This window comes from Hyperolius riggenbachi, chromosome 10, assembly GCF_040937935.1.
Source record: "Hyperolius riggenbachi isolate aHypRig1 chromosome 10, aHypRig1.pri, whole genome shotgun sequence".
NCBI lineage: Eukaryota > Metazoa > Chordata > Amphibia > Anura > Hyperoliidae > Hyperolius > Hyperolius riggenbachi.
This window is the reverse complement of record NC_090655.1, coordinates 108926632-108998720: the sequence shown is the minus strand read 5'-3', so window position 1 is coordinate 108998720 and position 72089 is coordinate 108926632. Positions and strand designations below refer to the sequence as shown.

Sequence of the window (72089 nt, the reverse complement as noted above, 5' to 3'; positions counted from 1 at the left end):
AATGCCCTTCCACCACCCATCAGACTTGCTCCCTCTTTCAACACATTCAAGCAAGCCCTCAAAACCCACCTCTTTATGATGGCCTACCCACCTCCTACCACACAGTAACTCTCTAAGGAATATTTAACAGCCCCCCCTAGTGTTTCCACCCCTCCCTTTAGATTGTAAGCCTCTGGCAGGGCCCTCCACTCCCTAGTGTAATCTACAGGATCATGTGCTCCTGTCCTATGACAGCCTGTACTTGTATTACTGGGCCTACCTAACCAGCCCATATTGCATGATCATGTATTTTGTACAATTTGTATGTATAACTTTGTTCTATGTGTATAACCCTATGTATGTCATCCTTGTATCATTGTATATATTTATTGTCCAGCGCTGCGTAATATGTTGGCGCTTTATAAATACAATAAATAATAATAATAATAATAATAATATAAGATGCTCCTGTCCTGACCATAATACAGGTGTAGGTTTAGAGGACAAAAACCAGGGAGAAAAAAAATGTATATATATATATATATATATATATATATATATATATATATACTAAACCTGGTGCATCCATGGTGAATAGGTAACTTGTGGATTATGCCCCCTTTGTACCTCATGCCCCCTTGTACCTCTTGTGTCTTCCTGTGTCCTCCTCTGTCACCCTTGTGTCCCCCATGTGTCGTCCTTTCTCCTCCTTGTGTCCTCCTCTATCAGGGCTGGATTTCCTCCACTTGCTACTTTGCAATGCTGCCCAAGTCTGTAGCTGCCCGCCACAATGCCAACGTGCAAAGATAGCAGGGCGGCCACTGCACAGGGGGCTGGCAGCAGAGTACCACGGTCAAGCGCTTGCCTGATCTCCCTGCACTGCAGCATTTGCAAGCTAGTAAATGCTCCACCAGTTTAGCCTGCTGCTTTGGCGCCCTTGTTCCTGTGGTGCCCTACTCCATGGCCTAGGTGGCCTTGGCCTAAATCCATCCCTGTCCTCTATGCCCCTTTGTGTCTCCCTGTGTCTTCCATTTGTCCCTGTGTCCTCCTCTGCATGGGTCTAGTACAGGGAGTCCTCAACATTGCGGTGGGTTGGAGGTGCGTATTGGCAGCGTTCACAAGTCAGGAACTCCCTGCATTTGGACTATAAGACGCAGTGACTTTCTTTCCCCACTTTTGGGGGACAAAAAGTGAGGCTTATAGTCCAAAAAATACAGTATTTTCACTTCAGATTTCCTTTAACTGAGGCCTAACGGTGAGATTGTAATGTGCTAATTTTGCGCAATTACGATTATAAGCAATTATGATTATGAAATTGAATTGATTATACATAATCCATTCGTAATTTCACATTTTGGGGAAATTATGAATGTGGCAGTTATAAACAATGTGTCGCATAAATTGTAAAAAGATGTTTAGGCAAACAAGAAACAAGTGGGAACCAGTAAAAAAAATTATTTTCAAAAAGACCATGTGGTTTTTGAGAAAATCAATTTAAAACAATTAAAAGAAAAAATGTTTTTTAAACTTCGTAAAATAACATTTTGCTGTGCTATACTTTAACATATACAGAGTTCCGCATACACATGACTTTAAAAAGAGAGAACGTCACATACTTCAGTAGAGTATTCTACGGAGGCTTCCAAAGTCCTTCTCAAGACCACTGACCCAGCGAACTGACCCAGAGAACCAGAGACGAAGCACCCTCATGTATTTTACCATATATATCAGTGAGAACATTAGAGAAAACACCTACACTGCTCTCTGTTTCACTCTGCACTGCACTGCACTGCTTGCTTCTTATCAACCCTGATATAATCCGTGACTAAGCATTCAGTCTGGCTTTGCTCAGGAATATTTATAGCTCAGTCTGTCTTCTCTCATGTCTTTTCAAGCCCAAGCCTGCCCCCTGCTGGCTCTGCTCATGATTTTTTAAAGCTGAGTCATTATAGCAAAGCCAGACTGAATGCTCAGTCGGGGATTTTATCAGGGTTGATAAGAAGCAAGCTGTGCAGTGCAGAATGAAACAGAAAGCAGGGTAGGTGTTGTCTCTAATGTTCCCACTGATACATATGATAAAATACATGAGGCTGCTTCGTTTCTGGTTCACTTTAAGTTTAAATAAATACAATTTGCATCCTAAACTAATAAAAATAAATGAGGAATACTATGCATTATTTTTACTATCTGAGACAGGGGTCACACTTGTTAAAATCCACAGTGTTGCCGCATACAAAAATACATGCGGAATCACATCTAATGATGCTGCAGCATTTTCCAGGGGGTTATGAGTTTTTTCCAGAGGCAAATACTCAATGCACAATTGTGCGACAAAATGCTTGTGTGGAGTCGGATGCAAGTGTGATCCATCCCAGAAAGTTACTTCTAGGAGTGATGAGCAATTCTGGCATGGCAAAACATTTACTGATTATTGTTTGATATTTCAGGTGTAGCAAAGTTCCTGGTTTTAGAATATACCCTTCTCCTTTGAGCACAAAGGTTCGGTTTGGGTTTAATGCCTTCACATTTCTGAAGAAGCAATCCAGAGTGTACATTCAGTGCAAGCTGACCGTGTGTCGAAGAGGCGACCAAAGCCCGCGCTGTAGCCAAAGCTGCCGGCCCAGAAGGAGTAAGAGAGCTGCTGAGTCTCACCATGACCACAAGGAAGTACATGCTGTTGCTGGACCTATTGAAGTACAGGAGGAATGATGGCTAAAATATGATTTTTTATCATGCTTTATCATTCTGTCACTGATTCCTTTTCTTGACCTCATCACTACTGATTTTGATTTTGGAATGATAATCTTTGTGTAGGGGTCAAATAATAAAAACATAAATCGTGGCAACAAAGCAATTCAAAGATGTGATAACTCTATTTTGTGTGCTAAATAGGAAAGTGTAACTTAAAAGGGTATAAGCAACACTGGACATGTTTAATTATTTCTGTATTTATGCTTAGCAGTCTCACCAACAGTGCCGCCCAGGAGGTGGTAGGCACAAGGTTGACAGGTTCTCTATAAAGTGCACCTTCCACAGACTAAATACTGAATATGCATAAACTTATTATCTTATTAGTAGAGCTCATTTGATGATGGGACGAAGTAATCTGTTTTTATGGCCACTTCATGTTTACAGTGGGACTGAGTGGATGGATTTCAGGGAATCTTGTGCAAGCAGAGTGGTTAGGTAGTATTTCTGTTACCTAAATAGGTTATTATACAAAAGGGGACACCGAGAGTCCAATAAAGTGTAGTATGTACTGGTGATAGGGTATGATAAGGTAAGTATATATTTGTATACTCACAAACCAGGGTTACCATCCAGGCAACCACTGTAAAGGCAGGTGGGGAGATTATACCTGTCCCCACTCAGGATTAAGAAGTCGCTCTCTGTAGACCGGAAGAAAGGGGCAACACCCCTCCACCAAGGGTGGACTCGGATAACGTGTAAACAGACAGAGGCGCCAGTAGGATAAAAATTGCTAAAGTCATTAAGAATAGAGGAGACAGTGGTGGACTTACCTCCTCCAAGTAGATACAAAATACATTTATTTTGTAAATATTTTTTGTTGAATATCATCAATGGTATTTTGTGTCTACTTGGAGGAGGTAAGTCCACCCCTGCCTCCTCTATTTTTAACGATTTTCGCAATTGTATCCTATTGGCGTCTCTGTTTTCACAAATATGTTATGTGCACAGAAACCACAATCAGCCCATATAACGGAAAATTGGATACTTACCTGCCGGTAATTTTCCTTTCCAGATGTATCCATGGCAGCACGATCGGGTTAAGTCCCGCCCACTTCACCCCATAGGACCATCCTTGTATAAATTAAGCTCCCAAGCTCGCCCCCCTAGTCTTGTTAACTCGTCATCACCGAACTAGGGTGGGGGCCTCGTGCTGCCATGGATACATCTGGAAAGGAAAATTACCGGCAGGTAAGTATCCAATTTTCCGTTTTCCATATGTCTCCATGGCAGCACGATCGGGAGATAACTAGTCAATAATGCAAAAAGGGAGGGTGAGGTGCAATACCTATTTTTTATTCACACAGTCGTATTTACAGTTAGAACATTGGTTCCAAATTGGAGAGTAGAGTTAGCCGCAGGGTCGACTCTATAATGTCGCATAAAGGTCACAATTGACGACCAGTTTGCCGCTTGGCAAATCTTCTCAGGGGAGACCTTCGTAAACGCTGCCCACGAGGTAGCCATACCCCTGGTCGAATGAGCCGTGATTTGTTGTGGTGGTATCAGGTTGTTAGCCCTGTAGGAATTCTGGATAATTTTGACTAGCCACGATGCGATTGTTCTTGACGAGGCCGGTTCACCTTTTCTGTATCCAGAAGGGATTATAAATAGTCTTTCCGACTTCCTGAAAGGCTCAGTCCTTTGGATGTAAAGTTTCAAGTTATTCCCCACGTCGAGTGGATGTGGGGAGGCTCTATCCTCGTCCCATAGTGTTGGTAACGTCCATTCTTGATTGAAATGGTAAAGGGAGGATACCTTAGGAACAAAATGTTGGAGTGGTCGGAGGACCACCCGGTCGGGAAAGAAGTTAAGAGCTGGCTCCTGCCATCCTAACGCTTGGAGTTCCGAAACTCGCCTGGCAGATGACATTGCCACTAAGAAGATTGTCTTATGCGTGAGCTGCATGAGGTCGCATTCTTCCGATGGTGTGTAGGGTGGTTTTGATAGTACGTCAAGTACTAAAGGTAAGTTCCACTTGGGAAACACAGTCTTCCTGGGAGGTCTTTCCTTCATTACTCCCTTCAAGAACTGGACCACCAGAGGGTGTAATGCCCATCTTTGGTTAGTTAGTGCTGAAAGCGCCGTTACTTGTACCTTCAGGGAGTGGTACCCCAATCCCTTATCGAGGCCTGATTGGAGGAAGTGAAGTATCTCCTTAACTTCAGGTTTTAAGGGGTCAAATTGAGATTCTTTAGCAAACGACAAGAAACGGTCCCAGATATTACTGTAGGTTTTATTAGTTGTGGGCTTTCTAGCACTGAGCATAGTTTTAATTAGAGTCTCTGAGTATCCTAGTGCCTCCAATTTCCTCCTCTCAATGTCCAGACAGCTAAGTTTAGCTTTGCTGGATTGGGATGTAGGATCGGTCCTTGATGTAGAAGGTCCGCCTGGTCTGGCAATATCAGTGGTTGAGCTGTTTTTAGTTTCCATAGCAGCGGAAACCAAGGCCTCCTCGGCCAAAATGGTATCACTGCTAACAAAGACACTGGTTCTGTCAGGAGTCTTCTCAGCAGTCTGTGGATAACTGGTATAGGGGGAAACACATAGGCCCTCTCGAATCTCCATTCCGCTGTTAGTGCATCTGTCGCAACTGCTTGTACTGATTTCCACCTCGAATAGAAATGGTGGCACTTCCTGTTGTAGGCTGTCGCCATTAAGTCCAACTGTGGGGTTCCAAACTGTTTGCATATGTTCTGATATATTGTATCGTTTAGTGCCCATTCGTTGTTGTCCAACCGTGTGCGACTTAGGAAGTCCGCTTTGATGTTCTCTGGGCCCGGAATGTACGTTGCTGATAGGAACAGAAGATTCTTTTCTGCGAACTGAAATATTGGAGTCACCTCCTGAATCAGGGTTGATGACCTTGTTCCTCCCTGCTTCCTTATATACGCAACCGCTGTACGGTTGTCTAGACGAAGAAGCACATTCTTGTTCTGTAGCCGTGCTTTGAAATGTTTTAAGGCCAAAGATGCTCCCCGTATCTCCAATATGTTTGCCGGACAGTTCGTCTGGGCTGATTTCCATGTTCCTTGGACTGACTCTTGCGCCAGATGCGCCCCCCATCCCATCTGGCTCGCGTCGGTGGTCACAATGATCGGCTCTGGTAACTGGATAGGTAGTGGAGTGTCCAGATTCGCTGTCGAAATCCACCATAACAAGCTCTTCCTCATGGCTGATGTTATGAAGATCCGCTGATTCATCTTTTCCGTTGTCCATTGGTCCAGGAAGCCTTTCTGCCAGGTTCTGCCGTGCCATTGGGCCCATTTTACCATGGGTATCGTGGAAGTCATTGTGCCCAACAGGCTTAGGCACTGTCTTGCTGTCATGATAGTTGTGCATATTGCATTCTGCATTATATTCCTTATCTTTTTCCGCTTCTCCAGCGGTAGGCAAATTGTATATGATACTGTCTGTAGACGTGCCCCCAGAAATATAAAGTCTCGTGACGGTGTTAGTTGACTTTTCTTTACGTTCACTTTCCATCCAAATTTCTCTAAACATTCGAGAAGGATCTGTCTGTGTGCCAGCAGTACCTGTCTGTCTTGCTCCAACAGTAGCAGATCGTCGAGATAATGAAATAGTCTGAGTCCATTGACTCTTAACTTCTCGACCAGGGACAACAGAATCTTTGAGAATACCCTTGGTGCCGTACAGATTCCGAACGGCAGGGCCCGAAATTGGAAGTGCTGATCTGCGATTGAAAATCTCAAATACTTCTGATACTTCGGGTGGATCATCACGTGAAGGTAGGCATCCTCGAGGTCTACGGAGAGTGCCCAATCTCCTTGCATGATCACTTTCGTTATAGTTTGAATAGTCTCCATCTTGAAATGTTTCAGAGCAATGTGTGAGTTCAACTCCCTCAGGTCCATCACGGGCCGTAGTTCGCCTGATTTTTTCGTAACAAAGAATAACGGGGAGTATACTCCCGTCCCTCTCTCTTGACTGGGAACTTCCACCACCGCTCCTTTCTGTAGTAGATCCTCTATGTAATGAAGAAGAATCTTCCTCTTTTCCATAGATGATGGGATCTTTGTTGGTCTGAAGATCTTTTCTGGCCTTTTGGTAAATTTCCATCGATGTCCTAGAGATACTGTCTGGACAACCCATGGGTCGCTGATGTTCTCCGCCCAGACATTCTTGAAAGACTGAAGTCTTCCGCCCACCGGTCCTGTCTGGGCGGGCTGACCATCAAAAGGGCTTCTGTTGAGAGGGGGCTGGATTCGATCTTTTCTGTCTCGTGATTCTCTGTAGTGAGGAATGAGAGCTTTGCCAATTGCGCCTGAATTCGCGGCCTGGTTTATAAGATGTGGAAGATCTGTATCTATTCTGGTTGAAGTTTGGTCTCGGAGTATAAGGTGGTCGTCTGTTCTTTCGGTCCTGAGGGATCATCCCTGATTTACCTCCCGTCACTCGGCGGATTGCGTCGTCCATTTCTTGGCCGAACAAGTTTTTGCCATCGTAGGGTATTTTGCACCAATCTTGCTTCGAGACCTGATCCGCAGACCACCCCTTTAGCCATAGTGCCCTTTTAGAGATGACCGTGTGAAGCATGGAACGTGACGAGCAGCGTAATATATCCACCGCCGCTTCACCTACAAAGTCCGAAGTTAGCTTTAAATCATCTAATGCGGCGATGATATCCTCTTTCTCCGCTCCGGACTGTAAAGCTTCTTCAATATTATTGATCCATGCCTTCATAGCTTCTGCCACTGAGGTGAGCGCAATGGCCGGCTTACATGCCGATCCCGAGGCTGTGTAAGATCTTTTAAGTTCAGCATCCATCTTTTTGTCGAGTGGTTCTTTAAAGGAGATTGCATCTTCTCTAGGTAATGTAATATGTCGCGCCAGACCGATCACTGAAGCGTCTACTTTAGGAGGATTGTCCAGGCATCCCATAATATCTTCTCCCAGTGGGTATAGCTTGTTAAACCTATTAGTCAGGGCTGGCTTCTTGTCTATTTTTCTCCACTCGTCCATCATCACCTCCTTAATTTGATTAATTAATGGAAAATTTTTTGACGTTTTCTTTAAATGTGTATAATATTCTTTCTGGCCCGCGGATCCTTCCGGCACTTGTTCTTCCTGCCATTCCATGGCTTCTCTCACTGCTGATACGTATGGCTGTACAAGGGCAAAATCAAAACCCCCGGGCTGATCTATCTCCGAATCATCAAGTCCTGATGGGCCGGGTTGAGGGTCATTGTCCCTATGTTGATCCGCTGAGTGTGAGGGTAAGGATGATATATATTCGTTCATTGTCTCTTGTACTGCTTGTTTAATCATAGAAGAAACGTCCAATGATCGATCAGATTCTCTCGCCATATCATGGAAGCAATCATTGCATACACGTTTGCCTGGTATTGCGTATTTATTACAGGCCCAGCATCTCCTTCTTGAAGAGTGATATGAGGTTGAACGATGTCTTCTCGGTGATTTAGATCTGTTACGTCTCTTAGATCGTGATCGTCTCCTTGAACGAGATCTTGATCGAGAACGGGATCTCCTCTCAGAAGGTGAACGTCTTTTAGACGATCTTTTGGGAGTTTGTCGATCTGCATTCTCTTTATTAGCTTGAGGACGACTTGGCCGATCTTCTTCTCCGCTTTGATTGTCCAGAGGGCTGCAAGACATAAAACAGTCTGTCAGCCAGCACTCTTTTGCTAGAAGGAAAAAAAGAAAAAGCCTACCTTAGCATATTGCTTCCTACCTAACATCCTGACCCTGGTCATCATTCGGCTCTTCCTGCTCCATATATACAGCAACCGCTGTAAAGATATATAGATAAGAATAAGTAGGTATACTGCGCCCCCCAACCGTTGTAATATATATATTTGAGGGGAAAGAGAAGCACCAACCTTTGAGACTAATATGAATGGGCTCCCAACCTGCAGCAGCACCGACCGTGCCGCTGATCTGTCAGCTCGTAGCCACTGTTTGCTCGCTCACCACGCTTTAAATAGCCCTCCCCTATTCCGAGAGCCAATCGGAAAGAGGGGGCGGGGTAGAGGCAAAGCGAGCTTCCTACAGCGCGGAGGAACCAATCTGCGCCTCCGGACGCTAGGCGGAAATGACAAACCGGAAGAGACGCTTCCGGAAGAGATACCAAGCCAGAGCGCTGGTGGAACGCACGACGGCGTCCGGCGCCATTACATGTGGAAGGGAAGAAAGAAAGAAAGAAGAAAGGCAGACTGGAGCTCGCCGATAGCCGCATTTAGCAGCTGCTGCACAGGAAAGGTACTGGCCACATGAAACATTGTTTCAGCTAGAAAACGCCCACCTTATTCCACGGCCAGCAGTGGATCTTCCCCAAAGAGCGTCATTTAGTTGCTATAGCGGGGGCATCACACAGGAGAGGCTGAACCTGTGCGGAGACGGCAGGAAGCAATTTAGGATCCTCTTCGAACATAGTAGTGCACCGGTCCCTGGGGTGAGGTGAGGACGAAAAAAAGACTAGGGGGGCGAGCTTGGGAGCTTAATTTATACAAGGATGGTCCTATGGGGTGAAGTGGGCGGGACTTAACCCGATCGTGCTGCCATGGAGACATATGGAAAGTTTCTTATAGAAACTAGAAGATTGATGAAGATGAAATTATGGCAGTGCCATGATGTCAAAATAATCAGCTCATTGTATCCTTTATTTGTAGAGTAACCAAGCAGCTCGGTGTGACCCAAAACCACTAGGAAATTGTTTTTTTTAATTTTTTTTATTTTACAAATTGTGCCAGAAGGTACTAAAGGTTCATACTAACAGTAAGACTTTTTGTAAGATTTTGATTGATCAGCGTTTGTTTTGTGTGTCATTGTTTAACTAAAATTTGTCAACAATGGCTAAAGACAGCAGATGATCCGCAACAAGCGGTTTCATTTTGAGCGGCTTTTCACAATTGTTCACTTCCTGTCATTTGTGCTGTTGGAATGGGGAATGATCTTTTGTCGATAGAGTTCCCTGATCCAATCTTTCCATGGGTACTCAGCTTAAAGGGATCCAAGCAGTTTTTTTTCTGCAGTTTGCCCTGGCTTTTAATAACTGTAGGAGCTTCAGTTTTCCCCCTCCTCTTCCCTATCCCCTTATTTATCCAGGGGAAGGTGTGAATGTAATCAAGTGTGACTTCTCTAAACTAGATGAAGTACAGTGTCCTCTGATGAAAGCTTTTGTTTGCTAATTGATACTGCTAATTACAGCAGTTATTATCTGCCTGCTCTTTTTGCCATGGAAGTAGGACAATAAAAGCCTCTAACAAACATTTAAATGTAAAAAGAAAAGGTAGAATGGATTTTTTTAAATAATGAGCCTCATTGTTAGCATGCAATGCATTTCTAATGTACTATTGAGATGCCCTGGGTGTTAAAAATGCTGCTCGGTTCACTTTAAGTGTGAGATGGAAAAAATTGAGGGCCCTTTTCCACTAGCGCGTTTGCGCTGGCCGAATCGTAAAGTCGCAAACCGCTAGCGATTTTACAATCGCTACGGTTTGCTTTTTAACATAGGAATCGCGGTAGGTCATTTCCACTACCGCGATTCGTTTTTTACAGGAACTCGAACGCACGGCGGAGCGATATTTGCCGCGATTTTGCTATGCAGTGCATAGCATAGCAAAATCGCGGCCGCAAATGTCGGGAAATCGCAGGTAATTGCGATTCAGCAATCGCTAGCGTTCAGCGTGAACGCTAGCGACTGCTAGTGGAAAAGGGCCCTGAGGCTCACAGCGTGTGATGACAATGCACAAGCTCATCTCAAGTTACAGATTACCCAGCAAGCTCATGGTGAACCAGAACTCCTAGCTGCAGTTGTCAAAGCAAGGGAATGTGGCTCTGAGATATTTCAGCATCCGCCTTGTTCTCCTGATCTCGCAGTGATTTTTCTTGTTCCCAGAACTGAAAAATGTAATTTTTGAAGTGGAAGAGTGGTTACAGATGCAACAGATGCAATCTCCATACTTTATTAATGGTATAGGGAAAAATGTGTAAATCTGGGGGGTGACTATGTGGAGAATAACAACTACAAATGCAAAAAACAAAAAAAACTGTCAATTTTTTAAAAAAGTGATAATTAAAACTTTAGTGGTAACCTGAGTTTGATACAGCAATCTACTTATCAAAAATGTTAAACAATGGTAGAGGAGTAGCTAGGTCATATTTTCTTTTTATAATGCCTGTGAGTGCAATTTAGGCAAAGGTTTTTTTTTTATTAGTTTGGTTCCTTTTTTACAGACACTCCAAAAAATGAATTTTCAATTTGATATTGGTTTTCGCTAGAGCTTATCACTACTGAAATTTTTATTTTTTGAAGTTTTAGGGCACTTTCACGCTGAGGCCTTGTGCACCCCACCACAGTCTATGGGGGAGTTCACACTCCCCACGTTGCGTAACGCTGCGCCAGAAGTGCTAACACACTTCAATACCTACGTTACTGCGCAGCTCTTGCGGTGAACTGTGGTGATCTGCGTCAGACCGGAAGTCATGTAAGTCTATGGTAACAAACGTAAATTTTAAAAAACCTGATCACAGTTATCAGCTTCCGCACAAGTCATCGATTGCCAAGCAGAAAGTGAGCATCAATTCCTGCTTGGCCAGATGTCGGACGGGATTACCGCATGCTAAATGACTGTTTTTGGCGGTGCAGTGCAGTCACCGCACCACCAAGCTGCAGTATGTAGCCAGCCTAAAGGGCACCTGAAATTAGAGGGATATGGAAGCTGTCATTTTTGCTTTCTTTTAAACAATATAAATTGCCAAGCTATCCTGCTGATCCTCTGCTTCTAATCTTATACTTTTATCCATAGACCCTGAACAAACGTGCACATTAGATATTACTGACTGAAGCTGCATGCTTGCTTCAGGTGTTTCATTCAGACACTACAGATGTATGGAAGATAAGCAGGTTGCAAGGCAACTGGCATTGCTTACAAGAGAATAAATATGGCAGCCTCCATATCCCTCTCACTTCAGGTGTCATGTAACCCAGCCATAGTCTCCCCCATCTACATAGTCACACTCTAGCTCCTTAACTGTTAGATGAGCCTATCCAACTCTCCCTTTCCATATGACATCCACTCCATCAAGGCCGGATTTACACTTTTTGTGCCCCTAGACCAAGTATGTTATGGCCCCCCTCCTATTACATATGCAGCCCCCTCCTCTATGTGTTAAATCCACGTACTGCAGTCTGTCTCCTTCATGAACAGCTCCTTTGGGCATCAATTTCCTAGCCTCCTCTTTCATATGTAACAAACCCTCTTTCATGTTCAGGTGCCCCCAATGGCCCGGGCCTTTGTGGCATTTCCAGAAATCCAGCCCTGCACACCATTTCCTTTGTAGCACACTAGCCAGCAGAGTAGCCCACCTTCCATAATTCATGAGCCCCTCCATACCCCTCTTCTGTGCTTGGGTTACAGGCCCCCTTTTCTAGAGTGAGTAATTCATCTGCTTTCCATATCTTGTTCTGCGTACAGTGCACTATGAGCCATCACCATCCACTGTCATCTCGTGCAGCATATGTACATCACAGCAGATCTAAAATGACTTGTGCTACTTTTTATTGTTGTTAGAAGCTTAAACACACTTATCCACCAAGTAGATCCTTCACTGAGCACTTGCAATTAACATCACCCTTTAGGTGTGTCTCACTAATTGCTGCAGACAGAAATAGAATCCCACACACCACAAATTGCAGACGTAATGCAATATAAAAGAAAATACAGGCCCATTCTCCAGTCAGCCTAAGGTGACAAGCACATATAATAGGTGTTCTCTGCATGACTTTAGCACACGATAACAAGTAATTGCATATAATTGTGTAAGATGTCCACAATGATTGTGAGTCACCTTGATGGAAAGATTGTTATATAATCTAGATTTTTGATGTTCAGCAATGTTGACTGCAGAAGAAACAGATATTTCTAAGGCCTCATGGCTAATAGCACCCTTAGATAACACACAACAGAAATACAAAGAATTGCCTTTCATACCTTCATTTACAGATGCAGGATGTAATAAGAGGCCATTGCTACTTTAACACTGACACCCTTTCGGTTGTAGCTGGTAATGCATAAATATACACAAAATAGACTGTTGTTGCTAAATACACATTCCAACACACCAGTTTATACATACAGCACTTTCATTTACAAACTATAAATGAATCCAAATAAAAGGAAGTACTTTTTTTAAGAGATTTTTTTTTCACCTGTTTCTTGTTACTTTTTCAATTGTCACATCCTGAAAAATTTTAAAGTGCACCAGAGCTCAGGGAACTAAAAAGATTTATACATACCTGCGGCTTCCTCCAGCCCCATAAGCTCAGATCGTTCCCACGTCGCCAGTCTGGCATATGACAAGCGCGCCCTCTACGTATCTCTCCAGCAGCTGCTGGACAGATATGCAAAGAGCGCATTTCTCCTGCGTGGACTGGCTGCGACTGAGGGAAGTGCGGGGACCCGGTATCGGAGCTGCAGAAGACTGAAGACAGCGACATGGGAGCGATCGGAGCTTATGGGGCTGGAGGAAGCCGCAGGTATGTATAAATCTTTTTAGTATCCTGAGCTCTGAGTCCCTTTAAAGACATGAAATGATCTTTAAGGAGAAAAAAAGCAGGAGAAAACGTTAATTGAATATAGGCCAATATGTTTTGCTACTCTCTGGGCCATACTGTCTAAAGGAAAAGCATAGTCATAGCTTCTGTATGAAGTGGTCATGGTCCTCCATGAAAAACCTCCCTATCGCTGAGTATACAATGATTCTGCCTGCTAGCGTAATCACTATACTTCAAAAAAAAAAAAAAATACATACTGTATATTCTATGAACATTTTACACTAAAAAGATTTCTATCTTAAAGGGTACCTGAGATGTGAATAAAAAATGGATTCATACATACCTGGTGCTTTCTCCAGCCCCCTTCAGCCTGATTGGTCCCATGCTGTCCTCCTCCGCCACCTGGATCATTCGCTAGGTGGCCCAGTAATCTTGCAAGTCGGCACCAGTCGGGGCAGGCGCAGTCCAGCCATGAGTACTTCCCCATCACACTCCCGCATCACGCCACACTCGAGCATGAAGGGGTACACACGTGCGGCTGGGCTGCGCCCCGACTTGCGAAATTACTGGGCCACCTCCTGAAAGCTCCAGACAGCAGAGGAGGACAGCAAAGGACCAATTAGCCTGAAGGGGGCTGGAGGAAGCACCAGATTCCACATCTCAGGTTTACTTTAAAGGCCCAGTATTGCGGAAAATGGTAACATTTAAAATACATGTAAACACATACAAATGAGAAGTACATTTCTTTCAGAGTAAAATGAGCCAGGAATTACTTTTCTTCTATATTGTTGTCACTGTCACTTAGGTAGTAGAAATTCAACAGATCTGACAGGTTTTGGACTAGTCCATCTCTTCATGGGGGATTTTTCAGCATTTTGTTTATTCTTTACATAAGCATTCTAAGAAAAGGATCTACTCCTGCATACATCGCATTCCTGGAGGACTCCTTCTTCTTACATCAACATTTTGTCAGTATTCCTCTGACATCTCACTTGTGCTGACTGTGGGAGATGAAGATACAATGATAAGCCGGGAGGAAAACTCAGAAAGGAGAACAGAGACTGTATTGCATGCCAGAACCTTTAGCTATAATGAATAATGACCCTATTTAAATGTTTGATGGCTGTCCCATGATTTGTAGTTAAGTTAACCTTTGGCACGCTTGCACACAAATACTCATTCAAACATAATGATAAGGAACTACTTTCTCTACAGCTAATTAAGAAGCAGAGGTTTAAGGTGGCCATACATCAGGTGACTTGTGGGCTGGTCAATCATCCAATTCAATTATTATAATCGGAATCGGATGAAAAAAAACTGGGGCCGCCAAGTGCATGCCTGATGTGGGCCGAAATTGGTCCCCTTAATCGGTTGGATATTCTGCAAGATGTAGGACCAACTGAGTTGATCAGGTGCACAGCGGTAGCGGTGAGCAATATCGAGATGAGCGACAAACACGACAAAACCCCTGACGGTGTAATCCTTAATGTGTAATGTGCACCCCAGTGTACTATTCATTCATTACCTGTCCGTGGCTACTACTTATCCTCTGCTGGCTCCTGGCGCAGTCCTTCGTCCATACACGCACGACACATGGTTGCTGGAGGAACAGGGGCGCGTGTTTGGCGTCACATGTAACCGCACTTATGCCGGCAACCATGTGGGGTGTGTGTATGGACAAAGAACTGCGCCCGGAGCCAGCAGAGGACAGCGGAAGATTCGACTAAGGGACAAATCTCTCTCTAATCGAATCTGATTAGAGAGAGATTTGTCGACTGCCCATACACTGCAGGCTGATTCCTGATCAATTTCATGCTGAAATCAACCCAAAATCGACCTTGTGAGGCCGCATCCGCCAAACCACCGCTGTCCCCCCTGATGTGTAATGTTTTGCTATCATTTTCTAACTTCTATCAGTAACAGATCACATGATTGCTGCGTAATATGTTGGCGCTTTATAAATACAATAAATAATAATAATAATAATAATTCTGCATGAAGCAAGTTGGAATAAAGTCTATAACCAGTCTCCATTGCAGTTCACACTCATAACGCTTGAATTATGCAACTGACCAATGTGAACTTAGCCTCAGAAAATATTGCGGTGTCCTTAATTTTATTTAAACCTATTAGGCTAGGTTCACAGTGGTCAGTTGCATAACACACGCGTTATAATGTGTTATATTGAGTGTGAACTACAATTGAGACTGGCTATAGACTTTATTACAAACCCTGCATGCAGAGAGTTAGTATAGTGCTGTCAGTTACAACACAATACTGTGAACAGGCTCATAGAATTGTATGGGCAGTAAGTTGACATGCAGAATTATTCTGCAATGCAATTGAGTACTGCGTACAGGGCTATACACTTTTACTTAATTACATAACTTAAAGGCAACCTAAACTGAGAAGGATATGGATTTTTCCTTTTAAAATAATACCAGTTGCCTGACTCTCCTGCTGATCCTGTGTCTCTAATACTTTTAGCCACAGCCCAACAAGCATGCAGATCAGGTGCTCTGACTGAAGTCAGACTGGATTAGCTGCATGCTTGTTTCAGGTCTGTGATTCAGCCACTACTGCAGCCAAAGGCATCAGCAGGACTGCCAGGCAACTGGTATTGTTTAAAAGGAAACATCCATATTCTTCTCAGTTTAGGTTCCCTTTAACCATTTAAGGACCAGCGATCTCTGGCAGGGAGCGGTGGCAACGGCGGATGCGTGCTGCGGACAGTGATTGAGATCTACGCCCTGCCAGCCAGGAGCCCACCAATACAGGGCGTAGATCTCAATCACTGCGGTCCTTATCTAGTTAAAGGACCACTATCGTGAAAAATGTTACATTTATTATTCATATCTATAAAATGTTTATTTGTTCTATTTGTAAAATGCAGTACAAATTATAGGTAAAGATACCACACCTCACTGGTCTGTAGCTCTAGACCAGTCCACCGGTGCCAGACCCCTGCAAACCAATTGCGATAATACAAACTTGGAGAAAGCCCACCAATGGCTCAGCAATTCAAATTGTATTAGAGCAAACAGACATGTTTCGGGCCTTGCCCTTCCTCAGGTGCGCCACACCTCTCACCAGTGCAGTATAAATTACTTGTTTCCTATGTTGCTGTCAAATACAGTTGGTATTGAAAATCTGACAGATCTCACTGGTTTTGGACTAATCCTTGTCCTCATGAGGGATACTCAGGGTTCTCTTTATTTTCAAAAGCGCTCACTGAATTGCAGTTGCTCAGTACAACTGCCGAAATAGAATGAAAGCAATTAGGGAGGCCAGCCGGCATCCTTTTATAGATTCTTTCCATACAGGGCTTTTCTAAAGAATAAAGGAAATACTGAGAACCCCCCATGAGGAGATGGACTAGTCCAAATCCTGTTAGATCTGTCAGATTCTTACTGCCCACTGTTAGTGACCGCAACATAGGAGAAAAGTTATTTATTGCATTTTACTTTGGGAGAAATGCATAAATATGCATTTTACAATTTTTCATGATAGTGGTCCCTTAAAAAAACAGGCTACTGTTCCCATACTGACTTTTGATCTGCTTGCAGCAAGAATTTTTCCACACCAGTGATGATGAAATGCCATGCCCTCATCCTCATTGAAAGCAATGCTCACGTAAGACATCTGAGACTCACATTAGTGCTTAACCTCAGTAACAAGAAACCAAGACAATTGTCATTAGAATACAGTGTTCAGTGAAAGATATTACCAATAGTCACTCGAAATAGCTCTTCTGTGGATCAGACGATTCTATAGGGAGAAGCTAAACTATTGTAAAAAATGTTCCCAGACGTGTATTCGAGGAAAACCGGATGTTCCACATTCTTGTCTTGAACTATTAGAAGATCATGAGACCTGCATAAACAATTACATAATGGCAAGCTTTGAAAATCTAGATGCTGTAATAATACCACACCAACAAAACACTTTTTATATCTTTCCAAGGAACAACATGTGAAGCTAGTCAATTAACTGCCCTTAATCTGCTTATTCATCGATGCATTGCTAACTAAACAAAAACCAAAATAAAGACATATAGAAAGCTTATAATCCATTTCTCATATTTTCAGAAATATTTAAAAGACTACTACAGTGGAAAAAGGTTTTTTTTTTTTTTTTAAATAAATAAATGCAAGTAATAATCCCTCAGTGCCATATTCATATCCTTCCCGGAGCTCCTGTAGTGGTATGTGAAGACTTTCTAGAATATTGTCACCCAGCACTTCACAATATCCAGACTATAGCAGCCCTATTTGGTCACATAACAACAGATCATGGTAATAAGTACAGATCTCTTTCACAATTCCCAAGTGATTTCCTCTAATGAGGAAGAGATGGAACTCTGGGGGTTTGGCTGCCTTAAGTGACACTTTCAGCTGAGGGGAGGTGGAAGAGAGTGTGCCATAAGCATAATGTAGCTGAGGGTGACAGTGTTGAGGCAGAAGCTGAATCAGATCAAGCTGTTCTACTTACTGCGATATGCTTTGACTTCCTGACTTCAGGAGTGAGGTAGGAAATGGTGATGGCGTGGTTACTGGACGCAACTGGATGCCCAAAATGGAAACGCCTGGTAGGTCATCAGAGGAGGTAGTGGAAAGAAGGGAGTAGTGACACAGACCGAGGCCATAAAGACATGCTAACCCCATCTTGTAACTTCAAAAACTTGGAAGCAGCATTTTATAAGGCTCTCTGAGAAAATTGCTTGTCCATCATCATTTCACATCTGTGGCATCAGAATGAAATTTGGCTTGCCTAATAACAAATCTTGGCACTATGGCCAGGAGGTTGCAATCTGTTCAGCCATCACTGTTTGTGATGAAAAGAGGGTCTAGCAGAGTTGGGACTCTGGAGGAATCAGAACAGGCACAGATCTCTCTCAACCCTGAACATCGAGGAGGGTTCAAGGCATTGGTTTAGAGCAAGACCTGTATTCTTTGGCGATTGACAATTTAAAGTTTGCCAACCTCTTCTACCTATTCTTAAAACACCTTGTTCCCGGAAAACCTTTTTTCCAGCAGCAAATGTCTATCCTGCATTATTTTCAGGACATACAGAAACTACCCCTATTAGCTAACACAACCAATGTGTGAATCCCAACCTCAGCAGATGCTCACAGACCAACTGATGTGATGGCAACTGCATCCCTCATTGGCACATGCCGATCTATCCTGCTTTACCCAGTGTGCTACCCCTGTACTGCATGTTCACATGGTGGGAAACATTAGCCATGTGCTTGCTTGAACACATGGTTCTTATCTTGTCTTAGTAAACTTTACTATTGACATTTCTAGTAGCAGACATGGGCAGGCATGGTGTCTCCCTTTACATTGCACAGGTCAGGTAAACAGCACTGGATATGGTTTTGCAACAAAGCTTCATGACAAAAGTTGCAGGCCCCATCAGAACAACTACATAAGATGCAACCCTGCTCCTTCCTTTCTTTCTTCAAGGAGTTTCTGCTAAACCTACTCCAATCACCCATGCCCTACAGCCATCTCTTGAAAAACAAACACTAAATAACCGTGCCAGACCAAACACAAAAGAGTTGTTTTACTATTCCAATATCTGGTGCTTAAGGCCATACATAGAGGAAGAGCTGAATTCAGGTTTAAAAGAAGCAGACTGTCAACAAGCTGACTTCCCATGAAGTGCTGGTTAGTGATTAGTGAAAATGCTAATATTCTTTTCGTGCAACTACAATTTTCACTTCGACAAGCGAAAATTCACCCAAGTATTTTAGCCTTTTTTTCGCCTAGTAGCTGCCGACTTTCGTGGTTAATAGCACAGCCCCCTTACCAGCTAGAATCACCAAATTTGCAGGATATGTTAAGGAGAACAGTGGGTACAAGAGTATTAAAAGTTTTCAAAAATACCTTATAGTTTTGGAGAAAATCAATTTTAAGTTTACAATAGGAAAAAAGTATACATTGAAATGCGGTAAATGACAGATAATGAAAAAGTTGTTTCAAGGGGCCTAACACCTGGACCGTGGCATACCAGAGAAGGATCAATGGCAAAAGTCCCACCAAAAATAACATAGTTGACCCAGAATCATGTTTTAATCTCTAATGGTCAGAAATCACATTACATTCCTAAATTTGTGGAATAAAATGCTGTAAAATATCCAGCGTGTGTACAGGTCGATCAGGTAGTGTAAGGGTTAGACCCGGTTAACACTGACAGACGGAACGCCACATTTACTGCACTGCAAACAACCGCAAAGAGCTTTAGTGATAGCCATGTATGGACCCCTGAAAACTCTATAGAAGTGAAAGCTTTGGCCAGGGATCCCTATACAGCCGCAATATGGCTGTATAAAGATCCCTGGCAATGCTGGACGTTTTAAAGCACTTTATTCCACAAATTTTGGAATGTAAAGTGATTTCTGCCCTTTAGAGATTAAAACACAACTTTGGGTCATGGATCCCCCTCCAGGTGTTACAGTCCAGTAGAGTTGGGCCGAACGGTTCGCCTGCGAACGGTTTCATGCGAACTTCCGTGGTTCGCGTTCGCGTCCCACACGCGAACGTTTGCTAAAGTTCAGTTCGCCCCATAATGCACCATGGAGGGTCAACTTTGACCCTCTACTTCACAGTCAACAGGCCCGGTGTAGCCAATTAGGCTACACTAGCCCCTGGAGCCCCACCCCCCTTATATAAGGCAGGCAGCGTGGGCCATTACGGTCACTCGTGTGCCTGCATTAGTGAGAGTAGGGCGAGCTGCTGCAGAGTGCAGACTGTCTCTCATAGGGAAAGATTAGTTAGGCTTAGCTTGTTCCTGGCTGCATACCTGTTCTGTGAACCCACCACTGCATACCTGTACTGTGAACCCACCACTGCATACCTGTTCATTGAACCCACCACTGCATACCTGTTCAGTGAACCCACCACTGCATATCTGTTCAGTGAACCTGCCACTGCATACCTGTTCTGTGAACACACCACTGCATACCTGTTCTGTGAACCCGCCACTGCATACCTGTTCAGTGAACCTGCCACTGCATACCTGTTCTGTGAACCCACCACTGCATACCTGTTCAGTGAACCCACCACTGCATACCTGTTCTGTGAACCCACCACTGCATACCTGTTCAGTGAACCTGCCACTGCATACCTGTTCTGTGAACCCACCACTGCATACCTGTTCAGTGAACCTGCCACTGCATACCTGTTCTGTGAACCCACCACTGCATACCTGTTCTGTGAACCCACCACTGCATACCTGTTCAGCGAACCCACCACTGCATACCTGGTGTGTTCAGTGAACCCGCCACTGCATACCTGTTCTGTTCAGTGGACCCGCCACTGTAAACCTGTTCAGTGAACCCGCCACTGCATACCTGTTGTGTTCAGTGAACCTGCCACTGCATACCTGTTCTGTGAACCCGCCACTGCATACCTGTTCTGTGAACCCACCACTGCATACCTGTACTGTGAACCCACCACTGCATACCTGTTCAGTGAACCCGCCACTGCATACCTGTTCTGTGAACCCACCACTGCATACCTGTACTGTGAACCCACCACTGCATACCTGTTCAGTGAACCCACCACTGCATACCTGTTCAGTGAACCCACCACTGCATACCTGTTCAGTGAACCTGCCACTGCATACCTGTACTGTGAACCCACCACTGCATACCTGTTATGTGAACCCACCACTGCATACCTGTTCAGTGAACCCACCACTGCATACCTGTTGTGTTCAGTGAACCCGCCACTGCATACCTGTTCTGTTCAGTGGACCCGCCACTGTATACCTGTTCTGTTCAGTGAACTCGCCACTGCATACCTGTTGTGTTCAGTGAACCCGCCACTGTCCAGTCCAGCACGGCCGTCACTACACAAACAGCTGTTTGCGGTGCGTTACACGGTGAGTTTGGTGTGTCAGTGTGAAGCAGTACCTTAATTACACTACCTGATTGATGTATACACATGCAAGATGTTTTAAAGCACTTTAGGCCTGTCATTTAGCATTCAATGTGATTTCTGCCCTTAAAACGCTGCTTTGCGTCAAATCCAGATTTTTCCGGGGACTTTTGGCGTGTATCCCACTCCGCCATGCCCCCCTCCAGGTGTTAGACCCCTTGAAACATCTTTTCCATCACTTTTGTGGCCAGCATAATTTTTTTTTTTCAAAGTTCGCATCCCCATTGAAGTCTATTGCGGTTCGCGAACTTTTCCGCGAACCGAACCTTCCGCGGACGTTCGCGAACCCGGTTCGCGAACCTAAAATCGGAGGTTCGGCCCAACTCTACAGTCCAGGTGTTAGGCCCCTTTAAACAACTTTCCATCACTTTTGTTGCCAGAAAAAGTCTCTCTAGGACCAGGTTTTAGAATTTCCTTGCCCATTAAAGTCCATGGCAGTTTGCATGGTTCGTGAACATTTGTGGCAAATTTGCGTTCGTGAACTGAACTGCGTTCTTGACCTCCTGGAGACCACATCATGAAATTCATTGTTTTTTCTTCTGATATATGTAAATTTGCATTAATGTTATGTTGATACGCAATCTGTCATTTACCGCATTTAAATGTATACTATTTTACTTTCATCATTTTAAAATCTATTTTCTCCAAAACTCTGAGTAGAGATGGTTCGAACCTCCAATATCCGGTCCGCGAACCTCGAACGCACACTTCTGCAAAAAGTTCAGTTTGCAATAGACTTCAATGGGGATGCGAACTTTGAAAACTAGAAACATTTATGCTGGCCACAAAAGTGATGGAAAAGATGTTTCAAGGGGTCTAACATCTGAGTTTTTGCATGGCGGAGTAGGATACACGCCAAAAGTACCGGGGAAAAATCTGGATTTGACACACAGCAGCGTTTTAAGGGCAGAAATTACATTGCATGCTAAATTGGAGGCCTAAAGTGCTTTAAAACATCTTGCATGTGTTTACATCAATCAGGGAGAGTAAATATAGTACTGCTTCACATTGACAGACCAAACTCACTGTGTAACGCACCACAAACAGCTGTTTGTGTAGTGATAGCCGTGCTGGACTGGTGCGCACCATGGCGAGAGTGCAGGCCATGGCGGTTTTCAAGCCCATATGGTAGCCGGGCTGAGGTAGCTCAATGACAGAACAACAGTCAATGTCCAGCTGATTGAATTTGGTCTGTCCACAATGAAGCAACGACCTTATTATCTTGGGTGTGCCCCGCCCCCCCGAGATACTCATATAGCTGGCGTTCATTGCTTCATTGTGATACGCAAGCCCCTTCACCGCGGCAAGGTAATGATCACCAAGGGGAATTGACACATGTACATGCCTTTTGTTTTGTTGTTACAGCTGCAGCCAGAAAAATTAGGCAGGCATGTACACTCACGAGAAAAATTATTATAGCGGCCAATGCTAGCAGCGGCCTTAAAAATTCAAGAGTCTGCCTGGAGTCCTGGACCCTGTTGGTGGTGGCGGAGAAGGCAGTCAAGCGGCCTGCAGACAGAGATGCTGTGTGGGAGGACTTAGTCTTCGGGCAGGCCTGACCGTGCTTTGCAGACCAGGCATCCGTAGTCAGATGGACCTTTGACCCAACGCTGTGTGCCAGAGTTGACACTACTTGCCTTTAACATCACGGTACAGTTTAGGTATCGCCTTTTTTGAGAAATAATTGCGGTTTGGTATCTTCCACTGTAGTGTGCTGCTTTTCCTCAGGTGGTCATCCCATTGCAGTTTTTGCTTTGTAATCATGTGCCTTCGTAAGGTAGTTGTCCCTACGTGGGTCTGGGTCTTTACATGGCTCAATTTTTGGTGGCAGAGAATACAGATGGCATTGAGCCTCTGAGGCAGACACACAAACAAATTTCCACACCGCTGAGCCCTGTGATGATGGCACTTTGGTGATGGCTGCCGACGTTAAGTGGGGTGCCAGAATCAGAGTAGGAGGTGCGGAAGCTGAGGTGTTCTGTGTTAAATAGTCAACTACCTCCTGACAATATTGGGGGTTGATGGCATGTGCCTTCTTCTGAACACTGTACTTTGGTCGAGGGCTGCAAGAAATCACAACAGCACGACCTTGAACAGACCTGCCTGGTGGACTGCCTCTGGCTCTGCCTCTTGTTTTGTCCATATTGGGGGGATGAAGTGAAAGGTATGCACTGGCTTGAATAATACAATGTACAGTTACACAGGTGCAGTGAAAAGGTTGCAGTGACTGCTGGTACAACAACGTGTGGTTACACAGGTGCAGTAAACAGGTTGCAGTGACTGCTGGTACAACAATGTGTGGTTACACAGGTGCAGTGAACAGGTTGCAGTGACTGGTATTACAAATGTGCAGCTGTCACACACACACACAGGTACCGTGAACAGGTGCAGTGACTGGTGGTATATAACACTGTGTGCGCTCACGTAGGTAGGTGCACTGAACAGGTAGGTATGCAGTGATTGATATTACAAATGTGCAGCTGTCACACACACAGGTACCGTGAACAGGTGCAGCGAGTGACTGGTATATAATATAACACTGCTTGCGGTTATGTAGGTAGGTGCACTACTGAGCAAGTATGTAGGGATTGGTATTACAAATGTGCAGCTGTCACACATACAGGTAGTCACTGAATGTGCTGGGCCTGGCAGTGGCACAGTAGGAATTACTAAGCGGCCAAGGTCCAGCAGCTGCGACTGACTGACAGGGCTGTATATGCTACACAAGTGTCTGTGGGATACACAAAAAAAAATAGACCACAAGAACAACATTAGCTCTCAAAAGAGCTGTTGAGGAGTGGTTTTTTTTTGCAATAAGTAAAAGCAAGGAGCAAGCTAACAAGCCTAACACAAGAGCCTAACTAAGCTTTCCCTATTTCAGCAGGTTCTCTCCCTTCTCTATCTCTAATTACTGCAGCCACACGAGTGAGTGAAAAGGCTGACGCTGCCTGTGTTTTATAAGGGGGGCTCCAGGAGGGAGTGTAGCCTGATTGGCTACCATGTGTCTGCTGACTGTGATGTAGAGGGTCAAAGTTGACCCTAATGATGTTATAGTATAGTAGTATAGGGGGTGGGTCGAACTCGCATATAGTTCGCGGTCCACCGCGAGCACGAACCACCGAAGTTCGCACAAATAAGTTTGCATCTCTAACTATAAGGTCTTTGTGAAAATCTTTTTTACTCTTATACCCTCTGTTCACTTTAACATACCTTGCAAATTTTGTTATTCTAGCTAAGCTTTGCTATTAATCGCAAAAGTCAGCAGCCATTAGGCGAAAATGCAAAAATTTTAGCGAAATTACATAAAAAGCTCAAAAGTGAAAATGCGAAAATTTAAGCATATTTTCGCGAAAAGATCTTGAAAACGAAAATGGCATTTTCATTGCGTAAATGCCTTTGGTGAAAATTTGCAAGCAACACTCACAAAATGCAATTCCTGCTGAAAATAATAAGTGGTGATTGTCAGGCGTGACCACATCGGAGCAGTGCTTTTCAGCGCTGCTAGATTTGGGCGCAGCCAGCGCCATCATAGACTGTAATGGGAATCAGTCTATAGCGGCGCTCAGTGAGTAATGTCGGCTCCGTCAGAAGTCGGAGCCCAAGCTGCTTAAAAACCACAATAATTCGGCCTCCAGCAATCGCTGGAAGCCGAATTATTTCATTTCCCCACTGTCCATGGCAGCCTGGAGGGGGAATAGTAATTAAAACGGCCCGGACTTGTGCAGAAGCAGGATCAGCCATATACCGCTGTATCCTTCGCCCAAGTCTACCGGCGCCGATTTCAAATGTACTCTGACCACATTAGAGGCAAGCAAATACTTGCCTTTTACCCTATTATACATTGAGTTCCTCCTGGAGGGTAGGGCTGAGTTGACCTGAGTGAGGACAGCCATTTCCCACATGCAAGCTTAGTGATTGCTTTCTTAGCAACCTGGGTTTGGGAATACTCCTTCTACTTCCTTATCTTTTACATGTTGTCACTGTAATAATACACTGTGCTTGCATCTCAAGGCTCCTGTGATTTTACTTAGGGATGGTCATAGTCAGCAAACTTGGCTACGCTGGAATTACGCGTAATTTTCCACAATTACGCTTCGCAAACTACAGCTACGAAATCAGAAACTTCACTACATTTGCATTTCGTAGACTACGTGTTAAAATATGGAAGCTTCGCGTAGTGCGAAGCGTGGTTGATGCAGACGCTTATGCCCTTATGCGGAAAATTTTCCGCAATAATCCGCTAACTATGCACATGAGTGAACTAATATAAGCGTACATTCCACCTTTTAATGTGGAATTGTATACGTATAGAAGGGCAATAGTATTTCTGCGCAAGCGCAATGATGCAGTTACAGCATGCATAGTTGACTTCGCAATACATACGTCAACTACGCGTAGCGGGCGAAGCTTCGCACAGCGGGTCTACGACTACGCAGGAATACATACGCAAAGTTTTTAAACTTCGTCTATGAACTACGATGCGTAGTTGCGGACTACGACGCGTAGATTCGCGCTGGCGTAGTTTACGAGCAACCCAGATTTGACTTTCTAGAAGGTACTTTTTGGAAACATCTCTTCACATCAGGGTACCTCCAGCACTAGGTTTCCACACATTTATCTGCTATCCAGCATATTAACCCAACAGGTTATGCATTGTGGACAGTGGTGTCAATAGGTCAAAGTGTTTGGGATCCTTGCCTTGAATACTTTGAATGCTGCCTTCCAGTGACGTTCCTACAATTGGGCAAAGGGGTGCGTGGCGCCCCGGGTGACTGACAGCCAGGGGGGTGTCGCCACAACCCCACATTGCAGAGCAGGAGGGGAAGAGCAACGCTAGAAGGTGGGGTGACTGACAGGGATAGCGGCGGGGAGGGGCTGGTCATGGTATTGGAGGCGCAGAAGAGGCACATGACGGCGACGCAGCGTTCCAGCAGCTGGAACGCGGAAGTGCAGAGTGTATTCTCCGCCTGTCCGCCCTGCCTGTTTGGTGCCCGCTGCCCCCGCTGGCTGCATTTTGGAGGGGAAGAGAGGCAGAAGGAGGGGACCCAGGTGAGGGAGGGGGGATATGTCCCCCCTCCCCGCCGCTATCCCTGTCACCCCTCCTTCTAGCTATACTGGGGGAGCATTATACTAGCTACACTGGGGGGCCACTATACTAGCTACACTGGGGGGGGCACTATACTAGCTACACTGGGGGGCCACTATACTAGCTTCACTGGGGGGGGGGGCACTATACTAGCTACACTGGTGGAGCCACTATACTAGCTACACTGGGGGCCACTATACTAGCTACACTGGGGGGGCACTATACTAGCTACACTGGAGACAACTATATTACCTACACTAAGGGCAACTATACTAGCTATACTGGGGCAGTGGCGGCGCCAGGGGGGTGCTTTGGGTCCTGAAGCACCCCATATCATTTTCCAAGCACCCCCCAGCGTGAATTGACTTTCAGCGTCTAATAGACGCCGTGTCAGTTCACTGGCGGCAGCAGCCCGCAGCTCCGACAGCGGCAGATCAGGGCTACAGTAAAATGGCATCTGAAGCCCTGCTCTGGAGACTTTGAGTCTGCAGTGCAGGGCTTCGGGCGCCATTTTCCCGTAGCCCTGCTCTCAGCATGGGAGTTTCAGTTACTGGCTGGCTGCAGAGGATCGTGGGAGCTGCGTGCCGGACAGAGGCCGGGACAGGAGGTCTGCTGCTGCCTTAGGTGAGTACATTTTCTTTTTATTTGTGTTAGCAGGTGTATCGACTGTTCGTTCCAGGTCTGCTACATGATTGAAGTGTTTTCTGGCCAGGTCGGCCACATGATTGCATGTATTTTCTGGTCAAATCTTCCACATGATTGCATGTATTTTCTGGTCAAATCTTCTACATGACTGCATGTCTTTTCTGGTCAAATCTGCCGACATGATTGCATGTATTTTCTGGTCAAATCTTCCACATGATTGCATGTATTTTCTGGTCAAATCTTCCACATGATTGCATGTCTTTTCTGGTCAAATCTGCCGACATGATTGCATGTATTTTCTGGCCAGGTCTGCTACATGATTGAAGTGTTTTCTGGCCAGGTCTGCCACATGATTTCATGTATTTTCTTTTCAAATCTTCCACATGATTGCATGTATTTTCTGGTCAAATCTTCCACATGATTGCAGGTTTCTTCTGGTCAAATCTTCCACATGATTGCATGTCTTTTCTGGGCAAATCTGCCGACATGATTGCATGTCTTTTCTGGGCAAATCTGCCAACATGATTGCATGTATTTTCTGGGCAAATCTGCCGACATGATTGCACGTATTTTCTGGGCAAATCTGCCAACATGATTGAACTTAATTTCTGGGCAAATCTGCTCACTTTATGTGTATTTTCTTGAGAAAACCTGCACAATAATGTGAATTTTCTGGGGAAAGGGTCACCAAAACTTGAGTCCACTGTCTTTGCGTTGCACTTTTAAAGGGAACTCGAGGTGAGAATAATATTGAGGCTGCCATATTTATCTCCTTTTAAGCAATACCAGTTGCCTGGCTGCCGTGCTGGTCCTCTGCCTCTAATTCTTTCAATCATAGACCCTGAACAAGCATGCAGCAGGTCAAGGGTTTCTGACAATCTTGCCAGAACTGACAAGATTAGCTGCATGCTTGTTTCTGGTGTAATTCAGTTCACTACTGCAGCCAAATAGATCAGCAGGGCAGCCTTTTGTTTAAAAGGAAATAAATATGGTAGCCTCCATATCACTCTCATCCCAGGTTCACTTTAAATGAGTTAGCTCTGCCCTCATCTGGTCAGGGTCACGCCCATTTTTCGCTGTGGGTTATAACCACACCCACTTTTTGTTAGCTACCTATATTGAGGCCAACTTTAGGGGGGGGGAGCCTACACCTGGCCTACACAGTCACTTTTTTGTGTTTTTTTATGGTGGGTGGGGGGGGGTGTCTCAATACCCAGCACCGGGTGTCGAATGCCCTAGGTACGCCACTGCTGCCCCCATTTTCCCATTGTAGTAAATAGTCCTGCCTCCTATGCAGGCAGGAGTGATCCTCCTAGTTACCCTACATATCTACAAAGTTTGGAAATGCAGAGTGATAGGTCGTGTGCCTCATTACCTGACACTGGCAGTATAAAATGGTTGGCCTGGCATATAGCAAGATCACTGCAGGTGATCAAAAGTGAGCTGGAAGGTGAATAATGTGTCTCATTTTTATTTACATTGACTGCTGAACACCAATGATGGGGTCACATTGCCTAATTATGTATGGGAGGACTCTCCAACTAATTGAAGTTGTGGGCTATACACTACCTAATTGTTATTTAGAGGCTACACTGACAAAGCATTACTTGATAGCGCAAAACAGCGGTCGATCTCTCTGCACTCATCTCCGTCTATCCCATATGGTTGGTTGTCAACAGCAAAACAATACAGGTGTTTTTTTAAGCAATGTGGATGTGCGCTTCAGCGGTTTCTATTTCTGAATCGATTCATAGACTTATGTATGTAGCAGCATTCTAGAATGCTTTAGCTTTGGGAATGTGCTCTCTCTTCACTACTTGTACCCTTACATATCCTAGTTGATCCAAAGGAAGGCTTGGACCAATGAGCCCTAAAAGGAAAACAATTCCTTGACTCTTGATTGCAATCATATAGAACCCCTGGACCAACAATGCCGGGTTTTTCCACCTGGCGACTTTCCACAGGGATGGACACTGTTCGGACTGATTGTCGGACCCTGGGGTGCTTTCTAGCCTGCAGCCCTGGGGGGGGGGGGGGGGGGGACTCTGCCTCTGTCTCTCTCCTCTTGCACTGGTTCTTTATCTTTCTTCTCTCAGTCTCTCTTTGGCTATCCCTTCTCTTTCTCTCTCTCTCTTTCGCTGTCCACTCTTTCCAGGACACACTGCGGGGCGTCTGAAGCTGCTGCGGAGCTGAGCGAGTGCCACCGGCAGATGGCCACCGGCTGCTCCCCTCACACAGCTCTCCAGACTTCCCCACGCGTCCTTCATTATAGTTATGTGCTGTATATATAGGTTTATGCTACTTTGTACTACTGTACCTGACTGTATATGTTGGATTGCATGCATGTGTTGAACCATCTCCGACCCTGTTTGAGCCAAAAATAATTCCGGGTACAACCCCCTGTTGTACTTGGCGAAATAAACATGATTCTGATTCTGATTCTGATTTGGAATTACGTAGTAAGTATAGCAATGGATGTCCTACAATACAAGGAAAACTTCCAAGCCCCCTTTAAATGTAGTCATGGAATTTACCATAACTCTTTACTGTGATGATATATTCCACATTTTAGCCACTCATACTGTAAAGAACCCCCTCCTGAATAAATGGCAAAAAATGTTTTCCTCCATAAGCAGGTCATATCCCCTTGTGCTTTGCCTAAGCCTAGGGACTAAGGGCCCATTTCCACTATCGCGAATTTGCATGCGTTTGCCGCATGCAAATTCGCATAGCCAATACAAGTGGATGGGACTGTTTCCACTTGTCAGGATTTCTGAGTGTTTTCGTCTGCGTCAAAAATTTGCATGGCAGAGCCATCAGAATTCGCATACCGCATACTGCTATGCGGGTGTATGCGAATTCGCATGGAAGCAATTGAAAAGCATACAGGCACTGCCATGGTTAAATTCGCATACAGCATCATTCATGCGAATTCGCATGAAAATTTGCATACAAACGCATACAAAATTTGCATCCCCTTCCAATTTTTTTTTCACGACGATTCGCACTGCACAAGTGGAAATGGGCCCTAAAAGCTTATCTGCCAAACTTTTATATTGCCCTCTGGTATATTATATGTTAATTGGATCTCCTCTAAGAAGTCCCTAATTCAGGCTAAATAAGCTTAGTTTATCTAAACTTTCCTGATAAGTGAGACCTTCCATCCAATGATCAATTTTATGGCTCATCTCTGCACCATTTAAAAAACTGCAATGTCCCTACTGTAATGTGGTGCCCAGAACTGCATTCCATATTCCAGATGTGGCCTCATGAAAGAGCAAAATAGGAACAGTATTGTGCTTAGCATCCTGAGTTTTTATTTTCCTTCCTTAATGCATCCCAAAATTGTATTTGCTTCAGCTGCAGCGACTTGGCATTGATTTACAATTATTTACCATAATTTTTGGAATATAAGATGCACTTTTTCTCCCCCAAAAATGGGGAGAAAAAGTTCCCGCATCTTATATTCTAAAGACAGGGAATCCCCAACTTCAGAATGCCCGCCAATACGAACCGCCGATCCGCCGCATTGCCGGGGACTCCCTGCCTTGTCCCCTGTGTGGTCCGCCTGCCCCCAGCATGCCTCCGCTACCCCTTGGCAGAAATTACGGCAGAGCAACTCACCTTCCTATGGATTCCAGCGCTGGGTGGTCCTCCACCTCCAGCATGTCAGCGCTACACCTGTAAAAGAAAAGTTAGCGGTAGAGCGGCTCACCTACCCAGCGGCGATGATCTGCAGACTCACGCGGCTTCCCCTAGTGACTGCTCCTGTTAATGACTCATTGAGTCATGGGAAATGACTCATTGAATCATTAACAGGAGCCTGTTAATGATTCAATGAGTCATTTCCATGACTCATTGAATCATTACGCATTACTCATTACTCATGAGGAAGCCGCGCTGCTCCCCCTAGTATCGGCTCCTGTTAATGATTCAATGAGTCATTCCCCATAACTCAATGAGTCAATAACAGGAGCAGTCACTAGGGGAAGCCGTACGAGTCTGCAGATCGTCGCCGCTGGGTAGGTGAGCCACTCTACCACTAAGTTTTCTTTTACAGGTGTAGCGCTGACATGCTGGAGGCGGAGGACCACACAGCACTGGAATCCATAGGAAGGTGAGTTGCTCTGCCGTAATTGTTACAAAGGGGGAGTGGAGACATGGAGGGGGGGGACATGGACAAAGGACAGGATGGGGACTGGAGTGGAGGACCACAGGGGGGGGGGGGCAGGAGAGGCACATGGACACGCACAGGAGGGGGCACAGATACACACAGGAGGACAGGAAGGGACACAGGGACTGGAGGACCACAGGGGGGGGGGTAAAGGGGACACAGAAACACACACAAAGGGGGCAGAAGGGGATACAGACAGAGACACACACACACAGGGGGACAGGAGTGGACACAAGGGGACTGGAGGACCACATGGGGGTCTGGAAGACACACACACACAGGACAGGAGGGGACACATGAGGCAGGAGGACCACACAGGGTGGCAGGAAGGGATGACACACACATGAAGACAGGAAGGGACTCATCGTGGACACAGGAGGACAATGGGGGAGAACATGTACAAGACACTCCTGGAACATGGGTGCACCAGGTTTAGTATATATACCGTATACATTTTTTCCCCTGATGTTTGACCTCTAAATGTAGCTGCGTCTTATGCTCCAGAGCATCTTATATTCTGAAAAATACGGTAACTTGTCAACCAGTACTCCTAAGCCCCACTCCAAGTTTGCTGTACCTTTCTGTATTCTATTTATCATCTGCAAAGTAGCAACATTTCTTTCTATTTCATCTAATAGGTTATTAATAAAGGTGTTATTAATAGGTTATTAATAAATAAACTGAAGTGTACTGGACCCAGTACTGACCCCTGCTATGGTACCCCATTGATAACAGTCAACCATTTTGAATATGGCTAAATACAACTCTTTGCTTTCTTTCCATTAGCCAGTTCCTTATCCATGCACACAGATTCTTCCCCGGACATCCTCAACTTCAACACCAGACTGTTGTGCGGACAGTATCAAACGCTTTTGTAAAGTCCAAGTATATCACGTCTACAGCACTCCCAATATCCACATTAACATTCACCACCTTATAAAAGCTGATTAGTTAAACAAGATTTGTCCTTAGTAAGCCCATGTGGATGCTAATAAATTAGAGTATTCTGTGCTATGAAGTCTTGTATAGCATCTCTTAGAAAACCCTCAGGGCTCAAACCCACTAGCAGCCTTTTCTAATCACTAGTGATTTGAAAAAGCTCTTGCTAATGTAATGATATGGGGGATTTTTATAAAATCACATCCCTCTAGTGGGTTCACCCATAGCATTACATTAGCAAGAGCTTTTCAAATCACAAAGCGCTCAAAAAAGCTCCCCTAGTGGGTTCCAGGCCTTAATCCCATGAATTTCCGTGCACAATTGCAAATTTTTGTGCACAAAAATGCACGCAAAAACGCAAGCGCGGCCGTAGTATGAGTTATCACGGTTTAGTGACTCAAGCCCATTATTACTATTGATGCATTGATATTTTTTTCATTATTTGAAAACAAATCATTATGTATTGCGTAATATAGGCCTTGTCTGATACAGTGGTCTAATACCTTTGTATTGTTATACCCTGTATGCTTTTGTACAGCATCACGGAAGATGCTGGCGCTATATAAATTAATAATAATAATAATAATAAAGATACTTTGGGATATTATTGTACTTTCATAGCTGAATTTTTTTTTAACCTCGCTTATTTGAAGTAATTTCAGTATGTTTTCCCTTAAAGAGACTTGAAGCGAACAAAACTTGCTATTTGCTGCGGTTGTGCAGCCCACATCGTGTCCAATGTCCAACTGCACAACTGGGACATCATAGTTTTCAGCCCAGACACCTCCAAAAAATTACACAGCAACTGTGTTTAGAAAGTTCACCATGGCACCTAGTGCTGGTACCACAGCACAGGTAAAACATTAAAAAGGAGAGGTTCCAGGAAGCGGTCGTACTGCTGCAGTTGGGGCCTCCCCACAACTCAGACAGCACAGTTATTAGCCCAGACACCTCCAAAAAACTACACAGCAATTATGTTTAGATAATCACCATGGCACCTAGTGTTGGTACCATGGCTGTAATTTTTTTTTTAACCAGGCTTATTAGTCAAGACGGAGCCAGGAGGTTGTAGTGGTAAAGAGTGGTAAGGCATGCATAGTGATTCCCAGCCACTTCATGTCCCCCTCTTGCCAACAACAGGGGCCAGGAATTCACCAACCACCCAAGCCGGGTTTATTTTGAGAAACGTCAGTCTGCCCACAGACTGGGTGGACAGACCAGAGCGTTTCTCGGTGACCACACCACCGGCCGCACTAAAGCATCTCTCGGACAGCACGCTGGAAGGCAGGCAAGACAGCACTTCCAGGGTGTATGGCGCCAGCTCGCTCCAAATATCCAGGTGCTTGACCCAGTAATCCAAGGGGTCCACAGGGGTGTCGGTGTCAAGCCAAAAGTAGGACCCCATGTAGTCTGCCACCATCCGGGTCAGGTGCTGGTTCTGGCTTTGAGATCTGGATGCTGCTGCAGGCACCTCCTCTGTAGGCAGCTGTACTGGTGTGGCATAGAGCGCCTTTGTCAGAGACAGCAGGTTTGTTGGGTGCCTGCTGCTGCTGGATGCAGGCACCTGCTGCTTTGCTGGCTGGACTGTGACAGCAGGGGGGGTGGGAGGCTGGGGGAAGGCTTCCTCCAAGCGCTGAAACAGATTCCGCCGCAACTCCCTCATTCGGTGCACAGAGTCTCCTCCTACAGGCAGCACCCAGATTCCCCTTCAGCCGTGGGTCTAGCATCAGGGTGATCCAGATGTCCTCCCGAGCACGCATCTGTTTCACCCTTGGGTCACTGTGCAGGCACTGCAGTATGTGCGCTGTCATGGGGAAGAGGGACACCATCTCTGCTGACACATCATCAGCACCCGCAGAGCTGACAGTGCTGTCCTCCTCCTCTGACTCCTGAGCTTCCTCCTGCTCTCTCCACCCCCGCACCACTGCAGCTGCACTCGTCTGTGCCCCCTCATCTTCAAGGTCAGGGACCTCCAACTCCTCAAACTTCAAGTCCTCCTCAACCTTCTCCTCCTGCCGCACAGCGGTGGACTGTGCAGGTGGCTGCTGCTCCTGCTGGATCAAGGCTGTCTCTCCCACTTCCAGGAGAGCATAGAGGGCCCTGCCTAGCATGCAAACCAGGGGCACCCACTCACACACTGACCCACGGTCCCGGCTGACAATGTTGGTGGCCTCCAGGGAGGGAGCCAGCAACAAGCACACCTGCTGCATTTTTCCCCAATCAGCACTGGGGATGAGAGGCAGGAGGTGGGTGGTGCTGGTACCGGACAAGGTGGCAGACACGGTGGCATTGGCCAGGTACTGGTTGACAGCCTGCCTCTGTTCAACCAGACACTCCAATATGGCCAGGGTGGAGTTGCATCGTGTTGCAACATCAATAATGGGCCGGTGCCGTGGGAGGTTCAGTTTCAGCTGCACGGCTTCCAGGGACGCTGTGGCACCACCCGAGCAGTGAAAATGACCGACGGTTCGCCTTGCCGCTCCCGGGGGAGTGTCCATCCCCTGGTAGGTGCGCAGGAATTTCTGCACCACCAACGTTTAGGACGTGGGCCAGACAGGGTATGTGGGTGAGGTATCCCCGGTGGATGGCAGCCACCAGGTTGGCCCCATTGTCGGACACCACCTCTCCGACTTTCAGGCCTCTGGGAGTCAGCCAACTCCTCTCCTGCTCCCTCAGGTAGCGAAGCACGTTGGCTGCTGTCAAACTGTTTTTCCCCAAGCTGACCATCTCCAGCAGCGCTTAGCAGTGGTGGGCCTTCACGCTGCTGCTGGGGCGGGGGTGTTTGGCAGCGGGTTTGCTGGAGGATGGAACCGGATCAGAGCTGGAACCTGCTGCACTTCCCCTGACCCTGCTGCGGGGTGGTACCACCCACTGGTTTGATGCTGCTGCTGTGCTCGATGCTGCTGTCCCCTCCTCACCCCCTTCCACCAAACTGACCCAATGCGCGGTGAATGACAGATAGTGGCCTGTCCCAAACCGGCTGCTCCACGAGTCCATGGTGACATGGACCCGCTCACCCACCACATGATCCAGGCCAAGTTCCACGTTGGCCTTCGCAAAGCGGTGCAGTGCTGGGATGGCCATGCGTGAAAAGTCGTGCCGGCTGGGTATTGGCCAATCCGGTGCTGCGCACTGCAGGAGCGCACGCATCTGGCTCCCCTCCTGCACAAACGAGTACAGTAGGAGCTGGTAGGACATGGCCTGTGCAAGTAAGCCATTCAGCTGGCGGATGCGACGGCTGCTGGGAGGCGGAAACCTGACCACAAAGGACTCGCTCAGCAGGGTCTGGTAGCATTTTTGGCTTGAACGGGAAGCCGAGGAGGGAGCAGAGGAGACCATTGAGGACTGGCTGCCTGAACAGGCCGCAGTGTCGGCAGGAGTGTGCAGAGGGGGTTATGGTGCTCTGACCACTGCTAGGGCCTCCTTCAGCATCTTGAACGCCTCATGCTCACATTTGTGTTTTTTTGACAGATGGGTGATGAAGCTGGAGGTGCCATAGTTGCAAGGGTTACAACCTCTGCTCATCTTCATATTGCACACATTGCACGTGGCGAACTTGCTGTCCACTGTGGGCAGAGTAAAGAACTGCCAGATTTGTGATAAATACTAAATACTTAAGCCCTGAATGGGCTGCTGCTGCTGCTTTTCTCCCTGTGGTGGTTGGGGCCTGGGTCCCGCATTCCACACCCACTTCTGCTCCCGCCAATGTCTGCAAAGGTGATCCTCCGTGCCAGACCCACTGACGCATCCTCCTCCTCAGAGTCAGAGCTGACATCCCACTCCTGTGGATGGTAGTCACAGTCCTTAATCTCATCAACATCATACTCCCCCTCCTCGAACAACTGCTGGAGTGATGACCCCACCCCAAACTCCTCTTCTGCTGACACATCCTGGATGGACATCCACCCAACAACCACCGTCAACATCTGAGACTCCTGTACATAGCCCATTGCACTCAGAATGTCTTCCTCCTCCTCCTCCTCAAACTCGCTGGTAACATCCCTGCGAACAGGAGTGGTGGTGAGGGTCTCTCTTGTAGATCTGGTGGTGGCCTGCTCATTCGCCATCAGCTTCATTACAGGCTTGGCGTCTTTCTCCTCCAATTTGCGTCGCCGAACCTACTGGAAAATGGCCGATAAGCTGCTGCGCCTCTGCAGCGTGACTCTCCCTAACAGATGGACGGCCAGTGGCTAGCGGCAGAATGGAGACTGACGCTGCAGAACTGCTACCGGAGGCCGCAATGTTGCTACCTCTCCTCTTGGCCTTGCTGACCCTCCCCCCGGCTTCCAGTGCCAGCAGACAAAGTACAAGATATGTGTTGTTGATTTCACAGATGATGTGGAGTACTTGTACTTTTATTAATATCGGGCTTGGACTTTCCATAAAATCAGCACGGAGTGACAGACAGCAGAGTAGAAGACACAGTGACACTGCTCAGCAGCACTGCAGTGATCTGTAGTAGCTAACACAGTACTACTCTCTAACAACTAACTAGCACTGCAGTAACTACACAATAACACAGTAATCCTGCCTATACTGTAGCTAGCTACGGCTAATAGCAGGCCAGCAGCAGGAGGCCTGGCCTGTAGGGATGCTCAAATCCGAATTCGGGTGAATCCAGATAGTTGCTATCCGGATTTCAACCAGTAAACCTGTGCAAGGTGGGCGGGGGGGGGGGGGGGGGGTCAAGCTTACCTGTTTGACGTCTTCTTCGGTCCGTTCCTCGGCGCCTTCCACAATGTGGTCCACGCGGCGGTGTGGGGTGAAGGAGGAAGTGTTTGTAGTCACGTGATGCGCGTGGACCACATCGTCGAAGGCGCCGAAGGATGGACCAAAGAAGATGTCAGACAGGTAAGCTTGACCCCCCCGCCCATCTCGCACAGGTTTACTGGGTGAAATCTGGATAGCAACTATCTGGATTCACCCGAATTCGGATTTGAGCATCACTGCTGGCCTATGCACAGCACACACAGACACAAGGCCTAACTAGCAGCTGCTGCAGCACACAGTCTGACTGACACTAACAAATTACACAGGCTAGCTAACTATAAAACAATATAACAGTAGTGTAGTGAAGGTGTTTCCACTGAAAAACGCTGGGTTTAACAGTGTGATAGTGCACTTGCTTAGCCAAACAGCACTGGAGAATATCTCTCAGTGAGCAGTCACAAGCAAGGACGAGATACATCATGGCACCCCTCCTTATACAGGAGGGGCTGGCCAGGGTTCCCTCTGTGATTGGTTGCTTGGGCTTAGGCTGGGAGCCCTCTGATTGGCTCAATGACATCATGGATGTCATCTCCATCGTTACAGTATCCGGATTCGGATATCCGAACTCAGTATCCGACCAGATTCTGGATTTCAGATAGATTTCCGCATTAACTCGGATAGCGCTATTCAGATTTGCAGAGATATCCGGAATCCGAATCCAGGTTCGGATAGTGGAAAAAGTTTGGATTATCTGGGTAGTTCGGGTACCCGAATATTGGGTGAGCACCCCTGTTCAGAAGTCTCATTAGGTGTTAACTGCCACATGGCCGCCGCAAAACGAGCGCTTTAGAACCCCCAAATCCCCGGGCAAACATCTATGTCCAAAAGGTGGGGGGAAAGGCTGCGCGTCCCTAAACATATGTTGCAATTGAATGGTTAATTGCATAGGCATACACTGCCTCTGTTAGACTGAAAAATGCATGCCCTGCATCCAAGACAAGTGCTAACATTTATTAAACTAGGAGGAACTTTAGCTTCCAATATGGCTTGCATGCAAAGTATATTATACTAGACACTTGCGCCACGGTGAGGCAAATCTCCGGGCAAGTGACCTAACCTAAATTTAAAACCTTGGGAGCAGCTAAGCAAAAAATAATGTGTAACTTATATTTGGTTGAACAGCGAGGAGAATGCCAGCGCATACCACGAAGGCTGCATCTGAAATGACCACCAGCTCAGTGTGCAGCACCTAAATAGATTTTCTGCACACTTTGCATTCAATTCAGATGCAAATCATATGCAAATCTGCTACTACTTATTATGCAAACAGGAAACTCAGGAGGAGGGGCTGGGAGCAGCTAACCTGACAGTTACATAGTTACAAAGTTTTCCTAACTTTGTAACTATGTAACTGTCAGGTTAGCTGCTCCCAGCCCCTCCTCCTGAGTTTCCTGTTTGCATAATAAGTAGCAGCAAATTTGCATATGATTTGCATCTGAATTGAATGCAAAGTGTGCAGAAAATCTATTTAGGTGCTGCACACTGAGCTGGTGGTCTCCTCGCTAAACATCCATGACCAACTTGGTCGTAGATTCTGCTGCCCTGAGAGGCAGAGCTTTCTGCTGTAGCTCTGCCTCTCCTGCCATCAATCGCCGCACGGATCTCCACCTCTCCCCGCCCCTCTCTGTGAAGGAAGAGTGAGAGGGGCGGGGAAAGGCGGCCATCCACGGCAATTGAAATCAGTAGAGGCAGAGCTGCAGCTGAAAGCTCTGCCTCTTTCAGGAAGCGCCGGCCGGATTGCCCCACGCCGATTTGGGGGTCTAAATTGCTTGTTTTGTGATGAGGACAGTGGCGTAGCAATAAGTATAGCAACCATAGCGTTGCTACGGGGCCCTACGCCACAGGGGGCCCGCCTGCCCGTACATCAGTTTTTTTTTTTTCGTTTAGTTTTTTTTTTTTTTTTTTTAATGTCGGTCCTGTCCGGGGCCCCCACCCCCCATACTTTTAGAGCTGCGGGCCCCCCCTCCCTGGCCCTCCTCCTCTGATAAGGTGGCTGTGAGGAGGGGGACTACTTGGGCGCAATGATACTCCTGGCGGCCGGCCCGACAGTTACTCTATAGTTCCGGCTTCCGGGCCGGCCAGCCAGGGAGAAGGAGGAGTGACGTCCTATGCGTGTGCGAGGGAGGGAGCGGACTGCTCAGGGTGCTGACTGTGCCTGTTGGACTGGAGGAGGCCAGAGCGGAGGAGAGCGGAGCGACCCGACCCGGCCCCACCCCACCGTGACCGTCCCACGCAAGCTGCCCGCAAGTAAATTAATACATGTGCCTGGCTGGCTGGTGCTGCTGGCTGCTGTGGAGCACGGTCGGAGGTGGGTGGGTGCTGGGGAACGGCCTGGCCGGGGGACTTGCTGTCTGCTGTGTGTGGGGGGATGGGGGAAACAGAGAAGTGCTGGCTGCTGTGGGGGGGGGGGGAGAGAGAGATGTGCGTGTGGGGGGGGGGGGATGGGGGAGAGAAGTGCTGGCTGCTGTGGGGTGGATGGGGGAGAGAGAGGTGCTGTGCGTGTGTGTGTGTGTGTGGGGGGGGGATGGGGGAGAAACGTGCTGGCTGCTGTGGGGGGATGGGGGAGAGAGAGGTGCTGTGTGTGTGTGTGGGGATGGGGGAGAGAAGTGCTGGCTGCTGTGGGGTGGATGGGGGAGAGAGAGGGGTGCTGGCTGCTGTGTGTGGGGGGGGGGGGATGGGGGAGAGAAGTGCTGGCTGCTGTGGGGGGGATGGGGGAGAGAGAGGTGCTGTGTGTGTGGGGGGGGGGATGGGGGAGAGAAGTGCTGGCTGCTGTGGGGGGATGGGGGAGGGAGAGGTGCTGGCTGCTGTGTGTGGTGGGGGGGATGGGGGAGACAGAGAGGTGCTGGCTGCTGTGGGAGACAGAGAGGTGCTGGCTGCTATGGGGGGGGGGGGGGATGGGGCAGACAGAGAGGTGCTGGCTGCTGCCCCCACATAGTGATTGTCTGGTGAATGCTCCCCCCACATAGCGATTATTGTCTGCCGAATGGTCCCCCCCATAGCGATTATTGTCTGGTGAATTGCCCTCCATAGCGATTATTGTCTGGTGAATGCTCCCCCCACATAGCGATTATTGTCTGGTGAATGCTCCCCCCAAATAGCGATTATTGTCTGGCGAATGGTCCCCCCCATAGCGATTATTGTCTGGTGAATGGCCCCCCCATAGCGATTATTGTCTGGTGAATGCCCCCCCCATAGCGAGAGATTGTCTGGTGAATGCTCCCCCCACATAGCGATTATTGTCTGGTGAATGCCCCCCCATAGTAAGCGATTATTGTCTGGTGAATGCTCCCCCCACATAGCGATTATTGTCTGGTGGATGCTCCCCACATAGCAAATATTGTCTGGTGGATGCTCCCCACATAGCAAATATTTTCTGGTGAATGCTCCCTGCATAACGATTATTTTCTGGTGAAATGCTGCCCACTTTACGATTTCTGGTGAAATGATGCCCGCATAATGCTTATTTTCTGGTGAAATGCTGCTCTCTTTACGATTATTTTATGGTGAAATACTGCCCACTTTACGATTAATTTCTGGTGAAATGCTGCTCTCTTCACAAATATTTTATGGTGAAATGCTGCTATCTTTATGATTAATTTATGGTGAAATGCTGCTCTCTTTACGATTAATTTATGGTGAAATGCTGCTCTCTTTATGATTAATTCAGTACTGTAGAGTCGCAGTCAAGGAGTCGGAGTCGGGGGAATTTTGGGCACCCGGAGTCGGAGTCGTTGATTTCATAAACTTCGGAGTCGGATGATTTCTGTACAAAATCCACAGCCCTGTTAAGTATTAGACTAAGGAGTCGGAGCCATTTTGGGTACTCGGAGTTGGAGTCGTGGTTTCATAAACTGAGGAGTCGGAGTTGGAGTCGGAAGATTTTTGTACCGACTCCACAGCCCTGGATTAATTTATGGTGTAATGCTGCTCTCTTTACAATTAATTTATGGTGAAAGGCTGCCCTCTCTACGATTATTTTATGGTGAAATGCTGCCCACTTTACGATTATTTTCTGGTGAAATGGCGGTGGGGATGGGGGGGGGGGGGGGGCCCATACAAAAAATTTGCTATGGGGCCCAGTCATTTCTAGCTACGCCCCTGGACGAGGATAAGGTGTTTTACATCTATTGAGAGCAAACTAAGGGTAAAAATAGCCATTTTTGTTCGCTTCAGTCTCTCTTTAAGGTAAGCATACACTATACAAGGTTTTTAATAATTAAACTAATAGATTAGATTTATGCAAACAGTCAGCAGAGGAGCGGCAACTGCAACCTTACATGCCCTCCACACCTCCTTGAATAAGTGTGGCTATTGCCCACTCCTCCTCCCCCCAACACATGCAGGACCCATACCCCTTCCCCACGACAAATAAGGGCTGCCGGCTTATTACTCGCCATAACCTGTGAGCTCTGCCAACATAATGCCCCTTTCCTCAATTCCCAAAATATGTGCAGACTTTATAACCCCATAATGAGTGTGGCCAACATAACTTCCCTGCCCACCCATGCTGCATAAACACCCTTCCCACGAGCAAATGTGGGCATTGTAGCACCCCTCCCTCCCCTCACTTTTCACACACTTACTCCACGTTGCCATGCATGGACCCTCTGAACATATCCAACAAGCTTGTCAGATGTATTCTCGTGGCTGCGCTCCCTGCCACAGATGAGCACAGCCATACTATGCCACATCCATGTGCTACTACTCATTCATGGGTGCTGGCAACAACCAGAGCTAAAAAAAAATCCAAAGTTATTCAGCCACTGGCAATTGCCAGAACCCAAATTTTGTGGGCTGAGGGGTTTCTAGGAAGTCAGTAGGTAAATAGTTTTTAACATGGCAGAGGTTTTCTCTGTGTTGAAATTTGACCTTGGCATTTTTGAATGTACACTCTATGATAATGATTCTTTGGGCCATTAGCACCTCTGGGTATGTTGAAACGGTATTTTTACAAACCTTAATAAAGCTGCAAATTATGGTCTAACTGATGATCTTGTTTTGTGTTATTTCTACAACGGGTGTGTGAAGGTTATGGTATTTAGTCTTTGAAATTTCTCATTTACAGAACAATAACATCATGGTGACATGACAGTGGTAACATTACAATAACGTTATTCCACGAAAGTAATTCACTGTGCACATGACTACCTTAGAGAAAAAAAATGCACTGTGTTATTCACACATAGGTGTGTTATACAAACAATTTGAGGATATATGGAGAGACAAGGTTGTGTGCCACCATGGCCGTATTTTTATATGCTTAAATGTCAAAGATGTTTAAGGGAGATTTGTAAGACTCATCTTTCGCACTATTTTCTTAACACCCACTTGCATTTGTTTGACACTTTTAATCCTCATGTGACTTTATGTTCTTAGCCAAATGCAGTTGGAACCCATTTATTTATACATGCTGTCTGTCCAGATTACTCAACTATAAAAATCTTGTCCAAAGAACAATTCTACAGCTACATAATACATTTTCTTTACATATAAGGCTGTGCAAAGAAACACTGCAAATAATTGATTTATCAATGGAGACTGGAGTGAAAATGGAGCTAAGAATGATAATTGTTTCATTTAATATATGAAACGTGAAGGCTTGCAACTACTACACTCTTGCTTAAATATTTTTTGGTCACTGTGTTGCTCATCTTCCTCCTTTTCCCAGGATATTGATTCTGTGAAACCTGCTCCTCTTCTTCACCCCTTGCCCGTGGCTCTGTTCATCTCTTCATACACCATGATGGGTCAGATTTGTCATCTATCTCTTCCTCCTCTTCTCCTGATCTAGCCTAAACAGTAAGCAGCAATTATATGGTAGATGAAGAAAGCCCTTAAAAAATAGCACCTCCCACAGCAAAATTTGAAAAAGTATAACAAAAATCTTTATTCAACATTAGGTATAATAATAATCACAATACTGATGATTCAATAAAAAATAAAACCATTTAAAAAACAAGCAAATATTCCAACATGATCCCTGCTGCATATGAAACCATCACTCTAAATGCAATATATTGTATAATGACACGATGCTGCTGTCAGATATAAATCTCCACCGTAGGCTCAATATTGAGCCCATCAGGGGGAGAACCCGGGTTCAGTATACAACCTAGTGTGATGCAGGACCAATAAACAACAACTGTGCAATGAAACCTAAAAAATAAACACATGAATAAATATCACATTACATATATAAATTTATAAAATAAAGTGCACAATTGCAATCCAGATATACAATATTAATAGTGATAAGATGCCTAGCAGAAACTTGAGGCAAAGTAGCAGCCCATAGGAAAAAGAGCACAAAGTGGAGTAGTGCAAAAAATAGGAGATACTTAGCCCAGAAATGGTGAAGTCAATCTCAGCAGCACAGCAGGGAACAAGGAATCCCCTCAGAGGACAAGATCCCACTAGTTCTCAGTATTGTGATTATTATTATACCTAATGTTGAATAAAGATTTTTGTTATACTTTTTCAAATTTTGCTGTGGGAGGTGCTATTTTTTAAGGGTTTTCTTCCTCTACCATATAATTGCTCTTGTTTTGAGTCCTAGCACACACAGTTATTTGGTTGAGGTGTTGCAGACACTCTCCAGAATCTAAACGGAAAGCAGAAGGATGTTGTACCTGAATTTGACATTGCTTGGGAACCCTATGGAAATGCCCTTCAACAAATGAGTTAAAGATCATATAAAGCTCTGGCCAATTTCTGAGTAGATCTGCAGAGTTATTGATAGACCAGCCAACTATGGCAATGTTCTACTTACAGTAGATAGGGAAATAAAATAGGCATGTGATATCTGGTATATATATATAAAAAAAAAAAAGACAGTAAAATTATTTTTTCAAGTATTTAAAAACTTTTGGTAATATAGCCAATGACTTTCTACACCAGAGTCAAAGAATTCGTGACAACAAATTAAGTTATGCTTGTTACCTATGCATAGGAAAAGTAAACATAAATCAATCATCTAGTTCACGTAGGTATGCATATTATTTCATCAGCAGGCTGACATCTCACAGACAGTGATGTAACTGTGTGAGTCAACGGAAACCTCATGATCATTGCATCAGTGCAGTTTCTCTCAAACAATAGAGAGTTTCAGTCAAACAGAGCATTATTTACAGTAAGTACATGATCTTAAGCAAAGAGATTTAGATTGGATGTTGCGTATGTTACAGAATATGTTAAAAGTAGCTATGATAAAGATTTGACTGGTCAGTGGATCAAAGGTCCAGCAGGATCATCTGCCTGGTGAAGAAAATCCCAGTCTGATGCAAAATCACATTTGGCCCGACCAGTATAGGAAATTCTGCATCAAATGAGTTAAGAGATATGAGATTGAAGAGGATCTAATACAACACACATATTGTTTTGCTTGTAATTTTGGGCAAATTATTGGAAAAGTGAGTTCACTATGAATTTCGTATTTGGAAAGATCATAACAGCAAATTTACAGTTAATCCATTAGCAGCTTCAATAGAGTTATCCCATTTAAGATAAGTACCTCTCAGTCAGTAAAACTGTGTGTTGTAAATTCTTGGAATGCTTTTATCTCTCTCTACTAGCAGAAAATATAGAAACTGAAAGCAGAAGTCCTGTGTTGTAATCTCAGACTGCCCCCTAATGATGAGTGGCCCTAAATAAACATTACAGCAGTACTGTAACGATCGGTGTCAGCACACAGAGAGAATCTGATTATTGGTGATCCGCAGTATCACCAAGAATACAGATTATACCTGATTATTGATGATCTGCAGAATCACCGATAATCCAAGTATAACTAACCTCTGGACACCTTTATAGCGTGAGTGTTTGGTGCAACAGTAATGACTTTGAGTAAGACCACCCGAGGAGCAGGTGGTCTTTGGCAGTATGGACGATACCGCCTTTTGGGAAGTGCAAAAACCTTCTAGCAGCCTGAGACCTCCAAAGGGGTGGAGTCCCAGGGCTGAAGGTAGGAAGGACCTGAGTGAGTGACACCTGAAAGGTCGATGTCACTAGCAGGTCTGGAGACTATCTCTTAAGGAGAGAGATAGCTCTCGAGGTCGGGCAAGCCAGGTCGGCAATACAGAGAGAGACAAAGTACATAGATAGAAGGCTGATTAGGTATCCAAAGGCAGGCAGGGTTTGGCAACAGATAATCAGATTTGCGTAGGTACCGAATCAGAAAGCAGAGGGATAGTCAGGAGTGCAATAGGTCATAACAGATATCAACAATGCCTAGTCTTGGGTGTGAGGTCCGTGGTCTCTACACCCTGGAACTAGTCTGAAGTATAATATGATGGTACAGCGTAATCCTAGACTTGGGTGTGAGGTCCGTGGTCTCGACACCCTGGAACTAGTCTGAAGTATAACACAATAATACACAGAAGTAATCTGGCTCAGTGTGAATTCCCAGGTCCTCCTGGTTCTAACACACTGTAGGATCTGACTAAGGTCTGAGTGCTTCCACGTAAGTGTTCGAAATGGCAGACAACTTGAGACTGACCAGCAGTGACTATATATAGCGCGTCGCTCTCCGGCGCCACCCATCAGCGATCAACCAATAGCCACTTGCTTTGAGGTCAGCTGACCAACCTGGTCAGCTGATCCCTCCTTGTTTGTCATAAAGGTTCTGCCTCTCAGCGCGCGCGTATTCCTCAGCCTGTGTGAACTAACAGGTCCAGCCACACCAGACGCACGCTGCTGCGTGCAAACCGCCGCGCTGGATGCGGAATCAGCCGCCTTGCCGCCAGTACACGCGGCGGCCGCTTTTTATCACAAGTACACTAAGAAGTGGCTGTTCGTGTGACACAGCCTCTGACAGCGTATGTCACTTTAAGGGCCAGGGACCAGGCTCACGGTCTAACTCCAGACGGGGACTGCAGAGGGGCACCAGGGGACCACACTCTCAGTCCGTGCACTTCTAGGGTGACTGCAGGCATCGTTTAATTAATTTTCACACAGGTAGCAGACAGTGGTGAGTTCACAGTATGTGTGGTGCTTCCATGGATCTGCAGAGTGCTTGCAGTCAGACTCAGCTGTGAGTATTAAGCATGGGAGATTGGTTGGTGCCTGTAGCCTGTATGTACAGCTGCCTGGCCTGCTAGTGATGGGCCAAATATCACATTTTGAGTTCGTGAATTTGGAATCTGAATCTCCACAAAAATTAGCAAATCTGGTGAATCTGTGAATCTCCATAGACTTCAATGGGCAGGAGAATTGTAAAACCTACAGGGACTGTTTCTCACCACAAAAGTGATTGAAAAGTGAAAAAAGGGGCCTAACACCTGGGCAGAGGCATGCCGGAGGGGAGTCCATGGCAAAAGTCCCACCAAAAATCACGGAGTTGACACAGACTCGTGTTTTAATTGCTAAAGGGCAGAAATCACATTACATTCTTAAATTAATGGAATAAAGTGCTTTAAACTTCCGGCGTGTGTACATGTCAATCAGGTAGTGTGAGGGTTACGCCCGATTCACACTGACAGATGAAATGCTGCGTTTAATGCACCGCAGCCCGCAAACAACCGCAAAGACCTTTACTGATTACGTCAGGTGAGCATATCTATGTTTTTACTAGTTAACACCCCCAGGACATAATTGTTAGTCCTCTCAGCAGAAGTCTTTGTGTAGTAGTGTGTAGTGGCCACCGTGCTTGTGCACACAATTGTGGGAGTACAGGCAATCACGGTTTTCCATCCCCTATGGTCAGGCTGAGGTAAGTAAATGACAGTTAAGTGACCAAAAAAACACTGATTCTGCACTGAGGCCTTATACAGGGGGCAGTAGTGGATACTAGATGCCAGTAGTGGTGTGAAGGTGGGTTATGGTCGGTGCACTACTAGGACCAGCAGACCTGTCTCCAACAGCTGACTTGTGCACTGGCCACAGAAGAGCAATACAACCCCCCCCCCTCCCCCTTCCCCACCCTAAAGAAAAAAAAAGAAAGAAAAACATTTGAAGCTGCAGCTGTCACTGGAAAGTCCCATAAAGAAAAAAAAGTTTGCACACAGGCAACGTTCAAATGATCTTTTGGGGGGAAGACAGACACATGTACTGTGTTAATAGCATTTGATAAAGTTTTATCAGTTGGGTTTCATATCACATAAGAAAAGCCTTTTAATATAACAGTTCTGGAATATGTTTCAATGTCTTCCAAGAAATGTATTTCAAAAGATATTTTTGACATACAGAGCAAAGCAGGAACTATCAAAAAGTCTGGATTCACAAAAAAATGAGCGATTCCATAACAGCAGGTCTAACAGTGGCGTAGCTAAGGAGCCATGAGCCCCAGTGCAAGTTTTACACTGGGCCCCCCAAGCACTGTATACATAGCAATTGATACAGCACACCAAAACCTGCCAAGGACAACCACAGTGTCAGAGGAGCAAGAAGGGATGGGGAAGCGTTTGTTAATGATTACCGTACTATTATTATTTAAAGCATCTATAGAAGTGATTATTACCTGCACAGAACCAATAAAGAGCTAATACTGAAGTTGAGGGAGGGTCCCTTGGGGCCCCTATGTGGTTGCAACCTCTGTGTCACCTATTGCTACGCCACTGAGCAACACAATAAAGCTGTAAACTGAAGGATTTGTGTCTTTCCTAGAACCTGCATAAGGCCTCTTGCACACTACATGCGATTCCGATTTTGATGTGATTTTACATGCCACGGTGGCGTAGTGGTTAGCGCTCTTGCCTTGCAGTGCTAGGTCTCTGGTTCGAATCCCAGCCTGGTCGACATCTGCAAGGCGTTTGTATGTTCTCCCTGTGTCTGCATGGGTTTCCTCTGGGCACTCCAGTTTCCTCCCACACCCCAAAAACATACACATAAGTTAATTGGCTTCCCCCTAAATTGGCCCTAGACTACAATACATACACTAAACAATATAGGCAATATGACTATGGTAGGGACTAGATTGTGAGCTCCTTCGAGGGACAGTTAGTGACAAGACTATATATACTCTGTACAGCGCTGCGGAAGATGGTGGCGCTATATATAATAATAATAATTCCAATTTGCGATTTTTAATCGTTACTGCACGCTGCTTTTTTTTCTGCGTTTTTCTGTTGATAGCATCCCTGGGATATTGGAATCACAAATCGGAATCTGAATTGCAAACCGGATTTGCAGTGTTCAGGGGGTCTAAGATAGCTCCTCCACACCACTACACTGGTTTAGGGCTAGTTCACACTGAGGCTGATTGTGCAGTGCTTGCTGATCAGCAGCTATCGCCAAAGCACTAGTGCAGTGTCATCATGATTTTTAGAAAATCGAAGACTAATTACCGATTGTACTATTTTTCAGACTTATTCTGCAAAAGCAATGTGCAAATATGCACATTCCTTTAAAAATCACTAATTTCACAACTGCAATCGCTAGGGGCTCAGCAATTGCGTTTTACAGTGTGAACTAACTAAGCATAATTTGTTCTATTAGAACCATATATCTCAGGCATGCAGAGCCGGGACAAGGTCCTCCAGCACCCAAGGCTGAGACACCAAAGTGCGCCCCTCCATCCCTGCCACCCTAGCCATCACACACTGATTGCTATTAGACTAAGAGGCCCCCATGGGCCCACAACCTCCCCAACACCTTAATATCTAGTTATCTGGCTTGCAGTCACTGCTATGTATCCCCTTTTCTTATTTCTTTCTGCTTCAAACACAATTAGGAAAGACAGCTGAATGAATTCTGCGCCCCCTCCTTCACTGCGCCCTGAGGCTGGAGCCTCTCCAGCCTATGCCTCGGCCCGGCCCTGCAGGCATGTAAGTGTCCCTTGTCCACTTGGGGAATTAGGCTGCTGTACTTTGGTTTCGGGATATGAGAAAAAAAATCCCCCCAAAATTCCCTCTTTGATTTCAATAGTGTTTAGAAGTGGGAACCCAAATGCTGAGTTTTGAGGTTGACTTGGGTGAGTTATGCTTGAACTAAACTCTGGCAGATTTGAGCAACCATACTGGATAGCTGCATTATTTCAAAAGGGGAAAGTTTTGCCGGGGGTTGGGGAGTATTACTTCTAGTTATGCCCCTGCAACGATGGCACTTTACAGGTCACCTGAGACGGGGTAGAGAAAAAAATGTATACATACCTGGAGCTTCCTCCAGCCCCCTCCACGCAGATCGCTCCCTTGCCATCCTCCTCCGCCTCCTGGATCATCCGGAATTGTCCCCGCAAAGTCCTCCAGTCAGTGCAGGCATAGTCCTGTGACTACGCAGCAGTATTGCTCAGGCACCGAACTTTAATGGCAACAGGAGCACGATGGGGCCATGCTGCGCTATGCACCCCAGACTGGAGGACTTTGCAGTGCAAATTCTATACAATCCAGGAGGTAGAGGAGGACACGAGGGAGTGATCGTTGTGGAGGGGGCTGTAGGAAGCCTCAGGTGCAGGGCTGGTTCTAGACTTTTTTCTGCCTGAGGCAATCTTGTGAGGATGTGTCCCCCACCCCGATTTGCAGTGATTTCACAGCACTCAACAACGGTCTGCTTCATTTAATGTTCTCACATGACATGCTGCAGCTTAACACAGCACACTGGCTGACTGTGAGTCTGTGACAAACTGCTTCTCCTCAGCCACTCCATTCCTCCTCAGGAAGGTACACGCAGTACAAAAATGCTGCCCCTAAAATCTCGGCGCCTAATGCAAATGTTTCACCTTGCTTCATGAGAGAACCAGCCCTGCCCAGGTGTGTATATTTTTTTTCTCCACTGCCTTTCTCAGGTTCACTTTAAACAATAATTTTGTGAAGTAATCACTTGCTGATTGCTTAAATCAATGCAATGAGAAAACTGACAGAAAAATCATGTAACCATACACCCTGAGAGATAAATACACTGCTGAATATGAAAGGTGTTTGTTCAAAATGCGTATTCATTACATGACAATATTGTTTTCACTCAGGTGACCAACTTCAAAAAGGATTCTGCATAGTCATGCTCTTCTCTCCCTCCTACACTTCAGCATGTACAAATAAAAAAACTATTTCCATAAGGGGCAGGTCTCAAGCAGGTGTTTAAATATAGCCTGAGTGTCCCTCATCTTTGCATACAGCTGTGATCTTCCCTGATCTCCTGCAGAGAGCAAGCTTACATCACTAAATATGAAGTACCTCATTCTACTGGCCATAGTGGTTCAGGTGCTGTCTGCTCCACCGGGCAAACCAGGTAAGCAAATGTTGCTTTTAAGACTGAGGCCCTGAAGCAATATAATCATTCGGACCATGATTCTCAAAATTATGTTATTTTTGCTGCTCATTTATCATGTACAAATTTAACAAACTATCTAATTCTTGCAGAAATTCTTAAAGGGACACTATCGATTGACATGTTTTTTCAATTGAGATAGGAAATGTTTGGGAAGTGGTGCTAAGTGTTGGTGTATACATCTGAATCCTTATCTCTCTGTTTACTGTTATCTAATCCCTTTCACACTTTCTGACAGCAGTCTGCTGAAATTCTGATGGCAGACTCAGCCATGAGGGGGGGATTCCCTTCACAGTGCATCTTTAACTATGTGTGCAGAGAGCTCAGTCAGAAACAGGCAGAGCTTTCTCTCACAGAGAGCAGAGGAAATATATTGTATGTGCAACATAAACATCTGTAATTGTGTGTGTGAAACCTGATATGAAATTAAAAGCCTGACAGGTAATCTGCTGCAATATTACACTGTTCTTAGCATGTCGGGTTGCAGAGAGTCTTACAGATTCATACCTCCGCAAATGAGACATTCCAAACATAGCTAAAATCTACACACAACGAATTAAAGCTTTTGCCTCTGATATTTAACATGAAAAGTAGGAAAATGTTTACACAGCTATTAAGACATTATTTGTATATTGTCACTTTAAAACACAAATCGTTTGATAGAGTTCCTTTAAAATAAAATTTGTATGAAGTGTAGAACACTGTGCCCCACAGTGCCTGCAGTGTCCCCCTGTGCCTCCAGTGTGCCCTTTGTCCTTTGTGCTTGCACTGCTCCTGCACTGTGCCCACCTATGCACCACCACTGTCCCTCTCTGGGACTCCTTGCACCCAAACCCTGGGGACAAGGTTTATTTTGTTTGGTATTTCGTACTCCCAATTTACAACTGTATGATCACAAGAAAGTAAAAAAATAAAACTCTCTGTGAAGATGTGTATCTTCTAAACATTGTAATGGTGACGGAATGGTAAAGGGTATATTTCTGGGAGCCCTCTTTTAAAAGGGGGCTTCTAGATTACATGATCAGTAACCTCCTCTCCCCTCCCCCAGAAAATTGGCTATTAAATTTCAGCCTGGCCACCTGTATTTAAGCCATTTTGGCTAATTTATTATTTTAGTGTTTGCCTTGGTAGAGTCAGAGGAAGGTTTTTAACCAATAACATGATACTACACAATAGTACTGTAAATGAAATGCAGGTTGTACACAGGTAAACATGTAGACACCCCTTCCCGCCCAAAACAAAAACACTCAGCTGCTAGCATAAAAGGAAAACCTATGGAAAAACAGCATTAATTAACTAGACACAGAGATGTACTCAAAGTATCACTCACCAACCCAATCAACATCATTACAGTTTGGAGCCTGGCAGGTCAGGAAGGGTGATAATGAGTGGGAGAATAGTGTTAGACTTTGGTGCAGTTTAGTAATATTAGTGTTAGGAGGATAGGGATAATGCAGGAGTAGAATCTTAGGGTTAGGCATGGGTCACACTTGTGGAATCACAGGTGATTTAAGGCAATGTAAAATCACACTGCAAAACTCAAACTATGTATTCTATGCGGGCCTGCCGCAATTTCTGGAAGCATCTCAGATTTGGGTAATGATTGCCAATGGAAATTGCATGCGGCACACGATAAAATGGTGCACGTGCCCAGTTTTCAAAACGCAGAAAAAACGTCTTCAAAACACAGATGCCTCCTGAAATTGCGGTAGACCCATAGAGTTACATTACTAGCGTTTGACGTGCAATATTGCATTGCAGAAAAAGGCATGCGATTTCCCCCAAGTGTGACCCCTGCCGTAGGAATTGGTTCACATGAACAGTGTCTCCTTGGCTGAGCCAATACAAATGACTTCCATATTGATTCCACAAATGTTTGTTTGCTGTATTTTTTATAATGATAATAACTGCAGATTATGGACACTCATTTATATTAAATTATCAATAGCTACAGAGAATATGCAGTGATTTACAATGTAAGAAATACTTTTTGTCATTAAAAAGCCGCAAAATGTACCATTATATATGGGAGTGTGTTCTATACTTACAGCAATGCCTTCTTTTTCTTACAACAGGAAATGGTGGTCCAGGTGGTAACAGTGGTCCTGATCGTCCAGGTGGTCTAGGTGGCCCAGGGGGTCCGGGTGGCCCAGGGGGTCCTGGCGGTCCAGGGGGTCCCAGAGGTCCAGGGGGTCCCAGAGGTCCAGAGGGTCCCAGAGGTCCAGGGGGTCCTGGCGGCCCAGGTGGACCTCCTCTTCCCCCCAATGGTGACTTTAAACCATTTAACCTTCCCAATGTAACTGGACTCCCTCCATATAATGACTCATTTGGCACACCACCACCTCCCCCTGGTAGTCTCCCTCCAAGAAATCGTCGGGCCGTTGATAATCCTCCTGGGTCTAAAGGTAATTTACCGCACTTTTAACATTTGTAGAAATTGTTAGAATAATAAATGACTATTTGCTATCTGTATTAATTAATATTAAAATCAGAACCTTTTTCTTACAACAGGAAATAGTGGTCCCGGTGGCCCAGAGGGTCCCGGTGGTTTCAAGGGTCCCAGAGGCCCAGGTGGCCCAGGGGGTCCCAGTGGTTCCAAGAGTCCAGGTGGCCCTCCTCCTAATGGTGACTCTCATCCATTTGACCATCCCAATTTAACTGGACTCCCTCCACATGACGACTCATTTGGCACACAACCACCTCCCACTGGTAGTGTCCCTCCAAGAAATCGTCGAGCTGCTCCTGGGTATAAAGGTAATTTACTATACTCTTAAAGTGGAATGAAACCCAGCATTTATTTTTTGCTCTAAAATATTATTTACAGCATATAATATACTAACACAATTTGTTTCTTAGTAAAACAGCATTCACAGGGTTAAATCACAAGACTGACTTTTTCTCCTGCAGGGTAGCCCAATCCAAACTGGTGATAACCTTATCTTGTGTTTACATTCTTCACTTGATACAAATAAGTAAACATTCTCTGATTGTTCAGAAACTTCTGCTAATGAGTCCTGAACTGAAACACTGCTCAAAAATCATTACTGGGTGCATTTAAAATAGAAATACAACAGTTATGAATAACATGCACAAGCAGCTTTCAAAGTAAATAAACTGAACGTTGGGAACTTATACAAGAGCAAATATGATAATTGTATGAGTAGGAAAACTCATTTTTATTGAATATTTTGTCAGAGTTTAAAATCGCTTTAACAAGTATAGATATTGTTAAAGCGGAATATAACCCTGCATTTCAACTTTGCTCTAAAACATTATTTACAGCATATTGTATGCAAAAAGCATTTTTTTTTTTTACTAGACCAGCATTGGAAGGGTTACACAGGGCTTTAAAGCCCCTGGAGATTTTTGCAGACGCATCCGAACTTGAGTTAGATACTTTTTGTTTACACAAATGTATCTAAGTGTTTATTGTGACTCATCTCTCTCACTGAGAAGGAGTTGGAAGACAGCCAAAGAGTGTGTAACATTTCTAAATATATACATATAACTAACTAGAATGTAACTATCTGAACGTCTGCACGGAACTTAAAACCTCTGTGTTTAACCCTTCCAATGCTGGTCTAGTAAAAAAAAATGCTTTTTGCATATAATATGCTGTAAATAATGTTTTAGAGCAAAGTTGAAATGCAGGGTTATATTTCGCTTTAAGATATAAATTATTTGCCCTCTGGATACTGAATAAAAATAAAATCAGAACATTTTCTTACAACAGAAAATGGTGGTCCAAGAGGCCCAGGTGGTCCTGGTGGTTCCAAGGGTCCAGGTGGTCCAGGTGGCCCTCCTCCTCCTCCTAATGGTGATTCATTTGGCCACCCCGATTTAACTGGACTCCCTCCACATGACGACTCATTGGGCACTCAAGCACCTCCCCCTGGTAGTCTCCCTCCAAGAAATCGCCGGGCTGCTGATAATCCTCCTGGGTCTAATGGTCCAAAACCAGCAGGAGGAAATCCACCTCCTACCGGCAACCCTCCTGTCAATGGAGAATCCCAAAACAGACCTGAACAGGTAAGACATAAGAACATAAGAGGCAACTAAAACCATTACTAATATTACTACTTATGCACTTCCTCCTTCTACTAATACTACTACTATAACTATTACTACTAATAATAATTATAAAAATGATAGAAATGTATTTATATTCTTTTTTTTCTAGTGTCTTTGATTAGGTACTGTATTATGTGTTCTCACAAGCACAAAAATGAAGATTAATTGGAAATGGGCTGAACGATAAACCTTTGTTTATGAACAAGATTATTAGTACATTGTGTGATATACTTGGTATACACCAGGCATGGACATTTCAGTGTATGCTCAACTTAACCCTCCTGGCGGCCAATTAAAATCGCCAGGGGGCAGCGCAGCACTATTTTTTTTTTCAAATCATGTAGCTAGCCTAGCTACATGACAGCCGCTATGCAGCGGCATCCTCCCACCTTCTTCGATCACCTCCGGCGATCAAGCCCGTCAGGAAATCCCGTTCTGAATACCGTTTGACGTCGTGACGTTAAAGGGAGTCCCGATCCACCCCTCATCGCTGCCTGGCACTGATTGGCCAGGCAGCGCATGTGGTCTGGGGGGGCGGCGCGGCGAGTCGGTGCGGAGCGGCGGCGATCGGGCAGTACACACATTTACCGCCAGGAAGGTTAAGTCAGTGCAGTTAGAGCTAGCCTTTCCAATGCAAACGCTTGTGTTGCCACACTCAAGGCCCTAAACAAGGTATTCTATCTCTTACTAATTAATATTTTTATTTAGCCCATGCTAAACACATTACAAGGATTATAAATATATGAGTTTATATAAACTGTTCCACTTAAATGTGGTTACAATGGCCTCAATTCACGAAGCTTATCTCCTGTCTTTAATAACGTTTCTAGAGTTGTCACCATGGTGATAAGGAATGTAGTGGTCAGGAAACATTTAACCTCAGGCAAACCTAAAGTTAACTCTTCAATCCTTAAAATAACTCCAGAGTTAAAGACAGGCTGTTAACTAACTCCGTGTGAAAATAACTACAGAGGAGGTAAATTAACTACAGAGGAGGTAACTTAAGGAATGAAGAGATAAGATAACTCTCTCACTGAGCCATATGCAATTCACTTTTTCACCTGAGTTTTCTCCTAGGTGATATTTTTAAACTTGTCAATAAAATGCCTTTTAAGCCACCAGAAAACAAGAAAATGCTGAAAATAATTTTGATAGTACATTTTCACCTACTTTTTGGTACTTTTTTTAGTTGAAAAGTACTGAAAAGTCATTATACCCGAAGATGAAAAATTATCTCCTGGGAGGAAAGTCAGGTGAAAAAGTGAATTGCATATGGCCCCCTGTGTGGAGGTAAATTTTCTCTTGCCTTATTATCTCCAGCATGATCTTAGTGAATTGAAGCCAATGGCCTCAATTCACTAAGATCATGCTGGCGATAATAAGGAAAGAGAAAACTTACCTCCACACAGTAAGAGAGTTATCTTATCTCTTCATTCCTTACGTTACCTCTTCTGTAGTTAATTTACCTCCTCTGTAGTTCAGTTACCTCCTCTGTAGTTCAGTTACCTCCTCTGTAGTTCAGTTACCTCCTCTGTAGTTATTTTCACACGCAGTTAATGAACAGCCTGTCTTTAACTCTGGAGTTATTTTAAGGATTAAAGAGTTAACTTAAAGACAGAAGAGTTAAAGGGAACCAGAGAGGAACGAGGGGTGAAAAAAGGCAAGGATTTTATACATACCTGGGGCTTCTTCCAGCCCCATAAGCCTGAATCGCTCCCACGCCGCCGTCCTCAGCTTCCTGGATCCGCCGGTACCGGGCCCGTCATTTCCGGTGGACGCGGCCAATTGTCCGCATCACAGGGGCTCCCTCCATACATGTACGCATGCGGCTGCGCAGTAAGCAGCCACATGCGTATCTGTATGGGGAGAGCACCCTGTGATGCGAAGAATTGGCCGCGTCCGCCGGCCGACTTGCCGACTCGCGGCAATGACGGGACCCGGTGGCGGCGGATCCAGGCAGCGGAGGACGGCGGCGTGGGAGCGATCCGTGCGTATGGGGCTGGAGGAAGCCCCAGGTATGTATAGTTCATCCTCTCTGGTTCCCTTTAACTTTAGGTTTGCTTGAGGTAAAATGTTTCCTGAATACTACATGCCTTATCACCATGGTAACAACTCTAGAAGAGTTATTAAAGACAGGAGATAAGCTTAGTGAATTGAGGCCATTGTCTTAAACTGGAGCTCTGATACATAATGCAGTATACTTGTATCATTGATTTTAGCGTTATTTTATAGTTTATAACAGAGAATAATAGGACTGTCAAGGATTATTAAGTTTCTATTGTTTATACGAAAAAACCGACAAGCCTATTGGCTAAAATGCTCATATGGAGTGGCACGAGGATAATCAATGAGATGCAAACAAATTCTGGTTTGGATGCAATTTTTTTTTCTAATCGGATGGAATTGCTGCAGCCTGACTTACAGTTAATTTGATGTCATTATTAGTGTTGTTGTTCAAATTCGGGACATTGTTGTTCTGAGCCCAAACTCCCACATTCAGCACTGAACGACAGGACGTGGTGCGTTTCATTTAACTCCAAAACCTCCTCCTTCCTAACTGGAAGGAGGAAGTATCAGAGTTACATGAAACGCACCCCATCCTATTGGTCGGTGCTGAAATGGTGCTGCATGCAGGTGTTTGGGTTCCGAACAAAGAGGCCCTGAATTCAACAACACTTGTAATTATTGACATTTAGCACAAGAAAATAGTGATCACACTTTAGGTATCATAAAATGTGATTAAAACTATAATGCAATTGTAACGCATTGCTAATTAGGGCACTGTTATAATTTATAGTAACCATGACAAACAATGTTTACCAAAGCCAAGACTGGATTGCATACAACCTCCTATCATCCTCCCAGCAGTGCTTGTTTGGAATCATGAATTTATAGAAAAATACAGCAAGTCATTTTGGCTTCAGCTTTAAGGGAAACAGTGTAACCCTATAAATGCTAGGAGAGTTTGGTACCTTCCAGAGAAATACATAAACACAAAGACAATGGAAGCCCTGTACATTGCAGTTTGCCTACAGACATTTAACAAAGGAAAGAATAATGATGGGTACTCACAAGACCAGTTTTCATGCACAGCATCCACAGTAAAACGTGTTGGTGAAGATAACTGTCTGCACTAGGGTAGGGGTACCCCGGTATTCAGTTACTGGCCAGGTTGCACTACAATAAAATGTATAATAAGATCATAAAACAGGAGATCTAAACAGCATATCACCCCCACTGGTAAAGGGGGAGTGGAGGTTAGAATCAAACTCATGGGAAGACTAGAGTTGCCCCCAAATACAAAAAAAAATAAAAAATAAAATAAAAAAAAGTTAAAAAAGAAAGAAAAGAAAATTAAACTGCTTACTTTAATACCTTGATGCCCGAACAACAGGAAATTGAATAATGACTCAGTTTATTAAATACATAAAAATACATCATAAACTTCCCACTTTATCAGTTCAAAGGCAAGTGGAAGCTGTTATTTACTTTTTTTTCTTTCAGCCAATTATTAAGGTAAGAATGTTCTTGCCCTTTAAACTGATTTTATATACTGTATATGTATTTTTATTTTCGGGGGGCTGCTGCCTCCCATCAGTTTCAAGCACATACTGTAAGTACCCTGAGCAAAGTACAAAACATCTGGGCTGTCAAAATTCCCCTTCACATTGGTGAAAAATAGATATACAAAAGGTCTCATCAACAAACATGCCTTTTTAAACTCTGAATTAGAAGGCATATGACAATGGTAGACTCCTCCTCTAGGTTAGTGGCCTGCCTTTCTCCCTGAGCTACATGCTAACTCCTGCCTTAGTGAGTTAATTGGAGTTGCAAAGCCTCAGACCAATGATACAAAACCAAAGGAGGTGAATGAGAATGTGGTTGTATTAGTGGCATGTTAAAAAAAAATAGATTAAATAAAGCAATTTGATATTTAACCTAACTGGTGGGGAGGATGTAAGGAATAAGAAGCAGCAATGTTTCAAGCTGGCTCCTCTGTCATATTCTACCAAGGCCCAAACTTAAAGGACAACCGAACTGAGAGGGATATTTTCTTTTAAACAATATTAGTTGCCTGGCTGTCCTGCTGATCATCTGCCTTTAATACTTTTAGCCATAGACCCTGAACAAGCATGCAGTAGATCAGGTGTTTCTGACTGAAGCGTGACTAGATTAGCTGCATGCTCATTGCAGTTGTGTGATTCAGATACTATTGCAACTATAGAGAGATCAGCAGGCTGCCAGCCAACTGGTATTGTTTAAAAGGAAATACATATGGTAGCCTCCATTTCACTCCCAGTTCAAGAGTCCTACAATCTTCTTGATTCTTCTTATGTCACTGTCAAAACAGAGATCATGGAAGGGTTATGCTATGCCTAAGGACAGTGTTAGACTAAGGTTAAGGTTAGGATAGGTCTTGTGGCTAGGGTTGAATATACTCAGGTTAACTCAGCCAAAAAACTGGTAATAGATCAGGAACAGTGGCATTACAATAATAATGCACGGGACCTGAGGGGCCCACGTAAAGCCTTTCCCCAGTCGCTCCTTATTTGGATTGTAGTGGTAATGATCACTTCTTTATGTGCTCTAGATAGTGGGTATCATTACAATCCATTTCTTCTCCCCTGTCTCCTCCACTTAACTGCAAGGTGATATGCAGGCCTGTGTTACCACTATGCAGTTATTATGCCAACCAAAAAGGGTATATTCACATTTGTAAAAGCAAGATTAAATGAGATAAAGCAATCTAGCAAGCAACAGAGTGGTACTGTAATAGAAACCACGTTTGAAGTCCTCTGTGTACAGATTGCTGCTTTGTTTCTAGCTGCCACTATAATCAGGGCTAGAATTAGTAGAGAACTGTCCGGAACCAGTGGGTGCAGCTAATTTGTAGTGTTCAGTGGCATGGCACATAGTATCATTGGACTTGCCAGGGAAAAGGAGTGTAATCACTTCTCATTAGGAGCGTAACTACAAAGCACCCCCCCCCCCCCCCTAGCAAAAGTTTAATGGGGCCCCCTCAGTTTCACTCACTTTCCCTTACCATTGTAACCCTGTGTGTGTGTCATTGCAACAGACACACACACCAAGGGTTACAGATGCATTTACTTTTTGTGAAAGTGCTGCTGTAAAGGGAACCTGCAGGTGCTGTCAGGTGGAGCCCATGAGCAGGAAAGAAGAGAGAGAAGCTGGGCATGTGCAGGGAGGAAGTAACAGTTGAGTTTTACAGTTGAAGGCTAGTGAGGGGGAGGAGTCAAGTAGCCATGGAGACTGAGGTGATGAGGCAGCAAGAAATAAAGTGTGTCACGATACTATACTGTACTGCAGCAAGAAATACGCTTGATTTGTGAGGAAATAGAGTAGAGACACGGGAAGAGACCAGCCATTGGTGAGACGGTCTGAGCAAGGCAGAGGCACAGACAAGTAAGCACTTACCGGAAACTGAACTAAGGAAGAGAAAAAGAGCTGCAGACATTACATGAGAGGAGAGAGACCACTCACAGCTACAGGCCAGTAAAGAGCAGCAATACTGGAGAGATAAGCCAGAAGAGAAACAGTAAGCAATAAGAGAGAAAGACAAGGATATTAAAATGTACCTGTAACAGAGAGAGATAACAGAAAACAGCAGAGACATTACAGTGACACAGAGACAACAGGACAGCAATGCATACAAGAGAGAGAGATAACAGAAAACAGCAGAGACATTACAGTGACACAGAGACAACAGGACAGCAATGCATACAAGAGTGACACAGAGCAACAAGTGACAGGATTACAGAAAAGGAGTGAAGACTGCAGTGCAGTGTCTGAAGAGATTGTGTGACAACAGCTGGCAGACAAAATACAGAGAATACAGCGGTGCTTCTTATACATTAAGTGATCATTCACAATTATCAATTCAACATATTTGTCTCATCCTGGATGTTGCTAGGTAACCACCAGACATTTCTCTACTTTCCCTTCTGTCCTATGCAAGAATTCAGATCCACTTTAAAAAGACAGCAGTGAAGAAGTGACAAATAGCAGAGTGCTGTGTATGGAAAATTCTGGCAAGTAAATGCTAATAAACTGAATTACTTATATGGTTCCTGAACTAGCCCTGATCCTAACAGGCTGAAGATAAGAAGTTTATGAATGTTTGTCACTAAACTATTTTTTTATCCATATCATTTAATACAAATATTTCTTAAAAAGAACTTGATTGGTGTCTGGAGGATTTCTTTACAGTTAAAGCATTATAGAGGTGTTACACCATCCCCTGGCAACCTTCACAACCAGGGGGCCGACCATCTTGCAAGGGTCATAAAACAAGTGTAACCATCATAAGCCTCACACCCATAACAAGTGTAGCCACAAAAACTCTTGATCTGGAGGATGGACCCTTTATTGGATGAAGGAAATGTTAGTAGTTGGGGGGTCCCCTCACCCTGCAGTTGCAGGGGATGCTCCTCTGTAGTTATGACCCTGCTGGATGGTGTAATGGTTAAAGTGTTTATTTATTTTTATTTTTTTTATCTATCTGGTAAACAAGTAATAAGGATGTTAGCCAGGCAATCCAAACGTAAAAATCACTCTTCGTTTTCTAATCTATAAAACAACATTTCCCAGTTTCAGTGACTCTTATTTGGTACATCTGCTGCACAAAGGAAGTTGCAGGGCATGTTGGATTGTCCTTTTTTGCTTCTCTACTTTCCCCTCAGACTTAACTGATGCAGCCTGATTGGCTAAGGCCTCTTTCCCTCCTGTTTTTCCCCGTCACACCTCTGCTCCCCTCTGATTGGCCAATATTTCTCATGCTGAGACAATGAACTTTCTACTGCAGAGCTGGGTGGGAGTGTCTGAAGACTGGGAGGAGGGCGGGCAATGCAAACACAATCAAGTAGAGGAGAGTAAGGGAGGAAATGACATCAGGATTGGCTTCAAAATCCTAAAAATGATTTTCTCTTTTTTCTACTATAGAAAAATCACTAAAATCAAAACACGGACAGTGCAAAACAGATGTGATATAAGTAGAGCAAGTTTTTATCTACTTATATACCGTATGTGTTTTATTTTCTGAGATGGTATTGCTGACAACTCCTCTTTAAGGGCTCTGCCTCTGAAACAGGTGACCTGGGTTTAAATCTCAACTCTTCCTGTTCAGTAAGCCAGCACCTATTTAGTAAGATGTCCTTAAAGAGGAACTCCAGTGAAAATACAATAAAAATGTGCTTTATTTTTACAATAATTATGTATAAATGATTTAGTCAGTGCTTGCCAATTGTAAAATCTTTCCTCTCCCTGATTAACATTCTGACATTAATCACATGGTGACATTTTTACTGCTGGTAGGTGATGTCAGTGAAAGGAGATGCCGCTTGCTTTTTTGGCAGTTGGAAACAGCGGTAAACAGCTGATATTTCTCACAATGCAACAAGGCTCCCACAGTTTGATGTCAGAACCATGGTCCTGACATCACACTGTGGAAGGGGTTTCACCACAATATTAGCCATTGAGAGTCCCCTGATGATCAGTTTGTGAAAAGGAAAATATTTCTCATGGGAAAGGGGGTATCAGCTACTGATTGGGATGAAGTTCAATTCTTGGTTATGGTTTCTCTTTAAGGCTAGACTCTCTCCCTAACACTACTACTACCCACTGAGCACGTCCTACTGGCTGCAGCTCAAGCGCTTCGAGTCTGCCAGGAGAAAAGTGCAATATAAATGTTGTCTAGTCTTGTCTTGCTTCTCATCACCACCAAATTTTACAATTGCCCAGAGATCCATTTGAAAACGTTCAAAAAGCAAGACTGAAATAGTTTTTACTAAAAGCTGTGTAATTGTTCTTGCTTGACTTTTATTTTGCTTAAAATAATAGTGCAATATCCATGAGGGGGGGGGGGGGGGGGGTGTTTGAAATTTTGCTTTCCCTGAAGTGTGTCTGCTTTCCCTGAAGTCTGTCTGCTTCCACTAAAGGTTAACTGTGGCACCAAATCTTGGCAAAGTGTTTAGCAATGGTTGTAAGTTTCAAATGGATTTGCACGCTAACATTTGAATACATCACCTGAAATATGGTTTGTATGCTGAACTGTTTTTTAATCCAACGTTACATCACTTCATTTCAGCCTTTTCCTGGAAACCCAAGAAGACCCAAAAGACACCTGAAAGGAGGACCCCAGCCTACTGGGGTACCACATGTAGACGGCTACACCCATGATGACAGCAGTGAAAGCCATTCTCCACGACCAACCCATGGATCTCTTGAAGGCCATGGCCATGGTGGGAAAGGAGGCAAAAATCAAAGGCACTAAGAATATGTAAATAGTAAGACATTTTTTGTTAAAGTATTTATAATGAATGTATACAACATTTGCATCTTCTGCAGTGCTTTACAGTGTTTTACAGCCCAACTGTTCCTCAGAGGTATCCACAATCTAATACCAACCATAGTCATATGTCCATTTCAATATGAGGCCAATTTTGGAGGAAGCCAATTAACCTACCTGTATGTTTTTGGAATTAGAATAGAACCTAGAGTGCATGGAGGAAAACCCATGCAAACATGGGGAGAACATGCAAACTCTATGCAGATAGTGCCCTAGCCCATGTATGAACCCACTAACTCAGACTGGGCATGCAGATTAAGTGCTGTGACAAAAGTCTAATCACACTAATTGCTAGGGCAGGAGTGCCAAAGATGGCCTTACTTGCTGCCCCTTTTAGACTGTTTATAGTATGGGAGGCCAAATAATAACTAACTTGAAAATACATTTTATAGAATTGCAGCCCCTTCCTCCCACTCCCTTATCTGCAGGATGTACACTTGCCATGTCTGGGGTGTATATCTGTTTGTTTAAGATGTCCCCACAAGATAGCTCCTTGTATAAACTGTTAATAAATGTCAAATCAAAATGGTTAGTGCATGTGGTAAATCAAATGAGACGTTCGATATTTATCTCCAGCCTGGAGCTGTCGATAACTTACGAACAGTTAGGTTATAGAACGGTTATAGAAATGAGGAAATGGAGCAGGGAAAAGGTAAAAGCGAATTAAACTATTCAGGAAAATAAGAAAGTTAATAATAAAAACATATTTCCATAATTTTACAATATCATGTAGTAATTATAAATAGTTAATAAGATACTAATGGTTTTGATACGAATTTAATGTTAATTTTATGCAGCTTGGACTTGCACTTTGCTTGTCATTATAAAAATGCTATGTGTATCACATCTTTCATCATTTTCCCTGCACTGCAATACTGTCAAATACTGATGAAACTCAGTGAATGTCTTGCAGCTTTTTGGTACATTTCCGAACTATTACAGCATGTGTGAAAATCATAGTGAATTTGGAAAAATTCTAAAATGAAACATGAAGTAATTTACCGAACTTGAAATGTTTACCGAACATGTCTTAGCGTATTGAAACCACTGTAAGGGCTTGTTCACAGTACAAGAGCTTTTCTGAGCTCTTTGTGATTTTAAAAGCTCTTGCTAATGTGATGCTATGAGTTTGTTCTCACTAGAGCAATGTCATTTTATAAAAATCCCCCATAGCATTGCATTAGCAAGAGCTTTTCAAAATCACCCACACTTAAAAAGCTCTTGTAGTGTGAACAAGCACTTGGGATTGAAACGGCAGGGAGACAGGATGGTAAAGATAGTTCCAAAAGGCTTGTGGATATTAAATAGACATCACCACATTTCACCAGGGACGTAACTATGGGGAGCACCCCCTGCAACTGCGTGGGGGGGGGGCAGAGCTTTAAGGGGGCCCTAACTACTACTTTGCTCCCGCTAATTAAGGGGTACATCCTGCAGGTCATGTTTTTTTGTAGCTATACTTGTTATGGGTATGAAGATTACGATGTCCACCCTTGTTTTATGACCCTTGCAAGATGCCCTCCCCCCCAGGCTATAAGGGTCACAGTAGTAGACAAGATAAAGGGTGTGAACATGGAGATGGCCCTAGCAAAGTTTCCTGGGAGGCCCAACGATTTCTACTTATGCCCCTGTGTCTATAACTGACATACTAAAATGTTAGTTCAGGCACCTTTTTTGACTGTAGACTATATTTTTTATTTTTCAGAAACATATGTACTAGAGAAGATGTGATGGCACCGCCAAAGCTCCTGCAGCACTACGATGGACTCACAGCATTACAACATTCATTGTCTAATGCCAATAAACCAGCAGTTACAACAAATGTTTGCTTGAGGCTTTTTTTCATAGTTTTTTCACTGTTTTAACAGGCATATTGTAATTTCATGTCAAAAATGGTTTTAAGACATAGATAACTTTATAAACTGTGGGCTGGGGATAACAATTTGTGTGGTCATTAGCAGGAGTAATGATGTCGCGAACCTCCGATTTTCGGTTCGCGAACTTCCGCGGAAGGTTCGGTTCGCGTAAAAGTTTGCGAACCGCAATAGGCTTCAATGTGGAAGCGAACTTTGAAAAATAGAAAAAATTATGCTGACCAGAAAAGTGATGGAAAACATGTTTCAAGGGGTCTAACACCTGGAGGGGGGCATGGATGAGTGGGATAGACACCAAAAGTTCCGGGGAAAAATCTGAATTTGACGCAAAGCAGCGTTTTAAGGGCAGAAATAAAAGAAACATTGAATGCTAAATTGCAGGCCTAAAGTGCTTTCAAACATCTTGCATGTGTATACATCAATCAGGGAGTGTAATTAGAGTACTGCTTCACACTGACACACCAAACTCACTGTGTAACGCACCGCAAACAGCTGTTTGCGTAGTGACGGCCATGCTGGACTGGTGCGCAACATGGCCAGAGTGCAGGCCGTGGCAGTTTTCCAGCCCATATGGTCGCCGGGCTGTGGTAGCTCAATGATAGAACAACAGTGACTGTCCAGCTGATCAAATTTGGTCTGACCACAATGAAGCAACGACCTTATTATCTTCTTGTATGTAGGTTGGCATAGGTAGGAGTCCCAGTATAGGTAGGTAGGCATAGGTAGGAGTCCCAGTATAGGTAGGTAGGCATAGGTAGGTGCCTCAGTAGTTAGCTAGGCATAGGTAGGAGTCCCAGTATAGGTAGGTAGGCATAGGTAGGTGTCCCAGTAGTTAGCTAGGCATAGGTAGGAGTCCCAGTATAGGTAGGTAGGCATAGGTAGGTGTCCCAGTAATTAGCTAGGCATAGGTAGGTGCCCCAGTATAGGTAGGTAGGCATAGGTAGGTGTCCCAGTATAGGTAGGTAGGCATAGGTAGGTGTCCCAGTAGTTAGCTAGGCATAGGTAGGTGCCCCAGTATAGGTAGGTAGGCATTGGTAGGTGCCTCAGTAGTTAGCTAGGCATAGGTAGGAGACCCAGTATAGGTAGGTAGGCATAGGTAGGTGTCCCAGTAGTTAGCTAGGCATAGGTAGGAGTCCCAGTATAGGTAGGTAGGCATAGGTAGGTCCCCTAGTAGCTAATGTTTTCCTGATGTGTTTTTTTTGTGTATTGCTCACTCACACTGACATTATACAGCCCTATCTGTTGCAGCTGGACCTTGGTAATTGTTATTACTGTGCCAGCCAGGCCCTGCCTAACTATCTATACTGGGACACCTACCTATGCCTACCTAACTACTGGGGCCCCTACTTACCTATATGGGGACACCTACCTACCTACCTATACTAGGGGACCTACCTATGCCTACCTACCTATACTGGGACTCCTACCTATGCCTAGCTAACTACTGGGACACCTACCTATGCCTACCTACCTATACTGGGTCTCCTACCTATGCCTAGCTAACTACTGAGGCACCTACCAATGCCTACCTACCTATACTGGGGCACCTACCTATGCCTAGCTAACTACTGGGGCACCTAACTATGCCTACCTACCTATACTAGGGCACCTACCTACCTATACTGGGTCTCCTACCTATGCTTAGCTAACTACTGAGGCACCTACTTATGCCTATCTACCTATACTGGGACACCTTCCTATGCCCACCTATCTATACTGGGACTCCTACCTACGCCTAGCTAACTACTGGGGCACCTACTTATGCCTACCTACCTATAGTGGGTCTCCTACCCATGCCTAGCTAACTACTGGGGCACCTACCTATGCCTATCTACCTATACTGGGACACCTACCTATGCCTACCTGCCAATACTGGGACTCCTACCTATGTCTAGCTAACTACTGGGACACCTACCTATGCCTACCTACCTATACTACGTCTCCTTCCTATGCCTAGCTAACTACTGGGGCACCTACCTATGCCTATCTACCTATACTGGGACACCTACCTATGCCTACCTACATATACTGGGACTCTTACCTACGCCTAGCTAACTGCTGGGGCACTTACCTATGCCTACCTACTTATACTGGGACTCCTACCTATGCCTACCTACCTATACTGGGACTCCTACCTACGCCTAGCTAACTGCTGGGGCACCTACCTATGCCTACCTACCTATACTGGTGCACCTACCTATGCCTACCTACATACAGGAGGATAATAAGGTCATTGCTTCATTGCGGACAGACCAAATTTGATCAGCTGGACAGTCACTGTTGCTCTATCATTGAGCTACCACAGCCCGGCGACCATATGGGCTTGAAAACCGCTATCGCCATGGTGCGCACCAGTCCAGCACGGCCGTCACTACGCAAACAGCTTTTTGCGGTGTGTTACACACAGTGAGTTTGGTGTGTCAGTGTGAAGCACCACTCTAAATATAATCCCTGATTGATGTATACACATGCAAGATGTTTGAAAGCACTTTAGTCCTGCAATTTAGCATTCAATGTGATTTCTGCCCTTAAAATGCTGCTTTGCGTCAAATCCAGATTTTTCCCAGGGACTTTTGGCGTCTATCCCACTCATCCATGCCCCCCTCCAGGTGTTAGACCCCTTGAAACAACTTTTCCATCACTTTTGTGGCCAGAAATAGTCCCTGTGTTTTTTCAAAGTTCGCATCTCCATTGAAGTCTATTGCGGTTCGCGAAAGTTCGCGTGAACCGAACCTTTTGCGGAAGTTCGCAAACCAAAAATCGGAGGTTCGGGCCATCTCTATTTAAGACTCATTTTACTTTGGAAGACACGTTTCATATTTGTGTGTGTTTACATATATTTTATATTTTAAGATTTCCATGACAGTCAGGGACGGTTCTCTAATGAAGCAAGGTGAAACACTAGCATCAGGAGCTGAGATTACAGGGGGTAGCATGTTTGTACAGCATGCAGTCAGTGTAGGAGGAGAAGCGAGAGAAGAGTGAGCCACTTGAAGAGGTCATTATTGGGGAAAAGTAGCTTGTTGTGCTGTGTGAGGAGTCTAACAGTGAGTGAGGAGGGAAGAGGCAGGAGAGCAGCATTGCTTCATTTGACTTGCACAGAAGCGAGGAGATGGCACTGCTGCTGTCCTGTCTGAAGAGGAATAGAGGACGGCCGAGGGTGAGCAGTTTGTTTGTCACAGACTCAAAGCCATCCAGCCAGTATGTTATTGTGTTGAGCTGCAGCGTGTCTCAAGTTGTTGCATTTGATCCCTTGCTAACTGAGAACATTAAATGAACAGAGTAAATTTGTCAGGTGCTGTGCAATCATTCCAAATTGGGAGGGACGGGAACATCCTCACAAGTTTGCCTTAGGCAGGAAAAAGTCTGGGACTGGCCTTGGTGACAAGTGGTCCACCAGGGCTGTATTGGCTGATCTGTGCTGTGTGGGCTCTCCAGTCCACAGCACAGATCAGGATTGTGGCAGGGCGATCAGACTTCCCCCCACTTTTTTCCCCACTAGGGGGATGTCCTGCTGGGGGGGTCTGATCGCCGCCGCGCTGTGTGGCCGAGCGGGGGGGCCTCAAAGCCCCCCTCCGCAGCGATATTCCTCCCTCTCTCTCCTTCCCTCCCTCTCCCTCTCGCTATGGGTGGCACAGGATGGCGATCCGTCCTGTACCGCCTCTGATAGGCTTCAGCCTATCAGATGCCGGCTATCCCCGGCCAATCAGAGGCCGGGGATCGCTGATCTCCCTTACGGCGCTGCTGCAACAGTAGCGCCACATGATGTAAACACAGGGGATTTCTTCCCCGCGTGTTTACATTTTGCCTGCGAGCCGCAATCGGAGGCTCGCAGGCTGTTCACGGAGACACCCTCCGTGAACTGACATGGAACAGCCGCTTGAATGAGGAACACCACTTCGACCTGCCGACGCCCATTGGCGTTAGGCGGTCGTTAAGTGGTTAATTGATGGGATCCAGTGGGGCCAGTGGTGGGGGTGAGTAATTCGGCACCCGGGGCAGGGGATTCAATCGGGGAGCTGGCACTTAAACAAGAAGACCGTGAGAGGAGCGGAAAGGCTCTATAAGACCCAGGGCCTTGCCGAGGCAGAGGCAAGAGAGGCTTCAGCCTCAGGGCACAGTGTAGGGGGAGGCACACAACTCACTCAGCTATCATTCCCCTATTGTGTTTGAGGCAGAGAGAAATAAGAGAAGGGGATACATAGCAGTGACTGCAAGCCAGATAACTAGATATTAAGGTGTTGGGGGCCCTGGGGCGCCTCTTAGGGTGCATACAGGGTGCATACACACACATCAGACCATAGTCTTTGGAAAATGAAAGATCACAGACCAATTTTACCCCCTTCCATGTAGTATGAGAGCCATACCTACACAGTCTATTCTATTGCGCTGAACTCCCCATCAGATAGAAATCTTTGCAAGATGCTGAACACAAAGATGCTGTACACATTCAAAAGATCAGTATCTGCAAAAGATCTGTTCCTGCAAAAGATCCGTTCCTCCAAAATGCATTCATAGTCTATGATATCTGCAGATCCTCATACACACCTTGTTTAACAGACATTCATCTGCAGATGATTGTCTGATCTGCAGATGAATGTCTGTTAAACAAGGTGTGTATGAGGATCTGCATATATCAGACTATGAATGCATTTGGGAGGAACGGATCTTTTGCTGGAACTGATCTTTTGCAGATACTGATCTTTTGAATGTGTACAGCATCTTTGTGTGCAGCATCTTGCAAAGATTTCTATTTGATGGGGAGTTCAGCTCCATAGAATAGACTGTGTAGGTATGGCTCTCATACTACATGGAAGGGGGTAAAATTGGTCTGTGATCTTTCATTTTCCAAGAGGAATCTGGTATAAAAAGGAGGTAATTTGGGAGACTTCTCTTTATAAAAAAATCTAATTTAACATTTTGTCAAGAAAATGATTATTATTATTTATTGGAATGGTGACAGGCTTGTTTAGCTTCATTAGCTTCCCCATACTTTAATTTACAATAGATTTTTCCCGAGCCAGCTAAGGAAACTTTTAAAATGTATAGGACAACTGACGTGAGAGGAATATGGACACCTATATATAAAATGACGCGCACACCAGCATCAATTTGTATGCAGAAAGGTAGACACTGGCCTGGGTTAAAAAATAGACATACAATATACAACCAAATGAATAACACTGCATGAATCTGTAACAACAGAAAAAAAAGTGAAAAGTGAGCATATGGCTATAATAGAAGCAATAGCCCACATAAAGCTAACACATGCAGATAATCCCTGAAACACGGAGGAGAAAATAGATTGGCCACAAATTCCCAACAACAGGGTTGTTTCGAGGCAAGAAAAAGCCTCTTGGTCAGGGGTTTTCAAATCTAACAGATTGTACACAACTTGTTTTGCTGCATACACCCCATGGAATTTTCCCATCAGGATGACGGATAGATTGATCATTTCCAGCATGTCTGGTATGCCTCCAATTGAGAAAGTAATCTATTTTGAAGTATGGATTTAAAAATTGTTTATTCTCTCAGTCATAAGCAAATCAGATATGACGGAAATTACTGGTCGCTGCATCGATCTGACTGGAAAATTCCATGGTGTTATACACCATTCCGTAATATATCAAAAAAGTATTTCTTTTTGAAAACATAAGTATATCAGCAGCATATATCTTATTTTGGAAAAGAACAGAGCAGAAAACATAATGGCAAAACCCTGACTACAAATAGGTTCTATCGCGAGAAATAAATTCAGTACAGAATACATATAGTATTGATTTAAATTGTGCATTCATTCCTTGTGAACACCGTGCATACTTTGATGGCTTCTCTTGATTTCCATTGTCCTTCCCCTTCTACTCCTCCGAATCAGAAAATAATTTCCTTAAAGGGCAGTCCTCAGGTAGGAGTATAAATATAGCCTGGGTGTCCATTGTGTTCCCATAGTATCTGGTCTTCTCCTGCAGACTGTAGTTAAATGCAGTAGTCAGAACTAAACATGAAGTACCTCATCCTGTTAGCTTTACTGGTCCTGATACAACTAACTGCACAACAAGGTCCACCACGTAAGTATCTTCTGCTTGGAAGAAGAATGAATGGTTGGTGCGATTGGTTAACAACCTTGAGATAATAGAAATAAAGGGACTCTATTTATTTTACAGAATTTCACACATACTGTATACTTTATTATGCCAATAGACTTCACTGCATTTAGTAAATATGCACTTTCTCACTGTCCATATATTTTAATGAAAATTCTCATTTGTGCAAAACTGTGACATTTTTGTTAAAATTATAGTGAAAATTTTTTTGCATATCCACTCATTTATTTTTATAGTGCTTGCATCCTCCACAGCATTTAACAGAGTATATAGTCTTATCACTAGCAGCCTTTCAAAATCGAATCCAGACCTCGACAGTAGTGATGTAGCGAACATCAAATTTTCTGTTCAAATTTTTGCCAAACTTCGCATCGAGCTCTAAAGACTTTAACCTTCTTAGCGGTATGGACAAGCTCAGCTCGTCCATTATCACCGGAGGGCGCCGCTCAGGCCCCGCTGGGCCGATTTTCACAATTTTGCTTTGCACTTTGCTTGCTGTGTGTTGATTCCGATCGGCGCCGCTCCCCGCCGATGCACCGCTATCCGCCGCTTAACCGCCGCCCCCCCCCCCCCCCGCCGAGACCCCTGCGCAGCCTGGCCAATTAGTGCCAGGCAGTGCTGCGGGGTGGATCGGAACGCTGGATGACGTCACGACGTCGATGACGTCATCACGATCGTCGCCATGGCGACGGGGGAAGCCCTAAAGGGAATCCCTTTCAGAACGGGATTTCCTTATGGGCGAGTGCGCCGGCGGCGATTGAAGGGGTGGGAGGGATAGCGCAGGGAGGGGGGCATCATGTAGCTAGCGCTATGCTAGCTACATGATACGGAAAACATTTTTTTTTTAAATACTGCTGCGCATGCACCCTGGCGCTCTTAATAGAACGCCAGGGTAGTTAATGGTGGGCGAACGTCCGCTAACTTTAGCGGTTAATAGCAAATCCCCCCTTACGTGCTAGAAACAGTACATTTTCAGGGTATGTTACGAAGGACAAAGATACATTTTTCAAAAAGATCTTACAGTTTTTGAGAAAATTGATGTTAAAGTTAGAGGAAAAAAATCTAGATTTAAATGAGGTAAAATGACAGATAATGTTTCAACATACACAGTATATACAGCAAAATTCTGCACCGGATACATGTGCCAGTTACTTGAGACCATGTTCACAGTGGTTGTTGCTTTGCATTTCCTGTGAAAGCAGGAACACAACGCAAAAGATTGGGACAACGGGAGCCGCATGTTATACTCGCATTGCGTTGGATACAGTCAATGAAAAGTGTGAATTACTTTGACTGCTAACGCAACTGCCACACTGCGAACGTCACATAGATGGTGTATTACAAAGCGTTACAGAGTGGCCGTTATGCCTCACCATACTGCACCACTGTGAACGTGACCAGGGCTGGATTTGTACTAATTACCGCCCAAGGCCAACTATACGTATGGTTGTTATCTCTATGTGCCCAAGAATTCGACTTACTTTCCATCATTGGAAGTCACAGACAATAACCATTTCAGTAATACGCGTATAGATTATAAGTTATGTTTTCCTTAAGAACTTTTATGTTTGCCATCTCGAGTCGTTAATGATGGACCCATTGAGTCACCATGAGAGTTAGGCTGAAGTATACCTGCAGGATAGAGCTTACAGTT

At 44.9% G+C, this 72089-nt stretch overlaps 1 protein-coding gene and 1 long non-coding RNA gene across 5 annotated transcripts; one reads left to right on the top strand and one right to left on the bottom strand.

Annotated features, from left to right (window-relative positions):
* Positions 1-13868: 13868 nt before the first annotated feature.
* Positions 13869-54021, bottom strand: LOC137537326 (uncharacterized). The gene is made up of 3 exons (XR_011024594.1): positions 53750-54021; positions 16992-17137; positions 13869-14265 (listed from the first exon to the last, which is right to left on the bottom strand). It is a non-coding gene; the product is annotated as an uncharacterized lncRNA (long non-coding RNA).
* On the top strand, positions 49883-64279 carry LOC137537325 (collagen alpha-2(VIII) chain-like). Of its 4 annotated transcripts, none has more exons than XM_068259399.1 (6): positions 49883-49982; positions 52097-52426; positions 52533-52775; positions 53755-54050; positions 62197-62388; positions 64163-64279. In XM_068259399.1, exons 1-5 carry the CDS (start codon positions 49919-49921, stop codon positions 62380-62382), a joined length of 1119 nt encoding a protein of 372 aa, XP_068115500.1. In that variant the 5' UTR covers positions 49883-49918; the 3' UTR covers positions 62383-62388; positions 64163-64279. The 4 variants fall into 4 exon arrangements, 2 of the variants coding, with proteins under 2 accessions (XP_068115500.1, XP_068115499.1); XM_068259398.1 differs by having other exon boundaries at positions 62197-62395; XR_011024593.1 differs by lacking the exons at positions 49883-49982; positions 52097-52426; positions 52533-52775; positions 53755-54050; positions 64163-64279 and adding an exon at positions 59146-59649 and having other exon boundaries at positions 62197-62284.
* Positions 64280-72089: the final 7810 nt, after the last annotated feature.

What these genes read in the sequence shown, in the direction of transcription:
- LOC137537325 (XM_068259399.1), top strand. Translation starts at nt 49,919, where the DNA reads ATGAAGTACCTCATTCTACTGGCCATAGTGGTTCAGGTGCTGTCTGCT. An exon ending in TGCTCCACCGGGCAAACCAG is followed by an intron (nt 49,983 to 52,096) that starts GTAAGCAAATGT and finishes TTCTTACAACAG; the next exon opens with GAAATGGTGGTCCAGGTGGT. An exon ending in AGCTGCTCCTGGGTATAAAG is followed by an intron (nt 52,776 to 53,754) that starts GTAATTTACTAT and finishes TTCTTACAACAG; the next exon opens with AAAATGGTGGTCCAAGAGGC.